The 70,544-nt window shown below is 51.9% G+C and overlaps 1 protein-coding gene and 1 long non-coding RNA gene across 2 annotated transcripts in view; both read left to right on the forward strand.

The window, feature by feature from the left end:
* The first annotated feature begins 33,374 nt into the window (after nt 1-33,374).
* On the forward strand, nt 33,375-60,479 carry LOC123355709 (proto-oncogene vav-like). Its single transcript, XM_044998284.1, has 24 exons — nt 33,375-33,427; nt 34,163-34,298; nt 34,930-35,025; nt 35,881-35,949; nt 37,238-37,341; nt 39,092-39,191; nt 39,869-39,964; nt 40,623-40,691; nt 42,125-42,211; nt 43,845-43,930; nt 45,975-46,107; nt 46,920-47,029; nt 49,936-50,037; nt 50,315-50,412; nt 51,304-51,326; nt 52,564-52,609; nt 53,349-53,485; nt 55,892-55,957; nt 56,613-56,644; nt 56,894-57,010; nt 57,666-57,753; nt 58,104-58,218; nt 58,754-58,956; nt 60,023-60,479. The coding sequence occupies exons 2-24, from the start codon at nt 34,185-34,187 to the stop codon at nt 60,074-60,076; spliced, it is 2,145 nt and encodes a 714-aa protein (XP_044854219.1). The 5' UTR covers nt 33,375-33,427; nt 34,163-34,184; the 3' UTR covers nt 60,077-60,479.
* A 7,069-nt stretch (nt 60,480-67,548) lies between these two features.
* LOC123355998 overlaps nt 67,549-70,544 on the forward strand; it is a 3,764-nt gene continuing 768 nt past the window's right edge. Inside the window, exons 1-2 of the long non-coding RNA XR_006575258.1 lie at nt 67,549-68,287; nt 69,276-69,536. This is a non-coding gene — a long non-coding RNA (uncharacterized LOC123355998). The remainder of the gene's footprint in view (nt 68,288-69,275; nt 69,537-70,544) is intronic.

Raw genomic sequence — 70,544 nt, forward strand, 5'->3', positions numbered from 1 at the left:
CTCTTGTACAATGGACTTTCAGCCTCTGTCCCTGTGGCGAGGGGGAGGCATTGGGTCATTGCCCTGGGGGAGCTGCTGGGCGAGGGAGGCGATTCGCCTGCTCACAGACCCAATGGGCTAGTTTTACTTTGGTTATTATAGCTGAAAAGTCATGGAAGATTGGAGAGATTCCAGCAGACTGGAAAAGGGCAAATGTCGTTCCCATCTATAAAAAGGGAAATAAGGACAAGCCAGGCAGTTACAGACCAGTCAGCTTAACTTCTGCACCAGGGAAGATAATGGAGCAAACAATTAAGGAATCCATCTGAAAACATCTAGAAGATAATAAGGTGATAAGCAATAGCCAGCATGGATTTATCAAGAACAAATCATGTCAAACCAGCCCCCGATAACTTTCTTTGACTGGGTAACATACCTTGTGGATGGGGAGAAGCGGCAGATATGCTATATCTGGACTTTAGTAAGGCTTTCAATACAGTCTCACATGACTTTCTCATTAACAAACTAGGGAAATACAACCTAGATAGAGCTACTCTAAGGTGGGTGCATAACTGGTTGGAAAACTGTTCCCAGAGAGTAGTTATCAGGGGTTCACAGTCGGGCTGGAAGGGCATAACGAGTGGGGTCCCACCATGCTCAGCTCTGGGTCCGGTTCTGTTCAATATCTTCATCCCTGATTTAGATCGTGGCATAGAGAGTACCCTTACAAAGTTTCAGACGATACAAAGCTGGGAGGAGTTGCAAGTGCTTAGGAGGATAGGATGAACATTCAAAATAATCTGGACAAACTGGAGAAATGGTCTGAGGTAAATAGGATAAAATTCAATAAGGACAAATGCAAAGTGCTCCACGTAGGAAGGAACAATCAGTTGCACACATACAGAACGGGAAATGACTGCCTAGGAAGGAGCACTGCGGAAAGGATCCAAGGGTCATAGTGTACCACAAGCTAAATAACAGTCAACAGTGTAATGCTGTTGAAAAGAAGCCAACATCATTCTGGGATGTATTAGTAGGAGTGTTGAAATCAAGACACGAGAAGTCATTCTTCCACTCTACTCCACGCTGATTAGGCCTCAGCTGGATTATTGTGTCCAGTTCTGGGCATCACATTTCTGGAAAGATGAGAACAAATTGGAGAAAGTCCAGAGAAGAGCAACAAAAAGTCTAAAAAACGTGACCTATGAGGAAAGATTGAAAGAATTGGATTTGTTTAGTCTAGAGAAGAGAAGACTGAGAGGGGATATAACAGTTTTCAAGTACCTAAAAGGTTGTTACAAGGAGGAGGAAGAAAAATTATTCTTCTTATCCTCTGAGGCTAGGACAAGGAGCAATGGTCTTAAATTGCAGCAAGGGAGATTTAGGATGGACATTAGGAAAAACTTCCTAACAGTCAGGATGGTTCAGCACTGGAATAAATTGCCTAGGGAGGTTGTGGAATCTCCATCATTGGAGATTTTTAAGAGCAGGTTAGGCAAACACCTGTCAGAGATGATCTATATAATACTTAGTCTTGCCTTGAGTGCAGGCGACTGGACTCGATGACCTCTTGGGGTCCTTCCAGTCCTATGATTCTATGATTGGATGATCCAAAGGTCTCTTCTCGCCTTAACGTCTACAAATCTCTGCAAAACTAAGTGTGGCACATTGAGAGCCTCTGATGTTTTCATGTGTCGCCTGCTTGATCCCCAGCACTAACCCTGAGTGCATGGGGGTGTCACAGGGAGAGCAGCTCAAACATGCAAAGGGGCTGGCCAGGGGCAGGACATTAGCCCTGCAGGGCAGGGGTGGGTGAGGCGGTGACATCACAAGGGCCTTGTGCAGCACCTCAGCTGATTGGTGAAAGGAGGTTGGGAGGCGGTGACCTCACAGAGCGTCCATGACAACAGCCAGGTAGGACAGGCTGCAGGGCTGGGGCCATCTCAGAGACCCCCGGGGCTTTGCTGCGGAGAGTCTCCTTCTGTAGGTCTCTCCTTGAGGACTGAGAGAGGATTCTGGGTCAGGCCTGTGAGCGCGAGGAGGAGCCTCCTTGGTGTTTTCCCCTTTCCCACGGCTAATTGAGCGAGAAGACAGACATCCCTGTGGAGCAGGTAAGAGCCCCAGAGAGGTTTGGTACCTGGGCAGCCTGACCCACCTGGTGCTGGCCAAATTCAAGGCATGGAAAACACTAGGTTAAGGTGGGAGAATTTCCCCCGCATGCACCTTAAGCCATTGTCCCTCAGAATTCCTGGGGACATTGGGGTTCGTCAGTTTTGGTTTCCCTTTTCTCTGCTTCCCTCCCTCCACTGCTCTCTAGCCCTCGCTGCGTTGTGGGATGCCCTCACAGAGCGATGGGGCAGGAAGGCTGCTCGGAGAGTGATCCCCACAGGTGACCTGAGCCATCCCTGGGCCGTCTGGGGGAAAATATCAGTTTCCCACCCCTCAGAGTCTCCGTGTGATTGGCTGAGCTGGCGGCTAAAGCTCTCCCCTTTCGACACCTTCAGCTTCCCTGACAGCTTTGGGAGTTTAACAGGCTGTGGGTCTCCTGCTGCTGCAGCAACAGAGAGCTCCTGTCCCCAGGAGCCCCTCCTGGCCACTGAGTCCTGATGGCCTTTGAGCAGGGCAGGCCATCCTCTCTGTTGTGGGGCGCCCCAGACTGGGCCATCCAGCAGCCACAGGAGAAATCGCCAGCTTGTGGACCCATGTGCACTGGTGGTTTGGTTATTATGGAAAGCTGGAGCCTGAAGCCGGCCAAGATCCTGCTCCTTATTTTTAGCTTCTAGACTTCCTCATTCATCTAGTGGGAGAGGACGGCTTTCAAGGTCCTGGCTTGGAGCCTTGCTAATGGTCGTGTGTTCCATGGATCCCCTGCTACATGGCATGAAAAGACTCCCCAGGTGGGTGAATTACTGCAGGATTTTGTCTCTGGAGACCTAGCTCCTGTCCCTGTCTCCCTGGCTGGCCCATGAGTGTCTGAGAGGGGAGCCGGTGAGTTGTTGAGTGGGCAGGACACACCCAGCGATTGCCAGAGCAGATCCTTGTTGGAATCCCAGAAAAGGGGTGGGGTTTGCCCAGTGCCACCACAAGTCGGGGAGCAGACTCCCCGTCCTCTTCCAGGGGCCTATTGGGTGAGGCCATAGGTGGTGAGTTATATGGGCCTGTGGTGGGGGGCACCAGGAATATTCCTGGACCAGGGGCCTGGCTCCAGCAAAGTTTGGGGCCAGGTCTCTCCCCCGGCCCCACCTGCCAACCCGTGCAACCCCCAACCCTGGGTGATTGAAAATGTCCCCATTGCCACCACCGGCAGTATAGCAGGCATTTTAAAAGCACTGCCAGGGAGGGGGCTAAGCGCCTCCACTGGACCCTTCCCTCTCCCTACTTGACCTGCTATAAAAGTCCAGAGAATTTTACCCGGTGAGTCCTAGATGGACCCCAGCACCGTAGGGTTGAACTAGGACAGATCACTCAGAAAGTCATTGAGTTTGGATGTAAAGATGTGAAATGCTGTGGGGGCAGGGGAGGGAACTGGCCTGTCTTTCAAGCTTAAATTGTGCAATTTCTACACCTAAGCATGAAACTCCGGTCTGCACTGGCCACGAATTAAGCCCAGGCCTGCTGTACGGGAGACAAGAATTCTCCCGCAGACCCAGAACGTGTGCAAAATATAACAAAGTGACTGTGCACTATGGGCCCTGCCCGCTGCCAGAGCCCCTCAGCAAATGTGAAAAATCGGGACGGGGGTGGGGGGTAATAGGAGCCTATACAAGAAAAGGACCCAAAAATCGGGACTATCCCTATAAAATCGGGATATCTGGTAACCCTAGCCTTCAGCTACCTGAAAGGGGGGCGGGGGTCCGAAGAGGATGGAGCTCAGCTAATCTCAGTGGTGGCAGATGACAGAACAAGGAGCAATGGTCTCAAGTTGCTGTGTGGGAGGTCTAGGTTGGATATTAGGAAACACTATTTCACTAGTAGGGTGGTGAAGCACTGGAATGGGTTCCCTAGGGAGGTGGTGGAATCTCCTTCCTTAGAGGTTTTGAAGGCCCGGCTTGACAAAACCCTGGCCGGGATGATTTAGTTGGTGTTGGTCCTGCCATGGGCAGGGGGTTGGACTGGATGACCTCCTGAAGTCCTTTCCAACCCTCATTTTCTCTGAGTCTGTCAGTCCTTTGTCCATCCCCTCAGTAGGCACCAACTTCCCCTCTGGCCAGTGGGTGCTCAACTCCTGCTCTGCCTCAGGCCCCTCCCCTACTCCACCTCTTCCCCAAAGCACCGCCCCACCTTTTCCCTGGTCTGCCCCGCCGCACCCCCCAATCAATCGCTTCAGGGAAGAAATAGTAGAGGAAGCAATAGTGGATGGGGACCTGGAAGGCAGTGACCATGAGATGGTCGATTTCAGGATCCTGACACAAGGAAGAAAGGAGAGCAGTAGAACAGAGACCCTGGACTTCAGAAAAGCAGACTTTGACTCCCTTGGGAAGCTGATGGGCAGGATCCCCTGGGAGAATAACATGGCGGGGAAAGGAGTCGAGGAAAGCTGGCTGTATTTTAAAGAATCCTTATTGAGGTTGCAGGAACAAACCATCCCGATGTGTAGGAAGAAAAGTAAATATGGCAGGCGACCAGCTTGGCTTAACAGTGAAAACACAAAAAAGCAGCTTACAAGAAGTGGAAGATTGGACAAATACAAATACCCTACAAAGACCTTGTGAGCTCTCTAAGTTCAGGATTGTTCTCTGCAGATGTGGAACCATTATGGCAGATGTCACTCAAGGCTTCCCATCTATTCTGACTGACAACTGGAAACAGGTCCCTCCCCAATCTCACTTTCTCCTGAATGATCTCATGAGATACAGACCAAAACTGATCCCTTCCTCTCTCCTCTGGGGAAGGATTTGGGAAAAATCAGATCCTGATAGGTTTGATCTCTCCTGCACATATTTTGGTTTGTTCATCCCTTTTCCATTCCTCTCTCTGAGATTCCTTTCTCTCCAGCATAGGGAGTGACCTATGTCTGGATTGTCTCTATCTGCCATCAGGTGATGGGATGGTGAGTGAGAATGAGGAGGAGAAACCCCAGCAGGAAGATGCTGAACAAGTAGAACCACGTGGAACATTATCAGGAAGATCCAAAGGGAATGTTTATGGGAGTTGTGCACTCCCAGAAAAAGCAAAAGCCTGTGAGACTCAGCACAGGCCAGAGGAAAACTTCAGTAGCCACTCAGACCTTATTACACGCAAGAGAATCAACCTGGAAGAGACACGCTACAGATGCCATAAGTGTGGGAAAAGCTTCAATCGGAGCTCAACTCTTCTCACACATTGGAGAACCCACACTGGAGAGAAACCCTACATGTGCTCTGAGTGCGGGAAAAGCTTCATTCGGAGCTCTGCCCTGATCACACATCGGAGAATCCACACAGGTGAGAAACCTTATGAATGCTCTGAGTGTGGGAAATGCTTCATTGATAGTTCAACCCTCATCTCACATCATAGAATCCACACAGGAGAGACGCCTTACACATGCGCTGAATGCGGGAAAAGCTTCAATCAGAGCTCAAACCTTATCAAACATAGGAGAATCCACACAGGTGAGAAACCTCATGGATGCTCTGAGTGTGGGAAACACTTCATTCATCGTTCAGCCCTCATCTCACATCAGAGAATCCACACAGGAGAGAAGCCCCACATATGCTCAGAGTGCGGGGAAAGCTTCAATCAGAACTCTACCCTGATTGCACATCAGAGAATCCACACAGGAGAGAGACCCTACACATGCTCTGAGTGTGGGAAAAGTTTCAATCAGAGCTCAAACCTTATTAAACATCAGAAAATCCACATGGGGTATGTCTACACTACTGGATTATTCCGATTTTACAGAGACCGATTTTTGGAAACATTGTATAAAGTCGAGTGCACGTGGCCACACTAAGCACATTAATTCAGCGGTGTGCATCCATGTACCGAAGCTAGCATCGAATTCTGGAGCGTTGCAATGTGGGTAGCTATCCCATAGTTCCCATAGTCTCCTCTGCCCATTGGAATTCTGGGTTGAGATACCAATGAATGATGGGGCAAAAACAGTGTCGCAGGTGATTCTGGGTAAATGTCATCAGACAATCCTCCCTCCGTGAAAGCAATGGCAGACAATTATTTCACACCCTTTTCCCTGGATTGCCCAGGCAGATGCCATAGCACGGCAACCATGGAGCCCATTCAGCCTTTTTTCACTGTCACCGTATGTCTACTGGATGTTGCTAACAGATGCGGTACTGCAGCGCTACACAGCATCATCCCCTTGCCTTTTGCAAATTAGCCAAGAGGGTGACCAGCTCTACTGTACCGTCTGCTGCATTGCAAGTTGACAATGACTGTTACCAGTCATACTGTACCGTCTGCTGCTGTCATGGGTGCTCCTGGCCGGCCTCGGTGAGGTCAGCCGGGGGCGCATGGACAAAAATGGGAATGACTCCCGAGGTCATTCTCTTCTTCAAGTTTTGTCTAAAGGGAGAGTCAGTCCTGCCTAGAATATCAGGCAAGCCTACTAAAAAACCAGAGAGGCAAATGGCCGCTCCAGATCAGAGCCCCAGACATCCTGCAGAAATGATGAGCTGCATGCCATTCTAGGGGGTGCCCCTGCAACAACGCCACCCATTGCTTCCCTCCTCCCCCACCCCTCCTGGGCTACCGTGGTAGTTATCCCCCATTTGTGTGATGAAGTAATAAAGAATGCATGAATTTGAAACAACATTGACTTTATTGCCTCTGCAAGCAGAGATCAAAGGAGGGAGGGGAGGGCAGCCTCCAGCTGCTATGATATTCCAGGCAGGAGTGAATCTCCAGGAGACAAAACTTAAAGAAGAGAATGACCTGGGGAATCATTCTCATTTTCGCCCAGGCGCCCCCGGCCGACCTCACCGAGGCCGGCCAGGAGCAATCAGGGGACGACGATGACGGAGATCAGTCATGCTGCACCATCTGCAAGGGAAGGGAAGGGAAGGGGATGCTGCTGTGTAGCGCTGCAGCACCGCATCTGCCAGCAGCATCCAGTAGACATACGGTGACATTGAAAAAAGGCGGGAAATAATTTTTTTCCCTTGGTTTCACAGAGGGAGGGTTGGGGGGCTGATGACATATACCCTGAACCACCCGCAACAATGTTTTTGACCCTTCAGGCTTTGGAAGCTCAGCCAAGAATTCAAATGGTTTTCGGACAGTGCGGGAACTGTGGGATAGCTACAGTCGTCAGTCGCTCCTCCCTCTGTGAGCGTCCATTTCATTCTTTGGCTTTCTGTTACGCTTGTCTCAGCTCCTTAAGTTTCACGCAGCACTGGGCCGAGTTCCTGTTGTGGCCTCTGTCCATCATGGCCTTGGAGATTTTTTCAAATGTTTTGGCATTTTGTCTTTTGGAACGGAGTTCTCGTAGAATAGATTCATCTCCCCATACAGAGATCAGATTCAGTATCTCCCGTACGGTCCATGATGGAGCTCTTTTTTGATTCTGGGACTGAATGGTCACCTGTGCTGATCAGTGCTCCACGCTGGGCAAATAGGAAATTAAATTCAAAAGTTCCTGGGGCTTTTCCTATCTACCTGGCCAGTGCATCCGAGTTCAGATTGCTGTCCAGAGCGGTCACAATGGTGCACTGTGGGATAGCTCCCGGAGGCCAATACCGTTAGATTGCAGCCACACTAACTCTAATTCGAAATGGCAATACCGATTTCAGCGCTACTCCCCTCATCAGGGAGGAGTGCAGCTATCGATATTAAGAGCCCTTTATATCAAAATAAAGGATTTCATTGTGTGGACGGGTGCAGCGTTAATTTGGTTTAAAACGCTGCTATATTCGAAATAAACTCGTAGTGTAGACCAGGAAGGAAGGAAAACCTTCAATCAGAGCTCAAGCCTTATTAGACATCAGAAAATTCACATGAGAGAGAACTGTAATAAATGCCTTGACTAGGGTTGGCCAAAGATTTTTTTTTTTAAATCACATTTGTTAATTCCCCACAAAGTGATCTTCACATCATCTTCACCGTGGTCTCTCAGCTCCTGCAGATGGGTTGCCTGCTTCTGCCTTTTGCAGCTGACCCTTCTTTGGGGTCAGTCCTGCGTTCTTTTCTATCAACTTTTTTCCTTTTGAGTCGTAGGAGTGTGTGTCCCTCCAGCCAGGAATGTTCATCAGCTCCAGGTGGGGGGAGAGAGAGGTTTGATCCCAACAAGCTACACTGAGGCAAAAACTACCTGTGCCTGACATCCACTAGGGCTGTACATGGCATTGGCTGCTCAAGTTAGTGACCTTGGTGTAAAAAGACAATTATAGTTGTAGTGCAGCTGCAGCCCAGGTGCAGTGGTTGGCATTAGCTTTCCCTTTGACCTGACCTAAACTCCATCACTTTTCCTAGTCTAAACAAACCCTGAGCATCACGGTTATACTGTTCCCCCATTTCAAAGCAATTGTTAGTCATCAACTAATTGTTTCATTCCCAGTTGCTCTGATGTTGCTTCAGGTTGTGCTGGAGAACAAATTGTTACTACCACTTTTCTCACTTAAAATATATTGAACTATAACAAAGAGCTGGAACTGGGAGAGATAGCTCAGTGGTTTGAGCATTGGCCTGCTAAACCTAGGGTTGCGAGTTCAGCCTTTGAAGGGACGATTTGGGGCAAAAATCTGGGGATTGGTCCTGCTTTGAGCAGGGGGGTTGAATTCAATGACCTCTTGAGGTCCCTTCTAACCCTGATATTCTATGAACAGGGCAGGGATAGGGGAAAATGTCACTTCACCCTCTCTAACAACAGAAGAAGCTAGGGTAAGTCAGAGGGCTTCCCTATCACCAAACCATTCAGTTGGGAAGGTCAATATATTTTCTAAAGGGCTGTGAAGAAGATAACCCTTCTAACCCTGATATTCTATGAACAGGGCAGGGATAGGGGAAAATGTCACTTCACCCTCTCTAACAACAGAAGAAGCTAGGGTAAGTCAGAGGGCTTCCCTATCCCAAACCATTCAGTTGGGAAGGTCAATATATTTTCTAAAGGGCTGTGAAGAAGATTCCCTGGTAAATGACTTGGAACTAAGGTTAGGGGGTTGTTACAGGAGTGGGTGGGTGAGATTCTGTGGCCTGCATTGTGCAGGAGGTCAGACTAGATGATCATAATGGTCCCTTCTGACCTTAAACTCTATGAGACTATAAGATACCCATGCATTTGGCCCCCAAAGCAGTTGTGGCCCAGGCCCTGCAGGAGGTTGCTCGTGAAGAGATCTCCTTCCTAATCAGGTGCGGGTTGCCTGTTATTTGGGAAATGCAATTCCCATCTAGGTAGGGAAGGGGAAAATGGAAGTGATGTTTCTGTTCAGTCACCCCTGGGCGATGCTGCAAATATGTAGAAAATGAAATCTGTGTTGAATGTGATATAGCTGCAGAAAGAGACCTATTTTCCATAGATACCTGACATTTGGTGTTTTACAAGGATTCTAAGCCACACCTGAATTTAGTCCCTAATTTAAATCTGTGCCACCAGATTAAAGAAATAAAGGGCATATTTGGGGGAGGGGAGGAGTTATACTTCACTATTGCTACTGATCTTTTATGTGCTTGGTGAAGAATTCTACACCAGAGAAGTATAAAATTACTCCAAGAAAAGTCAAAGATTTGACAAGGACTCAGGTAGAAATCGCATGTACTAATGGTTGATTTTTCGCCCCAATGATGGAAGCTATGGTGACCTGTGGCCCAGGTAAACTATTTTTAGAATGCTGCTCCCTAGTTAAGTGGCATTGGTCTCACTCCTAAAGGATGCCATTATTAAATTGGGAACAACTGTCTTTTACCATTTGGATCGAAAGTTTCATGAAGCACAGAGAGAAACATCTGATTGCTTCAGAGCCAATCCATGCCTATGGGTCCCAATCTGGCTGCCTTTTTGGACAAGAAGCAGTTCCATGCTGGGCAAATTATGGTAGCTAATGAGGGAATGTATCAGATTCCAAGTTCAGACTGCAGGATACATGAATGCTGAGTCCTGACTCTGTGGTTTGGTCTCTTAGTTTTGCTATTAAGTCTTATGCATTTGTATCACTTCTCCACCTGTTGCTACTCTGAAAGATTAGAAAATGTGATAATAGAACACAGGTGTTTTTTCTCATGATGCAGCCTTCCCACGTAGCGTGAGAGCCCTTCCACCTACACTTATGGGAGAAGACCCAGGGCGAAATGAACTCACATAAATGGAAGGCTCCTAGGTTATTGCAGAATGTGACTTCACACAAAACTCAATGGTGGAAATGGGAATTAAGAGAAAACTGCCCTATAGGTTTATATTTTGTAATCTTTGAATAAGTTGTTACCAGTGACAATGAAATTAAACATGAAGTTAATTAGTGTAAAGTAAGAGGCTGATTATGTGATAACTTTCAGTGTTACTATATAATTCAGGTTTTCTTCTAGTTCTCTCCCCGCCCCTCCTACTATATTGGAAATGGTGGCTAATCCTGAAAAGTAAAACCTCACTCCAAAGGAATTAGAGCGGGGGAACATGTGGGAGAAATAGCATGTATGAAAATAGAGCCCCAGTGTAGACTGTAATTATTTCTCTTTCAAATGGAATTTATTTTGATAAACTTTAAAATAAATATTCTGTGAAGAGGAAAATTGCTTGAGTCAAGATGTGTAACCTTCTACCGAGTTAGAGGGTAACAGCCACAGAGTCCCCAATTTGCTTGTTTGCTAAACAAAGACACATCGGGCGGGAGAGGTCAGAATTTAAAATGGTGATGGATGCAGGATGATTGATTTTTGCAACCAGTTATTTTTATGGGTGCTGAGACCGTTTTTCCTTTTGAGGAGGCAGCTGTTAGAGCCCAGCTGCTTAACCCTCAGGCCTGGCCATGGAAACCTCCCCGTAACTGGCCTTTGTTTCTTTCACGTTTGATACCTTTGGGGTTCACACGTCCACACTGCATGCGGTTTACGGCAGCAGATACTTTGAGAAAACTGCCAGGCTCAGTCGGGCTGTTCCAAACTGACGTTGGCCCAAACTCTGCCTCACTTCATCTAGAGTGGGACATGTCTGTATCGAAGGATTGGTTCACACCTGATTTGCCCAGACACCTCGCAGGAGGTGTGGTAAGATGGGGTAAGCTGGAATCTACAACGATAAAGTAAAAGGTAAGGGTGGGAGTCCTTCAGCTTTCAGCTCAACAAGCGTGTTCTGTTCATTCTCTCTGAAGCATCTGGCACTGGTCACTCTCAGGCAGCACACTGGGCTAGATGGCCCATTGGTTTGACCTAGTATGACCTGTCTTGTGTTCTTATGTAAGTCATCTAAGGGAGACTGACTTCCAGGATCCCAGGACTGATCCCCTCTGGGGAATGAAGCACAACAGTGACAGGCTGTGCAGCCTGCACTAGTCTCCTGCACCTGAAAAGCCTGCTAGCCCGAAGTGCTGGGCCAGGTATGCCAGTACCTGGTTCCTCAACTGCAGCTACAGGTCCTGCTCCATGTGACTCCAAAGCCAAAGAGCTGCAGAGATCCAACCCCTCATAATCTTTGCCATTTATTTTCCTTTTTCTATTATTAGTGATGCAATAGTGAAATCTAAGGAGAAAACTAATTCACTTTGAGGCTGTGGGCTAAATATTAGCAATAATTTGGTTTCGGTATTGAAATGTTCAGCTCTCCAAATCTGGGATGCACTGCCTGGGTGAAAACCTCTGATTGGGGTTTTGGTACCACTAAATATGCACCTGCCTCCTTGGGTTGCTGTTCTAGGATTTATAAGGGTTGATTTTCTGCTGTATTCATCTGATGGTTTGAGTAAATTGATGACTTGATTCCAACGCAATATCCTAGTTAACTCGTTGATTTACTGATTTGACCTGAACTTTATCACTGTATTGTTTAACCCTTCATTAGCTAGTCGTTTAGCCTTAGCGATGTATGTTCTTGGTTGTATTTGTTCATGTTAATAAAACATGAAACTGGGATACTGAGTCATTTATTTCAATAAGCAACAAGGGCTGGAACTGTGGAGAATGTGAACGGAGATCAGACATTGGACGTCTGAGCCTTATCAGATTCATCTAAATTAACACTGTGTTTCCCAAAGGGGAGCAATGGAGGGGGCATCTATCTTAGCTCCAGCTGCGGCCGGGTGGGGAGGGAGAGCTCAGACCATCACAAGGGAAAATAAGCTCCCCTACCCAGGCTTTCAGGAATTTGGGGAGGGGTGCAGTGTGTCTGAGTGAGGAGAGATCAGTGAGGTGGGGCTGATCTGAGTAGGGGTCAAGGGTCTTGCTCTGCAGTCACTCTCATGGCCCTGCCCAATCCTTACCCCAGTCTGATTTGCCCAGGGGTTGGGCCTTGTCAGGCCAAGATGGGGTTGGAGCTCTGGTTGGAAGGGCTGTAAAAGGTAGTGAACAGTTTGTAGATTTCAGCCAGCAGGGTGTTGGTAGAGTAAATGTGTGTGTGTTAAAGGGACGCTGCTGACAGAGGACAGGATGAAGGTGGTGCAGGCAACTGTAACTGCGTCTCCTGCTTTTCAGAAGTTTGAGTTTTGCGGCTGCAGAGGTTCTGCAAGGGGCTGATATTGCTCCAGCCAATCTTAACTCTGCATTAAGGAAGGGTTTTGCCCTTTAATGATTAATTCTCCCTCAGTACTAACTGGGCTCTGAGGCTGACCCCCAAGCTAAATGCTTAGAAAGAAAACAATGAAAATATCAACTGTCCATGACTCGTTTAAAACAAATCCTGTCCCTCCTGTCTGCACTGGCAATGGTGAGAGGAAACCAAGCCAAGTGATTCATTGCCTCGGGAGAAGTTTAACCACTTCCATTCTCTGTATCTTTACTGTAACGGAAAGGAACAAGAAAAGCAAACGGAGTTCACAGAGAAAAAGTGGCAGATTTCTTTTCTCTCCAAAGCTCTGAGAGCAAACCCTGTTCTCCACATGACCCTCTTCTTTATATTTAACTCCTCCCCATTGGGCTGGATTACTGCTAGTAGCACATCCTCGCTCTGCTTCCTTCAGCGTCTCAGTGTGATTACGATTAGATGAGTAATGTCCGTCCTTTCCCCTTCAACCTGCAAAGGAAACTTCTGCTTCACCACACCAGCTAACAAGAAGTCATGAAAGCAGTTTCCTTGGGAATTCCAGTCCTTGTATTACCACCAAAAACACTAGACTGAGAAATGAGTGGTTCTTTAAAATCAATGTCTTCAACTAAGGCCTGGTCTACACTAGGTGGGGGGGGGGGTCGATCTAAGGTACGCAACTTCAGCTACGTGAATAGCGTAGCTGAAGTCGAAGTACCTTAGCTAGAATTACTTACCCGTCCTTACGGCGCAGGATCGACGTCCGCGGCTCCCCCGTCGACTCCGCTACCGCCACTCACTCTGGTGGAGTTCCGGAGTCGACGGGAGCGTGTTCGGGGTTCGATATCGCGTCTAGATGAGACGCGATATATCGAACTCCGAGAAATCGATTGCTACCCGCCGATCTGGTGGGGAGTGAAGACATACCCTAAGAGGCTATATTCTGATCTCACAGGACCAGCCGCCCACCCAGGTCAATATATAACTTAGATATTTCCCCAAAATCACATTGATGCCAATCCTTCAGTATCTAAATGCTAAAGGTTTATTTATAAAAAGAAAAGAAAGAAAGAAAGAAAGAAAGAAAGGTGAGAATTAAAATTGGTTAAAGGAATCAAATACAATAATTGCAAAGTTCTTGGTTCAGGCTTATAGCAGTGATAGAATAAACTGCTGGCTTGATAAGTCTTTGGGTGCTTCCAAGTCACTGGAAGTTCCTTTCCCTTGGTTAGATGCTCCCATTAGTATAAGTCCATAGTCCAGATGTTTGAGCAGGAAAGAGGCTGGAGCAGGCTAGAGGCACAGTGGAGATGTTTCCAGGGCCTCTTTTAACTTCTGCCATATGAAGGGAAACCCATTGTTTCAAAGTCCTCAGCACAGCTAGTGGAAAATCACAGGTGAAAGATGGGAGCTTGGAGTCACATGGGCAAGTCCCTGTCCATGCCCCATTTTGCTCAGTCATTGAAAGATGGATACTTTGCAGGATACGTCAGATAGAAAATTCACAGAAAAGTCCGTTCAGTGTAGATGGATGCCTCCCATGGTCCATTGTGAATTAAGTGTCCGTTCGATGGGCCACTCACTGGCTAACAGCTCACTTCAGCGGATGCATAGAATGGAACACAGAAATAAGATATTTATACATACAGAGACCGTGAAAAGGTGGAAGTAGCCATACCAACTCTAAGAGGCCAATCAACTGAGATGAGCAATCATCAGCAGGAGAAAAAAACCTTTGAAGTGATAATCGAGATGACCCACAGAAGGTGTGAGGATACTTAACATGGAGAAATAGATTCAATTAGTGCAATGACCCAACCATTCCCACTCTCTGTTTAAAACTAAGTTAATTGTATCTAATTTGCATATTAATTCAAGTTCACCAGTCTCTCTTTGGAGTCTGTTTTTGAAGTTTTTTTGTTGCAAAATTGCCACCTTCAAGTCTGTCACTGAGTGGTTAGAGAGGCTGAAGTGTTCTCCTACTGGGTTTTGAATGTTATGATTCCTGATGTCAGATTTGTGTCCATTTATTCTTTTGCATAGAGACTGTCCGGTTTGGCCAATGTACCTATGGCAGAGAGGCATTGCTGGCCCATGATGGCATAGATCACGTTGGTAGATGTGCAGGTGAATGAGCCCCTGATGGCGTGGCCACTTTGGAGACGTGGGGCTCCAGAGTGTCCAGCCCCTGCTGCTGTGCCAAGAAGCACAGACGTGGGACAGCATGGCGGAAGCTGAGCGGTTTGGTCCTGTCCTCCACTGGGCCCAAGCTGTCATTGTCTCGCCAGGCTGGGACAATGGTCGGTCTTGGGGCTGGTCTATTTGCTCTGAACCCTCAGATCATGTGCTCTGATCCATGAACAGCACGTCAGGATCAAGGCACATGTCCTGGACCCCAGACCCCAGCTGCAGAAGCCTTGGTAGGATGGATGGAGTGGCCGTGAGGACAGGAACTGCAGTGTCCCTAGGACAGAAGAGCTGATTCCCTGAGGCTCCTCCTGTATCTCAGGGTCTCCCTAGAAAGGAGCCAGTGACTTTTCTCAGGTCCCATGTCCTGCATCTCACAGGTGTTGGTTTCAGTCTCTCAGGCCCCAGCCAGGCCTGGTTTTCACTGTTAGTGCTTAATGCAACCGTGCAGAGCTCTGGCTGAGAGTCCCAGCTCCTTCCCTCTGCTCCCCTGCGCCCCCGCCCCAGGAGGCGTAAGGGTCCCAACATTGCACTGCACTGACAGCTCTGGGAACGTGGGGCGGCTTGGGTCCAAGCTGGGAGGACACAACGGAAACGGGACTCTTCTAGTCTCTCCTTTGCAGCCCCCTGACGGGGTTAAGGGGAAATTCCACCCCAGACCGGCCTATTCTACTCACCTCCAAGAGGTGCTGCAGCTTAGCTGGGGTGGGGGTCTCGGTGAGCAGGCACACGACCATGGCGTCCAGCCTCTGTAAATAGGTGTTGTGCAGAGCCTGCAAGAAGCGGGAACACCCGTCAGTCATGGGACATGGGGCTACACCAGTCACGGGACCAGGGGGGTTCTCTGAGAGCCCTGGCCAGACCCAAAAGGCACATCCTGGCCTCTCCCATTCACGTCATTCCAAGGACACTTGGCAAGAGTTCATAGTCGGATGCCTGCTGGCTCCTCAATCCTTGGCCTTAGCAGTTCTCTGTGCAGGGCCTGGTACCCAGCAGACTAGGGACCAGCCAAACTGCAATGGGTGGGAAGAAGGATCCCCGGGAGAGTCCAGGCAGCAGAACACAGAATGAGGAGAGGGAAGGCTGAGATCAGCCACAGAGGGGTAATACAATCCCCCCTGGAGGGAAGGGGCCCTCCCTGCCAGTTTGTCTCGGGCCTGTTCCCAGCTCTGCTCACTCCTCCCCTATTCTCAGCAGCTCCATCAAACCAAGGGAGCAGGGACCAGAGGCGGCTCCTGCTCCTGGGACAGGGAAGTAGGATCGTGACCTACCTGGAAGTGGGTGGTATCCTGCCCAGTGCCCATCGTGAAGATGGTGTAAAGAAGAGCCCGCAGGAGGCGTGATTCCAGCTCCAGGGCAAGCAGCGGCTTCAGTTTGCTGCGGGGAGAGAGGAGCCCGTGTTATCCTTGGCGGCACCGGAGTGGCGCTGGCACTGCCATGGCCATGACCCCCTCCCCCGCAGTGATCCCCTCCCTACGGCCGCTGTAACGTTCCTGGAGTGAAATCACCCCCCAGCCAGGAAAGTGGAGACGTTCCCGCCTCCTCTGCTGGGGGATGGGAACAGCCACAGCTCGGGGTAATCTAGGCCGCAGAAGATCTGGGACTCCCGGCTCCAGACCCGATCAGCACCAGGGTTAGGGCAGCTGGATGGGACGGTCCTGGTACCTGAGGCTGCAAACTGCGGCTATGGAGCTGGAGATGATGGAGGTTGGCTCTGGCACCATGGGCAGATTTTCAATCAGCTCCTGAGAGACCCCAAGAAGATAAATTTGCATGTGAGACTCAGGCCCCGCAGACCCACAGGCACTTCCCAGGGAGGAGGCCAAAGTGCTCTGCAGAAACAGCCAGTGTCACTCCCACCCCCAACCAGCTGGGCCCCCCATTCCTCCCATCCGTCAAACTTCCTTCCCCCTCCCCTCCCCTCCGGCCTTACAATTCCCCCACTGCCAGCTCCCGATTGGTGTCAGAAGCTCTCCCTTCCCTGCTCCCCAGTCCTCCGCCACAGGAACCACTGTCCTCTGCTTCCCCCTCTGGCCCCACCAACTCTCTCTCTCATTTCTGGGTCCCTCGCCCCAGGGGCCAGACACGGGGTCCCACTCACCGCAATGCTCTCCACGAGGGCCGCTTTGGAGACGTGGGGCTCCAGAGTGTTCAGCCCCTGCTGCTGTGCCAAGAAGCACAGAGGTGGGACACTACGGAGGAAGCGGAGCTGTTTGGCCATCAACTAGGAGTGGGGTGGGGGGAGAGAGAGAGACAGTTAGGTAGGGACCTCCCCAACCCACCTACACCAGCTCCATGGCTCAGGAACCCCATGGAGTTGGACAGGGAAAGCTGCCCCGCTTCCCGAAACCAGTGTCGCCCTGCACAGACTGGGGTTGTAACTGGGACAGTGTCTGTGGGGAGCGGACACCTTGGCCTGCGTGAGACAAATGCCCCCACTTTGGGGTGCCAGGTAACAAGGGAGCAGTTCCCCCCATTGCGGGTGATGGATTCTCTGGGACAAGACCCCCCTGTGTGGGTGGGGATGGAAGAAGGGGCAGGGCAGACTCAGGGGCAGCGCAGCTGTAAGATTTTTGTACCTCAGCTCTGCCCTGGAGGTAGTCCTGGATGACCCTGATGGTGTCTTGTTCAGGGGACACCTCCTCCTCCTCCTTCTCTTCTTCCTTCTCCTCAGCCCACTGCTGCTGGGCACTGGGGGTCTCTGCACCAGGGAGAGCAGGAGAAAGGACAATCCCTGCTGCCACTGGGGGGATGCAGTGTAGAGAAATGGCTCAATGTCCCCCATCCTCAACAAGGAGCCCCATGGCACAGAGGGCCGCACCCTGCCCCTCCCAGAGACACCCTCAGGCCCATCAGCCTCAGGGCCCCGTGGCCGTCAGCCCCCCCCCCCCCCACATCATCAGGGGAGGCTGGAGCTCTCCGGACTCTGCCCAGCATCCCCTGCCACAGGGTGCAGCTGTGCCACCCCCACTGGTGTTAGTGGGGCTCCCATGTCTCAGTCCTGGCGTCTTGGTGACCCAATGGGCACAGGGTGTTATTAGTCCCCTACTGCCCCCATCCTTCCCCCTGTCCCCTGGGTCTCCCCTCACCTGCACAGAGGGAGCCTTCAGCCTCAGGGCTGTCAGACCCCACAGAGGAGGTGCTGGCCCCTCAGGAGTAGGCAGAGCTGCCGGTCCCCGTGCCGGAGCCGCCCAGCTCCTGCTCGGTTGGCTGGGGGCTCCTCGGTGGCCAGGCTGGTGGATAGCTCCTGCTGGGCCCTGGGGCTGGACTCCTGGCTCCTCTGCTTCCGGGAAAGGAAGCCGCAGAGCCACCTTGCCCGGCTCCTGCCCTCGCCTGGGTCCCTCCTACATAGCATCACCCGGGGCCACCTCCATTTGGGACCAGAAGGTGCCTCAGGGCCTGCTAAGGGAGCTGGTGTTTTCCTCTTCCTCCAGAAGGTCAGGGAGCTTCGCCACTTTGCCTGCCCACTGGCCTCTTCCTCGCCCGCGGGGACAGAGGGGCCACTCTCCTCCTGGGCAAGTCGGACGCTGCTCCCTACTGGCTCCAGAGCCACCTGCCCAGCCTTCCTCCTCAGCATCCGCTTCCACCACTCCATCCTGGAACTGAGTGGGGAGCAGCCATGAGTCTGGGCTCAAGGCAGCTCTCATTAATGGGCCTGCCTGCTCCCCTGCCTACGTCCCCTGTGCTGAGGCAATTCCTCCTCACCACACACCCCACCCCAGGGCAGGGGGGCTGCCGTCCACACGCACTGGCAGCAGCTCACAGCACAGGCTGCTCCCAATGTTCCCCCTCACTCAATAGGGCCCTGTGAAACTGGGAGAGTCTCATTCTTTCAGAGCAATGGGGCTCTCCGTTAGTTTGGACAAGCCGCTCCCTCCACCCCAGTAGACCCCGCTCCCTCCCAGGCCAGAGAAAGAGCGGAACCCGGATAGTCCTAAATGAAAGTTCGTTCACACGGTGCCAATCCCAGGAGGGAGGAGTCGCCCTCAGTTCCCACTGATTTCACTGCTTGCCATTGTGGGTGTTCAGCACCTGGCAGGTTCTGCCCTCCCGAAAGACTCTCGACGTTGGGAACAATCTCCTGCAAGGGAAAGGCTGGGAGCCCTATTGCTGGGCCATTCCCACCACACTGGCGATGGCTCTGGAGACCTCCACTCACTTGCTCTAGATGAGATGGAGCTGGATGGCAGATGCTCTCTTCCTCAATCTCCTCCACCCAGGTGGGCTGGAAAGGGTGCTGCACAATGCCCTGCCGGTAGGGTAGAGGGTAGAAGCCAGGAGACCGAAAGTGGCTGTGAAAACAAGACAATGTTTTATTGCCAGGGAATGGATAAATTCAGCCTAGCAACTGGGGGTTCACAACACTGACCTACGGCCAGCAGGACACCCCCCATCTCCAGGTCTCCTAGCACCTCACGCACATTCCTGAAGCGTGACGGCCCAAGGGCTCTAGGGCATTTCTTCAGAGGTGTCTCCGCTGTCGTCGTCTTTGCTGTTGTCATGTTCCATTCTATAGGAATTTATAAAAATATGCTAATGAGTGTGAATATAATGTAACTGCAGTATGCTTCATGCAAAAGGTCTCTTGTAAGGTATCATTACAAGGCTTATAATCTACTGAGTGTGGTCATCCTATTTGTATAAATGTATCACTTTTGTATCTGTATCTGAGTGGAAGGGAACAAATGGGGCAGCCATCGTGAGAAATCCACTAGCTACCACCTGAGCTGGAACAAAGGCTGGACCAGGGGAAAGGAGTGTGAGGAGGGCTCCAGGGAGGCATGGCAAGGCCCAGCCCAGCCCAGACGAGTGGCTCCCTCCAGTCCGTTCCCGACTGAGCGGCTCCCTTCGGCCTGGCTTCGTCCGCCCCTGCCTGGCCCCAGCTGAGTACCCCAGGCCCAGCCCCGGTCCCAGCCTGGCCACGGCTGTTTTGACCATATATGGCCTGTGACGTTATGGGTGTAATATAATCTCTCATTGGAAGGCGACAGGGCCAGAAAGAGTTAATTAACTCACAGACTGACTTAACCCTTTAAAGACTGGTTAGGAAGATATGTAAAAATCCACCCACTTTCCTTTTGAAAGAGCCCGTGTGGATAGCTTTGAAAAGGTCTCAGATGGAGTAAGGGCTGTTAAGAAAGTTGAGCAGCTCTATAAGCAAGTGGCTGTGTTTGGCCAGCTGGTTGGGAAGACAATGGTGTTGGAACAGGAATGTCTCCATTCTGATTCTTTAAGTGAGCAGTCTGTGCTTCTGTGTTGATGCAAATTACTTGGCTGGCAGGGAGAAGACTTGCTAATGGCTGTTAGCAAAGAGAGCCCACCCCATCAGCCAGTAAATTCTGTTAAGCAAGAAAAATCAGGGTTTGATCCTTCAGAACAAGGAGGAAGTTTGCAAAGGGAAGCCACAGGTTCATGGGTGGCAAGTCTGTAGAAATTTTGGTGGTGCTCAGAACCCGCCCCCCAACTCTGCCCCCACCTGCCTAAGGCTCTCAGAGGGGTCTCGGCGGGGGGAGGTCTGGGGTGCAGATCCTGGGCTGGGGATTAGGGTCCAGGGTGCAGGCTTTGGGATGGAGTTTGGGTGCTGGGTGCAGGCTCTGGGCTGGGGCAGGGGGTGGGTGTGCAGGAGGGGGTGAAGGGTGCAGGCTTTGGGACGGAGTTTGGGGTTTTTGGGGTTGGGAAGGGGTGTGTGGGAAGGGGGGGTGCACCTTCTGGGAAGGGAGTTTGGGGATAGGAGTGAGTACAGGGGTGAGGGCTGTGGGGCTGAGGATGAGGGATTCATGATGTGGGGGGGCTCAGGACTGGGTCAAAGGATTAGGGTGCAGGGGGATGAGGTTTGGGGCTGAGGATTAGGGTGTGGGGGGATGAGGGCTTTGGCTGGGGTTGAGGATTAGGGTGCAGGGGGATGAGGGCTCTGGCTGGGGCGGAGGGTTTGGGGCTTTGGAGAGGCTCAGGGTAAGGGCCGGGGCCCGATCCAGGCAGGGCCGGGGGAGAGACCCAGCTCCAAATATTGCTGGAGCAGGGCACCCGGCCCCTGAATATTCCTGGAGCCCGGGCACCGCAGGTGTATATAACCTGCCGCCTATGCACGGGTTAACCCTAAAAGGCGCAAACCCCAATGGTATTGAGCCAAAGGTGTGGCATGATGACAAAAATGATTGTAGGTGGACCCTTGCAATGAATTTGTTGTTATCGCTAATGGTAATTTTTGTAACTAATGTGTTGCTATTACCAAGAACTGTAAAAATGTTCCAGCTAAGGTGACCAGATGTCCCCATTTTATAGGGACAGTCCCGATATTTGGGGCTTTTTCTTATATAGGCTCCTATTACGCCCCATGCCCTGTCCTGATTTTTCACACTTGCCGTCTGGTCACCCACATGTGTGGGTCCCAGCTGCTCCCTGCTCCCCTCACTGAAGCAGGTGTGCAGGGTTACTGCCCTGGGAACTGCAGGGCATCAGTGGACATGGGGCTGGCTGCAGGCAGGGCAACGGGTGCAGGGCTGGTGTGGGCAGGACAGGGTGTGCGGCAGGGGCGGGCAGGAGACAGGCTGGCTGAGGGCAGGGAGTGCGGGGCTGGCTGGTGCAGGCAGGGGCTGGCTGCGGACAGGGGGTGCAGCCCACCCTGTACGGTGGTTGCCCCCTCTTCCTCCCTCCCCCACCAGGGTAGCAGCAGCAGCCCGGGCTCAGGGGCTATTTAAAGGGCCCAGGGCTCCCCTGCTTCTACCGCCCCAGCCCTTTAAATAGCCACCAAAGCTGCACCACTTCCCCAGAGCTCCCCAGGCCCTTTAAATACCCCCCGCCCGGGGGAAGCCGTGTTATACCAATATAATTAAAACCAACAGGATCTTATTAAGAGGGATAAGGCAAAGATGCCACATTTATTGTAAATACCATAACAAAACAAAAGACAACAGTAAACAACGTTGTTTTACTACTTATTTCTATCACTACTTATTCCTGATACACACACACACATATATTCATTCACACAATCATTCATTCAGGTTCTGTACAGATGTTATAGTTACCAGCCTAGACATTGCTCATGCCAAGTTACTGGCCAGGTATCTTGGTCATGAGGATGGAGCCAAGTCTGTGTCAGATGCATTTGATGCTCCTGGAGGCTGGCAGCAGAACCATAGACTCAGGCTGTGGCTACACTTAGCACTTCAAAGCGCTGCCGCGGCAGCGCTTTGAAGCGCTAAGTGTAGTCAAAGCACCAGCACTGGGAGAAAGCTCTCCCAGCGCTGTCCGTACTCCACCTCCCTGTGGGGAATAACGGACAGCGCTGGGAGCCGCGCTGGGGCTTTGACCACACTGGCGCTTTGCAGCGCCGCAATTTGCAGCGCTGGAGAGGGTGTGTTTTCACACCCTGCTGCAGCGCTGCAAATTTGTAAGTGTAGCCAAGCCCTCAAAGTCCTCAGTCTTTAGAGTCCAGTTTGATAGGAATTTATTCCTATGTCAGTCCATGAGAGTTGCTTCATTTTGCTGTTGCTAAAACAATCAGCAGGTGGCTGGCTCCATTCTGTCAGATGCTTGTTTTTCCTTCCTTTGAGGTAGTGGGGGTCATCTGGTTGATCCCACTTGACACCTTCTTCAGCCGACACTGAATTCTTCAGGCTGGTAACTCCCTAACCATTCATTCATTGTTTAAACTAGGCATGCATTCACATACATTCTCTATCTTAATTACATCTAGTTCACTGTCTTTTTACCTTTAGGGGTGTTACCAATTTATGTGAACCTCCCTGTCTTTTAACAAGCAAAGATAAAGTGAGATGAAAACTTACAGAGGGTGGGGATCTCTATTTATACACTATAACAGCTACTGTTTTGGCTTACTTAGAGATAATTAATGTTTAACAAGTTTTATACCAAGTATCTCTTTGAGCAGGCTTCACACAGATACAGCTGGTGGCTTGCAGGTTAGAGGCTAAATGTTGGGAATCACAAATTTACTTCTAACATAAACCTTAAGTTATAAAGTATTAATTAACAATAAATTAATAAATCATTTCTTTTGTAAACCATGTTTAATATAAACCTTCTTTAATATCCCTACAGCCGGGCCACCCCGGTACAGCGCACCGGCTCTTGCCAGTACACTGTACTGGGGCTTGGGCACAGGGCCCTCTAGGGGCGGGGCCCGATTCAGGGGAATTGGTTGAATTGGCCTAAAGCTGGCCCTGCTGGCAGCTCCAGCCTTTTTATAGGCAGAGGCTGGCTGGTGTGTCACACAATCTCTTTATTACTCGCCTGAGATGGGTCACCTGTTACTTGTGGCTCTGAATATGCATATAAGGAAAAATCCCAAAAAGGTCTGACCATCTATGGCCATCAGGTACCAGTGATATGGAAGTGCCATCACCACAGCGGTGACCATAAAGTCAGGTGTTTTGACCACCTATGGCCTGTGATGTTATGGGCGTAATATAATATCTTATTCAGCCAATCACTCAGACAAAGAAGTTGTTTATATCTGCAGAAGATAATGCTGCCTGCTTCTTGTTTACACTTCTCTGCACGAGATGTCACTATTGTTTCATTGGCAATGGAGTGTGATGTCACAGACTGTGTACATCATCATGTAATGACTGACTGCACTGCACCCACCACTTTTAAACCACTTGGTTTGCACCCATGCCCTTAATCCTGTCCTAAAATTACCTTTTCATGTCACTAAGCTCTCTTGTTGCTGTGGGGTACTGTAGGTGTGAGGCAGGGCGGGTTGGGAGAAGAAATATTCTTTATCTGAAGAAGTGATCTGTATGAGGAAAACATTTGAAAACTTGTTTACTGAGTAATGTGAGTTCTTCACTCTACTTGATAGCATTTCTCTGCTTGTAACATGAACTTGTGAACACCACATCCAAGCAATTCCAAAATTCCAGGAATATTCTAGGCATCAGTGAGCAGAACCGTATTGGTTTTGGTGAAAATTGGAATGGGAAATAGACCAGTCGTGCTTAAGTTAGGTTTGGCGCCTAACTCCTATTGAAATCAGTGGGTGTTATGCACCTAATCTGCTGGTGCAATTTTCAAAAGCACCTTTAAGCATCTGTTTGCATCTTAAGCACCTAAATATCTTTGAAAATCTGGTCCTTCATCTCTGCCTCAGTTCCCCATCTATAAATGGAGGTTAATAATACTTTATCCTACTGTTTGCCTATCTTGTCTATTTGTTTAGATTGTATTTGAGGCACAGGACAATCTCTTACTATGTTTTTGTAATGGGACCCTGAATTTTGGTTGGGACATCTAAACACTACAATAAAACAAAAAATGATCAGCCCCATAATATAAAGGCCCACCAATGATCTATTTTTCAGGGCAAGTCACAGGCCCAGCTGCCTCAGAGGAAAGTCTGAGAAACACAATATCAAACAATTATGGATTAACCTGCCCATAGGAGAAGTTTCTTCCTGACCCCTATCAGTTGGTGGTAGGCTTATATCCTGAAGCATAAGGATTTATATCCCTTCTACATTTTGTATACCAGCGAAGTTTGGATGATATGGTCCATATAAATGTCTAATCCTTTTCTGAATCAGCAACATCTCACCCAGGAAACTCAACGCCAATCTCCTGAGGAGAGAGAGAGACACACACAATCAGACAGAGACTGAGGGCTTCCCCCACCTTTAGCAACCCCTGAAACCCCCTCCCCATAGGGACATGTCCTGATTTTATTTGCCCCCATGTTAATCCAGCCCAGAGCCTGGCCGCCCCCCCCCGCCTGGTGACAGTGAGTGAGGGTGGGGGAGAGTGAGCGAGGGAGGAAGGGGGACGGCGTGAGCAGGGCAGGGCCGCGGGGAGGGGCCACGGCAGATCCGGGGCTGCTCTGAGGGTCACAAAGTGCCCGTGGGCGCGAAGAGGCTGCAGCCCCGGAACTGCCGGACAACGCTCAGCTTGACTCTGCCCCTCGGTCCCTGCGCACACGGGACGGGACCTCGCCCGGCCCCGCGGCCCCAGGCCGCCGCTCGTGGGGCTGCTCCCCGGCAGCTCAGCCCCTGCCCCACCCGCTGGGGGGGGGGGGTGTGTGTGAAGCCCTTTCACTCCGCGCTGCCTCTGCCCTATGGCCCCCCCGCCCCAGCCCGGCTCCCGGGGCAGGGGCGCGGCAGGGGCTGGGACTGGCGCCTGGCACTGGGGGTCTGAGCCCCCAGCCCGTGCGGAGCCGCCACTCACCGTCCCGCCTCAGCGCTCCTCGGACCTGCCCCGCCCCGGCCGCCGGCTGCCCCCGCGCCCCCCCGCTTCGAGCCCCCCAGCAGCGCCGGGGCGGGAGTCCCACTGGTGCCGCCCACGGGGACTGAGCCGCGCAACCCCCCCGGGGCTGGGGCCGCCCCTGGCCGCGAGCGGGATTCGAATCCCAACGGGCGGGGCGGGGCGGCGAAGCCTCGGGGTGAGGGAAGCGGGGCATTACCCCTTGCGCCGAGTCTCTGTCCCGCGCTCTCTCCACCAATCAGGGAGCGGGGAGGGGTGCGGCGAAGTGACGGGATAGGGCCCCTCCTCCACTAGAGGCCGCCTGCGAGAGGGAGAACTACACTACCCAGCGTGCACTGGGAGGGGGTGCGTTGTCTGAGCAACCAGGTCGTCCCTTCCGCTCTGAGAAGAGCCAGGAACTACAACTCCCAGCCTGCCTCGGGCGCCCCGTCCTCTCGAGCCCAGGGAAGGGCAGGTCCCTGGGTCAACCTGACACCTCTCCCCCCCCACCCCCGTGCAGTGTATTAACCTGCCCCGCGTAGGAACGTGCCGCGCTGCTTCGCCCCCTGCACAAAGCAGCGGAGCGGGGCGGGGGGAGGGGCGAGGAGCGGGGCGGCCGAAGCTCCCGCCGCCCTCCAAACCTGGCGGGGGGGGGGGGCAGGTCTGTGCGGGGCAGGTGAGTGCCGGGTCTGTCTCCGTCCGGTGACTTTACACATGTGTCTGCACCGCGGGGATAGTCCCAGCGCCCCTTGTTTGCTGGGGCTTTAACCCCCCGCCCCCGGGGGTGAGCTGGTGTCTGTGCGTGTCTGAGGAGCCTTGTACCCGGCTACTGGTCAGCGCCCCTCACTCCCGCTGTCCCTCCCCAGCCATCCCCCCCTTCCTCCTCCCTCGGGTGAGCCCGGCTTTGAACACCCCCTGCAGTAACAGTGTCACCCACAGACAAAGCTGCCACTGAACTGAATTAACCCTCCTCATCCCCGAGCCCCCCCTCGCTCCGCCCGTTCCCCCAAAGCCCTGCCCCTGAGGTCCTGCCCTCACGCTGCCCCTGCCCCCGAGGTCCCTGCCTCACATCATCTGTCCCTTCCTCCAATGCCCCACCCTCACTCTGCCCCTTCCCCCGAATCCCCACTCCCGCACTGCCCCTCCCCAATACACCCCTCCTCTGCCCTCACATTGCCCCTTCCCCCAAGTTCCCGCCCCTGCACCACCCAGTGACCCAGGAGCAGGCCAGACCCGGGACGGGGGAGGCATAAACATGCTTTGCTCTGCCACAGACTTCCGAGTGTCCTTGGGCACATAACTCAGCCTCTCTGGGCCTCAGTTCTCCCGTGCGGGAAATGGGGCTGGTGGTGCTTCCCGCCTTCGCACGAGCCTGGGAGGAGAACTACCCTACAAATTAGGAAGATGCTGGGATCCTGGAGTCATGGGGGAGGGTTCAGGGGGAGCATATTAGCACTATCATTTGGTATATGGAGTCTGTTTGGAAACAAAATATTTCCCTGAAGTCATTCCAAACCCTGTATTCAGCCATAACCTTGGGAAATACGTAATGGAGCAGTGTGGTTTTTCCCTGTGTAGCCAGCAACGACCTGGCACCACCCCCAGCTCTGCCCCCTTCCTGCCACTGCGACCCCATCTCACCTCCTGACCCTGGCTGGGCACCCCGCAGCCCCTCGTAGCAGGGGGCTGTGTAGGGGGGTCTCCTTGCAGCCCTCAGTGGGTGTCTGGTGGGTGCTGTCACCTCTGCCAGAGACCCCCAAGAAACTCACTAGCTTCCTCCTCATGTGGGGAAGGGCTCCTACTTTCTGACGTGGGAGGGAGATTCCGTGATGTCACAGCCCGTGGGAGGAGGGGTTCTAATCACAAGTCTGGAGTGGCAGGGCAACCCCCTCCCCCAGTCAGATTCTGCTAGGGGGCTGGGCTGGGATCTCTAGGGAGGGAGACACAGGAAAAAACAGTTGCCACTATGGAACCCAGGAGTCCTGGCTCCCAGTCCCCCGCTCTCACCTCTAGACCCCACTCAGCTCCCAGAGCTAGGGATAGAACACAACCCCCACCCTGCTCTGACCATTAGACCCCACTCCCCTTTTAGGCTCACTGCCTCGTCTATGCACCCAGCCCACCTGTCCATCCCTTTGCTGCAGGTTTCTGGGGTCACCCCTGCTCTGCACTCCCCCAGTGCAGCCCAAGACCTTTCCTCCCCCCAGCCACATTTCCTCTCCCCCCTCGTGCTGGATCATCTGCTTGGCCCCCCACCGCCTCTTGAGGTGTGCTGTGCGGCGTGACTGGGGATTGTGCAATGGCTCAGCACCAGGCAATGCAGAATGTAAACCACAGATGCTGCCCTGCCCGACCCCACCGGAGCTGCCGTCCAGGGGCATCGGAGCCCAGTGCCCTGCACCTGTGCCCTCCTGCCCCACGAGGGGCGAACTACAGTCCCCACCACATTCCGCAGAGGGGAGAAGGGTCAAGCCAACCAGCCCATTTAGGATGGGGGAAATCAACACCCTTTTTTCTGCACAGCCACTGACCATCAGCAGGATTCCTCCTCCTCCTCCTCCCTCCTGTGCTTCAGTGCGACTAAATCTCTGCACTTAGACAGCCGGTCCATCCGCTGCACCCCAGTCCCCCTTACCTAAGCCTCCCTGCCAAAGTCCTGCACCTGACCCCATAGAATTAAGTCTCATATGTCTTTGGGATCTCAACTTCTTGTGCCCAGAGAGTCTCAGCCCCCTCAGTAGATGATCTTAGTCTGAGAAACATAGTGTCTGTCTTCTCCAAAGTAGTACTTGGAGAGAGTTTTCTTATGTGACCATGTGGCCTAATGGATAAAGTATCTGACTTTGGATCAGGTGATTGAGGGGTCAAGTCCCTTTGTGGTTGTGCTTGTGCAGTTTTACCTTCATGCTGAAAGTCCTGCTCCCTTCAGGGTTGGAACCTCTTCTTGGCCACTCAGGCCAATGCTCTGGCTTAAGCAAGAGCCCCGGGAAGGAGTTGGGGGGTGGGTGTCACAAAGGCTGGGGCATGAGCCCCAGGTGCTTCCAGTCTCGCCTTTGCCATTCCTGACTTGCCAAAGAAAATGGGCATCTGCCCAGGCTAGCATGTAGAGCAGTTTCCCTCTTCCAAATGTGCATCTGTCCCTGTGCTTGAGGGGGTTTGCTAAATAGCACCGTGGGAGCTTGGGTGTTTCTCTGCTTCTCACCAGCTGGGGAAAAGCCTCTTCGGATAAAATCTCCTGCCCCACTGCAAAAGTGAGCACGGAGAGTGGGAACGGTTAGAGGCCCCACTGGGGGGGCTGGCCCTGCTTTCCTACTGTCTTCTGATGTTGGCCACAGACCATCAGCAGCCGCTGCGCATGCTGATCTGTGGGTGGCCTTCAGTGGGTGTTTGGCATGGCAGGGAGCAGGCTGGCCAGGGGTCTTTGTCGCTGTCTGCTGGCCATGCATAGGCATGATCCTCCCCTCCTCTGAACAACCAGAGTTAGTCTGTGCTTGAAAAGAGAGACACAGGAGACTCAAGACAAGAGGGTGAGAAAGATCGAGAAAGGACCTATGAAGACAGCCCACACAATAGGGACACTGCCTGGTGAAGGGATGTGGAGGCACCAAATTGCCCCATTTTTCCTGGTGCCCTATGCAGCTCCGTACTGCTCCAGCGGCCAGCCCGATCCCCCGGCTGGCTGAGCTGGCCAGGAAAGCTGCCCCTGCTCCGCCTCTTCCCCAAAGCCCCTACCCTGCCTCTTCCCACCCCTGCTCCATCCCATCTCCCCCCCTCCCTCCACTCCGCCCCTTCCCCTGAGCTACATCCCGGTGGACTGCAGGAGGGATCAGGTGCACCCTGCACTCACCGGGCAGTGGGAAGTGGAACGACCTGGCCCCAGCCCTCTCTGCTCCACCAGCTCCCAGCTGCACCGCTGGTGATTGTTGGGGGGTGTTCCCCCCCCTCCCCCCCAAGTTCCAAGGCTGGGAGCAGAGTGCAGCGGGCTGGGGCCGGATCACTCCACTTCCCGCCGCCCTGTGAGTGTGGGGTCGGGCCTGCCCTGCAATTCCCGGGCGGCGGGAAGTGGAGTGACCTGGCCCCAGCCTGCTCCACTCTGTCAGCTCGGGCTGGGGGACGGGGGTGCTAACGGGGGGGATGGGACTAGGGAACGGAGAACAGGGACACAGGCAAGGCTCTGTGGTGTCAGAGCTGGGAAGTGGGACGTGGGGTGAACACTCTGCAGTGTCAGAGTTCATAGACTCATACACTTTAAGGACAGAAGGGACCATTATAATCATCTAGTCTGACCTCCTATACAACGCAGGCCACAGACTGTCACCCACCCACTCCTGTAACAAACCCCTGACCTATGTCTGAACTATTGAAGTCCTCAACTCGACGTTTAAAGACTTCAGGGTGCAGAAAATCCTCGAGCAAGTGACCCGTGCCCCACGCTGCAGAGGAAGGCGAAAACCCCCCAGGGTCTCTGCCAATCTGCCCTGGAGGAAAATTCCTTCCTGACCCCAAATGTGGTGATCAGCTAAACCCTGAGCATGTGGGCAAGACTCACCAGCCAGCACCCAGGGAAGAATTGTCTGTAGGGATGTGGGGTAAACGCTCTGCAGTGTCAGAGCTGGGAAGGGAACAATGTGGAACAGACTCTATCAGTGTCTAGAGATAAGCCTGACTGGCGTGAAGGGCTTCGGAATCTGCTTGCTTGGAAATTAACCCCAGTAAACTTCACTTTGTCTGTGCTTCCGACTTCTGGTCTTTTGCTGCCTGCAAGCAAAACCAGGGAAGTGGGCAGGGGAAGGGAACCAGGGAAGTGGGCAGGGGAAGGGAAAGCCCTCTAGCAATGGCACCTTCTCCTCTAGGTGGAAAAGAGGAGACTAAGGGGGGATATGATAGAGGTCTATAAAATCATGAGTGATGTTGAGAAAGTGGATAAGGAAATGTTATTTAATCCTTCACATAACACAAGAACTAGCAGTCACCCAATGAAATTAATAGGCAGCAGGTTTTAAAAAACCAAAAGGAAGTACTTTTTCACACAACATAAAGTCAACCCAGGGAACTCTTTGCCAGGGGATGATGTGAAGACCAAAACTATAACAGGATTAAAAAAAGAACTAGATAAATTCCTGGAGAATAGGTCCATCAGTGGCTATTAGCCAGGATGGGGAGGGATGCAACACCATGCTCTGAGTGTCCCTAGCCTGTTTGCCAGAAGCTGGGAATGGGCAACAGGGGATGGTCGCTTGATGAGTACTTGTTCTGTTCATTCCCTCTGAAGCACCTGGCCTTGACCACTGTTGTAAGGCAGGGTACTGGACTACATGGACCATTGGTCTGACCCAGTATGACCATTCTTATGTAAAAATTAATTATAATAATAAAAATGTTTAGTACAGAAACTCCCCAACATAATGACCTCTCAAGATTGCAACAATGTGAGATAACAACCTTGGCAAATAATACATTTAAAAAATCTTGGCCTACTAGGAAACGTATTTATATATGTAACTTTAGCGCCCTCGTGGCCAAGATGGAGTCTGCTCTGTGGGCAGCTCTGGCCAAGAGACAGCGCGCGCAGGAACGCAGCAGGAGAAATCCCTTCCACCCCAGGGGCACCTGTTCCAAACCCCCCAGAGTGAACACACACACCCACAGGAAAAGTACAATGGATATAACAAAGGAAGATATTTATTTACAGAGGGCTGAGAGGAGAAAAACAACAAGGGGAAATATAGAGGGAGCAGTAAAACAGGGCTGCATTCAAACCAAAACCCCACGGGCCCAGTGGTAGCACAGTCTGGAAGGGCAGACACTGAGCAATGCGTCTGCACACACAGTCCAGGAGGCCTGAGCAAAGTTCCAGTCTGGTGGTGAGTTTTGGGTGCTCCTGGTCTTTTTTGGCGCCAGTGAAATCTCCCCAGCAAATCCCTCTGGTGCCTCTTCTGCCGCTCTGTGCAAAGCCCCACAGAGCGACCACCTCCCCACTTAACTAGCTACAACCTCCCTCCTTGTTCCCAATGCAGAGTTACAAGCCCCAGTACTTACAGCCCCACGCAGCTCTGGGCAGCCGTGACACTGGGTCCAGCTCTGGCCTGTCCTTCTCGGGCGATTCCTCTGTGGCACAGTGCTCCTCCTGGCTCCTGTCCTGGGCTGTCTCCGATCGGGCCTGTCCTCCTCAGGCAGGTTCTCTCTCTGCTTCCTTCTCCAGGGCCAGCCATGCTCCTTCTCCCTGGAGCTCCAGCCTTGCCCCCTGGAGTTTCCATCCTTTTTTTTTACTCTCCCCCTCCCCCCGGGAAAAAGATTTAAAGGGGCCATGCTCTCTAAACCCCAAAGGGGTTACATATAAGTTTCCATTCCCAGTCACAAATCAACATTCAGGAGCAAAGTCACTAAAATATAGTCCAAAAAACAAATGTTTATTTAACATGCCCCTCACTTGTCCCTCCACCACACTCCACTCACTGGTGTTGTCCTTGGTCAGTGGAGAGTAGACTCAGAGTTCAGAGGTGCTTTCACGTGAGTACACCTTCCAGGTGGGGGACAAGAAGGCACCTTACTTGTTCCTCCAGCTGCCCACTGTTCGCTCTGGCCACAGCTGTTCCTTGTGCCACCGTTCACACAACTGCTCTGTTGCCAATGGCCCTGCCCACCTTCTGCTGCCACCTGCCACTGTGACCTCTGCGAGTTGGTCTCTTAAGGTTCCATCAGCTCTCTGTGGTTTCAGCTGAGCTCTCAGTGGGGGAACCTCGCTGCTAGTGCAGTCTGGGCTGTTTCTTACACAAAAACACTGTACCCACAGGAACACTGTCCCCACAACAGGACTAAGCACTTAGACCTGATTGTCAGTGATTTCAGCTGCAGTGGTCACTTAACAGAACAAAAGACTATCTACTGGAGCCTAATCAGCTCTGTCTTTAAACAGTGATGGACAGATCCCCACCCTCTCTCTTGATGCCTTCAAATCATCACAGGCTAAGTACAGTTCTACTGCCCTTTACTCATACAATAAGAACAACATTTCATCCCTCTTCCCCCCACATTCAAGTGGTTTGTAACCCAACACCAGCCAAATCTATCACTTGGACAACACAACTCAGGGCTTGGCTACACTTACGGTTTGCAGCGCTGGTAGTTTGCAGCGCTGGTCATCCAGCTGTGTAGGAGCAGCGATGGTGTGTGGCCACACTCACAGCTACCAGCGCTGGTGTGTGGCCACATTTGCAGCATTTCCAGCGCTGTTGGGTGTGATGCATTATGGGCAGCTATCCCAGCATTCAAGTGGCCGCAACGTGCTTTTCAAAAGAGGGGGGTGGAGTGGGGTCTAGTGTGACAGGGAGCGGGGGGAGAGAGAGAGTGGATTTTTGGAGCCAACACTGTGTGTTAGCTTCCTGACTTGAAAAATCAGAACATTTTTCCGACCCCTTAGTCTTAACTCTTAATTGCAAACAGCCTGCAGGCAACAGGACTCCCCACTGTTTCCCTGCCTGCCTCTATTTGATTGTTTACAGCCAGGTACAGATGATCACAGCAAACAGGAGCTTTGTTTGTTTTTTAGATAGCAGCAGCAGCAACGGAGGAGCTCCACAGAGCTCGTTCACAACAGGGAGGAGGATCTCATTTGATTGTTCACAGATTGATCACAGCAAACAGGAGCTGATAAACAGCTCCGGTAGAAACGGAGCTCCGGAGGTTCACAACAAAACAAAGAGAGGCTGCATAACAAAACAAAGGGAGTAATTTAGTTAAAAGCATTCTGGGATATCTCCTTATTCCCTGGAGGCCAATAAAAGCGCTGGTGTGTGTCCACACTTGATGAGCAGCGCTGGATCACCAGCGCTGCAATCGCTACACCCCAACCCAGCCAGGTGTACAGCCAGCGCTGCAGCCAGGGAGTTGCAGCGCTGGATGTGCCTTGCAGGTGTGGACGGTTACTAATTGCAGCGCTGGAAAGCCTCTACCAGCGCTGCAACTTGCAAGTGTAGCCAAGCCCTCTGTTTGCTGGATGCCTAGGTAGATTAGGTGTGAATGTAACTATAATCTGGCCCTGAAGCCTTAGCCCCCAGCTCATCACTAGCTGTCAGGGAGAGCTCATTTAGACTTTGCTTACAAATCATCATTTGAAATTATTAGGTTGGCCAACATCACCGAAATGAATGCACTGACATACAAAAACAGCTATATAAGGAAGCAGGGAAGCTAGTCTATGTTCATACTTTTCAAATCTATTATACTTTTTCAGATACACATATTTTATCATACACTATATAAGCTTTTAAAGTGTGTATTAATGTTTCGGTTTAAATTCAGATTTCCAAACAGTCACTAAATTGGTATGTAACTAGCTCACAAAACTAGGGGGGGGGGGGTTGGGAAAATTCAGGGGGGTGTAGGGAAATCACTGACGGAACCACTGGATTCCCTGACATCTCCAGTTCGCTACCAGGCAGTTCTTGCCATTGGACATCTGAGGTAGGCTATTTTCTGCCATATTTCCTGGCACTGTGATGCCTTCTTATTTGTTAATTCATGAAAGTCAGGTTGGGAGCAGTCTAATGCCTGCAGAGTTTGGCTCACCAGGGCCGCCCGGGGGGGAGCAAATGGGGCAATTTGCCCCAGGTCCCGGGCCCTGCAGGGGAGTTTTTTCAGGGTCCCTGGAGTGGGGTCCTTCACTCCGGGGGTCCTGGAAAACTCTCACGGGGGCCCAGTCTTCGGCAGCAATTCGGCGGCGGGGGGAACTTTCGCCCCGGGACCCACCGCTGAAGTGCTGGGCCTTCGGCGGCAATTCCCCGTGCCGAAGACCCCAGGCCCCCTGAATCCTCTGGGTGGCCCTGTGGCTCACATGCTGCTCACCAGCAGGACTTCAGTTCTTAAGGATTTGAATGTGTCCATTTGGGGGTTTGTGCTCAAAAGACACAAGATTGGAGGTTGTGGAGCATGCAGTACAATGGAGCAGAGTTCAGATGGGGAGGGAGGTGTCTGGCTAGCTGGCAGGGGGGAGAAAGCTTGTGGGTTTCTCTAAAAGGAGATTTGAAGTTTTAGCTTTACTTCTAGAGGAGCCAATACTTAATAGAGCTGCAAAGTGAAGGGTTGTTTGCACTTGGGGTTCTAAATTGGGACAATCTCTAGTCATTGGACCCATTTCTTTTACTTGGAGGTGGTACTGAGTCTAATACATGACTTTTCTCTCTATCTTTCTTCTGCCAGCAAGCTCAAACCATCTCTGACCATGGAGGAAAACCGTGAGCTCCTTGGTCAGTGCTTCAAAAGTTTATTTCCCCTTCCTCCCTTGGAGAAGATGAAAGAGGAAGACGGGACAGCAAAGGATGCTCTGCATATACAAGTATGTGACAACAATTCTCCTCCGGCACCATCCACTGTATTTCTGCCCAGCAGGCACTGGGTGATGGCAGTCACACATGGCCTCTCTGGCAAGGTTATGGTTAGCTTTCCCCAGCCCACACACACAAATGATCTGTGCTGAGCCTCACTCCTTCTTTTCTGGTTTCAGTCACTCTACATGAGGTCCTTGGAAACCCTTGGCAAGCTAGTGGTTGTTATATCCTTGGGGGCAGCCGGTTTAGGAAGCAATCACTTGAGGCCAGAGAGCAGACAGCTTACAAAACTGCCATTTTATTTACAGATACAGAGAGCTCACTTAGCCGGCTGAAACCGGCTGAGCTATCCCCTAATATTCTAACTCAGCTGCCATAGTAACAAAACCATGACAACCAAAAACACAACAGTGGGGTCCAGGGGGAAGAGCAGAGAGGAGAGGGAGTCAGCACTCCTGGGTTTTGTTCGCAGGTTGGGAAGAGAGCTGGAGTCTAGTGGTTAGAGTAAAGGGGGCGTTGAGTTTTGGCCCCTGGGTTCGATTACTAGCTTGGGGAGGGTCGTGGGGTCTCCAGCTGGGCATCTGGTCCCCGGGGTTAAGGTTACTGAATGTCAAGAATCTGCAATGTGTCTTCCTGCAGCAGAAGATGACAGAGCTGGATAAGCGGAACTGCTGCCTTCAAGAAATCAGACAGACGGAGGAGAAGTACACAGATACACTAGAATCCATCTACCAGGTACGGCAGGTGGGCGGCCCACCGGTCCTGCCATCTCTGCTGGCCACTCGGCCAGCTGGGGGGTGCGGACCGTTCCCCTGGTGACATAGGCAAAGGTATGACATGGTGAACAAGGGGCTCATCTCAGTTTGGCTTCCCCTGCCCCTTAATGGGAGGGCTGCGTGGGTGGCAGGAGCTGGGAGAACACCCTTGAAAAGGCCAGGTTGGCATGAAAGAGGGTCAGAGCCAAAGAACTTCCTAAAAAATAATTCCTAGAGTAGATTTTTTACAAAAACATCCAATTTTGATTTGAAAAGTGATGGGAGAATCCTGGTGAAACCTTTGGCCAGCTGTTTCAATGGTTAATTACCCTCCCTGTTAAAAATGTACGCCTTGTTTCCAGTCTGAATTTGTTTAGCTTCAACTTCCAGCCATTGGATCACGTTAGACCTTTCTCTGCTGGACAGAAGAGCCTGTTCTCTACTATTTGTTTCCCATGTCAGTAGTTATTGGCCATAATCACATCACCCCTTAACTTTTTCTTTGTTGAGCTGAATAGATTGAGCTCACTTTAACTTTGGATTGAACGAAGCTTTAACTCCTGGACCACGTTAACCTTCAGCCATCAGCATACACATTTGACCTTGAACCCCTGAATCACAGAGGCACATGGTTTACCCTCTCCAGGAAGGTGGCCCCTTTAAATGACAATGCTGTTTCCTTGCCCACTACCCCATCTGCAGTCCCAGCAACCCCTGCCCCCTTAGGTCTGTTCCATGAAAATCCAGCCAGGGTTTGTCTGTGGAATCCGGCCCCTGAGCCGTGGGATTCAGACAGGTCTGCCCTGCGTGACGACTCCCCGTTGTGTGTTTGCAGCACTTTATGAAGCCCCTGCAGAGATTTCTAAAGCCCGAGGACATGAAGAACATTTTCATCAACATCGAGGTAAGTTGATCTCTTCTTCATATACCTCTCCTGACTCGAACTAAGCTCCTGCCTGGAAACCCAGGGGAATTGCGTGCAGGGGCGGCTCTACGTTTTTGGCCGCCCCAAGCAGTCATGCCCGGGAGGCGCCCCGGAGCCGTGGGAGCAGCGGACCTCCCGCGGGCATGACTGCAGAGGGACCGCTGGTCCCGCGTGGCTCGGCTGGACCTCCCGCGGCTGCGGACGGTTCCGGACGGTTCGCGGGTCCGGCGGCTCCGCTTGAGCTGCCGCAGTCATGCCTGCGGGAGGTCCAGCCGAGCCGCGGGACGAGCGCCCCCTCCACAGTCATGCCTGCGGCAGGTCCAGTCGTCCCGGGGCTCCGGTGGACCTCCCGCAGGCATCACTGCGGCAGGTCCGCCGGCCTGGCCTGCCGCCCCCCGCGGCCGCAGGGGACGCCCCCTAGATTTTGCCGCCCTAGGCACCAGCTTGTTTCGCTGGTGCCTAGAGCCGCCCCTGATTGTGTGACCCAGAAGTTCAGTGTGTGCTATATATCCCCCCATTCCAGTGGCTGTTCCACAAAGTGGATAACAACCTGCTACTGCTGGCAGCAGATAGAGTTGCTCCTTTATCTCAAAAGGCAGCAGCCTGTGTTGAAGGCCCTGGATCCAAATTTCACTGGCAATCCATGCAGGGGTAGTTATGAATGTCACCCTATCTCCTGCAGTAGGTCATGGGTAGGTTCCTAGAATTAAAAGGCTCTGGTAGGGGAGCGTGGCCTGCTGATTAGGACGAGCTAGCTTAGTAGTCAGAACTCCTGGGTTTTATTCCTGGCTCTAGGAAGGAGTCTGGTCTACGGGTTAGATCAAGATGGATTGTTAGTCAGGACTCCTGGGTTCTATTTCTGGATACGAGTGAGACCTAGTTGTTAGAACAAGGGGAATCCTATTAACACCAGCTGAAGAGTCTGGCCCATTGACTCCAATGGGGCCGCACTCGCTGGCAATCTGGCCCCACTGATATTTTTGTTCTGTACAGAGTGTACAGCACCCAGTACAATGGGTTCCTGCTCCATAAGTGGGGACTGGGCAAATTTCACATCAGGTGTTAGCCCAGGAAGCACATGTCCCCGGCGGTTCCACAGTCTAATCCTGGGGTCTAGATCTAAGTCTGCCTCCCCTGGGACTCCAGCATGGGACTTGTGGTGCACGTGATGTTTCTGTACAGCCCATAGCTGGTGACTGAGCTAGTTGTGGCAGGTTGAGTTGCTCTGAGCTGATTTCCCCCCACCTCCCCCCCAACACGCTCCTAGGACCTCGTGAAGGTGCATCGATTCTTCTTGGATGACCTGAAGAACGTCCTGTCCTTCAGCAATGCCCAGAACCTCTACCAGGTCTTTATCAAGTACAAGGAAAGGTGAGGCTTGTCCGGAAAGGTGAGGGTGGGGAGAAGAACCCTTGGGGAGGGGTGGAGGAGCTTCCCCTAGTGGGGTCACTTGCTCTGAAGCCACATGTTCTTCTGCGTCCCCCTTGACCCAGACCGTCTTGTTGGGGTGAGGGTCGGTTCCCCTTTCTGCTTCCTGCCCCGAGAGCTCAGTGTCTAGAAGAATCTGTGGAGATGCCCCCTTCTCACCACTGCCCTCTCCCCACTTCTGTATTCCCTGCCCCCATGGTTCCCCTTGCTGAGCAAGAAAGCTAAGACCACATCGTGGGAGCTCTCTTTGCACTCGGAGAGCGGAGGTGGGACCAGGGAGTCAGGGCACAGCTGGTCCCTGTGTCCTCAACTCTCCGTTCCCAGGATTAAAGGACAGGGAACAAAGGGTAGGAATTAATGGTAAATTCTCAGAATGGAGAGGGGTAACTAGTGGTGTTCCCCAAGGGTCAGGCCTAGGACCAATCCTATTCAATTTATTCATAAATGATCTGGAGAAAGGGGTAAACAGTGAGGTGGCCAAGTTTGCAGATGATACTAAACTACTCAAGATAGTTAAGACCAAAGCAGATTGTGAAGAACTTCAAAAAGATCTCACAAAACTAAGTGATTGGGCAACAAAATGGCAAATGAAATTTAATGTGGATAAATGTAAAGAAATGCACATTGGAAAAAATAACCCCAACTATACATACAACATGATGAGGGCTAATTTAGCTACAACGAGTCAGGAAAAAGATCTTGGAGTTATCGTGGATAGTTCTCTGAAGATGTCCACGCAGTGTGCAGAGGCGGTCAAAAAAGCAAACAGGATGTTAGGAATCATTAAAAAGGGGATAGAGAATAAGACTGAGAATATATTATTGCCCTTATATAAATCCATGGTACGCCCACATCTCGAATACTGTGTACAGATGTGGTCTCCTCACCTCAAAAAAGATATTCTAGCACTAGAAAAGGTTCAGAAAAGAGCAACTAAAATGATTAGGGGTTTAGAGAGGGTCCCATATGAGGAAAGATTAAAGAGGCTAGGACTCTTCAGTTTGGAAAAGAGAAGACTAAGGGGGGACATGATAGAGGTATATAAAATCATGAGTGATGTTGAGAAAGTGGATAAGGAAAAGTTACTTACTTATTCCCATAATACAAGAACTAGGGGTCACCAAATGAAATTAATAGGCAGCAGGTTTAAAACAAATAAAAGGAAGTTCTTCTTCACGCAGCGCACAGTCAACTTGTGGAACTCCTTACCTGAGGAGGTTGTGAAGGCTAGGATTATAACAATGTTTAAAAGGGGACTGGATAAATTCATGGTGGCTAAGTCCATAAATGGCTATTAGCCAGGATGGGTAAGAATGGTGTCCCTAGCCTCTGTTCGTCAGAGGATGGAGATGGATGGCAGGAGAGAGATCACTTGATCATTGCCTGTTAGGTTCACTCCCTCAGGGGCACCTGGCATTGGCCACTGTCGGTAGACAGATACTGGGCTAGATGGACCTTTGGTCTGACCCGGTACGGCCTTTCTTATGTTCTTATGTTCTTAGGATACGGGGCTCCCAGCACCTCCTTCCCGAGTTCCCACCTTTCTCCCTCCCTCCCTCCCTCCCTCCCCTTGGCTGTGGGTGGAGACAGGAAGAAGACAAGTGAAGGGTTCTTTCCAGACTTGGCCAGGGCCACATTCCAGCTCTCTCTCCCCTCCCCCGGCTCACGGCCATACTCCCCTTTGTCCTCCCAGGTTCCTGCTCTATGGCAGATACTGCAGTCAGGTGGAAGCCGCCATCCGGTGTCTGGACCAAGTGGCTGGTTCCAGCATGGACGTGAGGATGAAGCTGGAGGTCAGGGCCATGGTTCTGTATCATCCTAGCCACTCCCCATCCATCGTCTAACTATAGCCCCACCCCCCATGTCCCTCCGTGCTAACGGGAACCCCCTAAGCTGGAATAGGCTGGGGATATCAGAGGACATGACAGATGTGCCAGGGACAGGGGGGTTCAGAGGTCTGGTGGGAGGTGTTATGGGGCCAGGGGGCTCGGAGGGCACAGCAGGAGGTGCAGGGTCGGGGGGCTCAGAGGGCATGGCAGGTGGTTCCATGGGTTCAGGGGGCTCAGGGGGCGCAACAGGAGGTGCAGGGTCGGGGGGGCTCGGAGGGCGCAGCAGGAGGTGCGGGAACGGGGGCTCAGAGGGTGCGGCAGGATGTGCAGGGGGCTCGGAGGGCGCAGCAGGAGGTGCGGGAACGGGGGCTCAGAGGGTGCGGCAGGATGTGCAGGGGGCTCGGAGGGTGCGGCAGGAGGTGCGGGGTTGGGGGTTTCGGAGGGCGCAGCAGAAGGTTCCGTGGTGTCATGGGGTGGATGGGTTCCAGAGTCCTGGCTCACACAGGAGCTAGCTGGGGCACTATGAGGGTCCCATCACATAGGATTGGCCCTAGTCTTTGTGGGTCCTTCTGGCCAGGCCCTCAGCACACTGAGCATCTCCCCCAGCCAACGCTGGACTGTCCTGCACTCCTGTTGTGTAGGAATGCTCCCAGCGAGCCAACAATGGGCGCTTCACCCTGCGTGACCTGCTGATGGTGCCCATGCAACGGGTGCTGAAATACCATCAGCTCCTGCAGGTACGGCCCCTCGGCTGTAAGCTGGGGATGGGCACGAAGGACCCTGGTCAATGGGGGGTGGTCTGTGCAGAAGGGTCATGGATTGGGAGTCAGGACACCTGGGTTCTATTTTCAGCTCAGGGAGGGGAGTGGGGTCTTGTGGGGTAAAGTGGGGGGTAGGCTGGGGTTCAAGACTCCTGGGTTCTGTTCCTGGCTGTACCATTGGCCTGCTGTGTGACCATGGGCAAGTCCTTTCCCCTCTCTGTGCCTCAGTTTCCCTGTATAAAATAGGCAGAACAATGACCACCATTGGAAAAAAACAAAACCTGCAGGTGTTCGGCTTGGTTTAATCCCCCTCAGTACCAGCTGGGTCTGACCGGCTCTTCCATCGAAGCCCGGCGTCAACTTCCGACTAGAAAGTCTGCTCTTCGGGGCAGGAGCCGTCTTTATGTTCTCTTTGTTTGTACAGGACGTATGTCCTGGGCCATAACTGGAGCACCTAGGTGCTACCGTAATATATCTAATAAATAACGTACAGCACCCAGCACTATATGGGCTCCTGGCTCTGCCCCATGATGCTTCGCTCTGGGGAGCTGGGGAACCCTGGCACCCTCTGCTGGAGGAGCCAGAAATGCCTTTGAGTCGGTCAAATGCATCCCGGTTTATTTCCTCTCTCCAGGAGCTGGTGAAACATACGGTGGAGCCGTCAGAAAAGGAGAACTTGCGGCTGGCGCTGGATGCCATGCGGGTGAGGCCGGCTCTGCGTCTCCCGGGTGCTGTCAACTTTCAGGACAGTCATGAGGGTTTCTCAATGTTTTGGTTGGGGGGCCTCCGGGCATAGGGGTAGTTTGACTTCTATTGTGGGGGAACAAGGGCTGGCAGGGCTCGGGCCAGCTCTGCACAGCGGGGTCCAGGGAGGGAGTCCCCCTCCTGACTTATCTCATCAGGTCACCCACCTGTCTGGGGCTGGAGCCGGTGGCTGCTTCTAGAGGGCTCTGCCTGGGCAGCTCTGACCGGCTGCGTGAGCAGTCAAAGGAGGCTGGGAGCTGAGGAGCAGACGCAACCCCAAGCGCCAGAGGCGGATGGGAGAATGCCACAGCTGCCCACTCCATGGCACCACCAGCTAGAGGAGCAGCTGCCCCGCGCTGCCTTCCTGCCTAGCATCTGGCCAGAGGGTGGGGGCTGAGGGAGAGGAGGAGGTGGGGTGGGTGAAGCTGCCCCCAGGACTACCCCACTCTGGGTAAGGTACTGCAGTTTGGGAGGCAACACCCTTGTGTTCCCTCAATGTTTCAGCCCCGCGGGGGATGCCGGGGCTTGGGGCACTGGGTTTCAGTGGCGGGGCTCTGCGGCCACCCTGAAAGGGCTTGTGGACCCCCAGGGGGCTGCGGACCCCCGGTTGAGAACCACTGGACTAGCGAATGGCTAGTGAAAACAGGGCTGATTTGTTGGTTGGAGGGTATTTACTTTGTGTATGCGACGGGTGATGTTCACAGGTTGTGAATCCGCTGTCAGTACCTCCTTGTCTGAGCACCTCGTAATTATCCCTAAGTGTGAACATTTAAACCAATAAAAATAGGGGAAAAAATGCTTAAAACCCAGAAGTTCGCGCACCGGTGAAAATTTAAAGCTACAAACATTAAATACACTTTGATAGTCTCAGTTAAAATTCAAAAAAAATCTGCTAAGCCTAAATAAATACACTAGAATAAATATAATGTAACAAATATATGTTGCTTTTGGCGCCGTGAGCTGGGGAGTGGAGGAGCTAGTGCTGGTGCTGAAAGGTTGAGGTCTTGTCGGGTGGGGAGGCTGGTGCTGAGGGGAGTGGTGGGGGTTTGTGGGCTAGGGGCTGTGGAGTGGGGGGGCTTGTCGGGTGGGGAAGCTGGGGCTGGAGCAGGCAGTCGGGAGGGGTGCTACTGGGATACTGCACTGGAGCTATTCAGTACACCCCATTGGGTGGCGGTGGGGCAGAGCAGTAATGCAGGGGTCTGGCGCCCCCTTTGCCAGCAAGGGATGTCACTCTGCCCCAAGGAAACCCCCCTTTTTAATGGGCAGACATCAGATGGCCGTGTCCCCAGCAGCGAATGCCCCTGAAGGGAAAACCCAGCCATGGATCACACCCTCAGGCACAGCTGGTACTGACCAAGTGGTCATTGTGTTCCTCCACCCTCCATCCCTTAGGACCTGGCACAGTGCGTGAACGAGATCAAGAGAGACAATGAGACCCTGAAATGGATCACCAACTTCCAGCTCTCCATAGAGAAACTGGTGAGTCCCTGGGCCACAGCTACTGCCTTTGCTGCTTCCGTCGGTCTCTTCCTTTCTTTTTCCCTTCGTCATTGTCTGTTTATTCCTTCCTTCATTCCTTCATTCATTTTTCCTCTTTCATTTGTTTATTCCTCCATTTATTTCTTCCTGCATTCATTCATTCATTCATTCATTCATTCATTCTTCCTCCACCATGGTTCACGTTCGCTCCTTTATCTATTTGTTCCTTTATTTGTTCCTTCTTCCTCTTTCATTCATTCCTTTATTCAGGGCTTTGGAGCGGAGTCCAGAGCCGGAGCGCAGAGCAGCTACAGAGCAGTGGAGCTGCAGGTTTTTGCCTGGAGCTGGAGTGGAGCCGGAGCACAGCTCCAAAGCCCTGCCTTTATTCGTTCATTCTTCCTCTTTCAATCTTGCGTTTGTTCACGCCTGTATTTGTTCATTCCTTTACTTGTTCATTCATTTCTCCTCTCTCAGCCTTTTGTTCACTCCTTTATTTGTTTGTTCCTTCAATCATTCTTCCTCTTTTTCTTTTTTTGTTCTTTAATTCATTTTCTTTTATTCATTTGTTCTTTTTTTTTCATTCATTCACCTGTTGTTGGTTGGTTCTTTCATTTGTTCTTTCATTTTTCCTCTTTCATTCTTTTTATTTGTTCTTTCATTCTTTTTCATTGTTTTACTCTTTTCCTTTCATTTTTTTGTTCATTTCTTTTCATTTGTGCATTCTCTTTAATGAACTAATTATATCAAACGAGTGAAATTATTTTTTGAAATTATTTTTTTCCCAGCCGACTGTATCCCTTTTCTCCTTTCCCCTGGAATATGTACACCTCTACCCCGATATAACACGAATTCGGATATAACGCGGTAAAGCAGTGCTCCGGGTGGTTGGGGGGGCTGCGTGCTCTGGCGGATCAAAGCAAGTTCGATATAACAGGGTTTCACCTATAACACAGTAAGATTTATTTGGCTCCCGAGGACAGCGTTATATCGGGGTAGAGGTGTATATACAATACAAACCTGAGTGTGTGTTATACAGGGCTGGCTCCAGGCACCAGTGCAGCAAACAGATGCTTGGGGCGGCCAACGGAGAGGGGCGGCACGTCCGGCACTTTGGTTCTCAGAGGGAAGGATGTGTTGCCAAATTGCCGCCGAAGAACAAAGCGGCGGCAGTTGAGCTGCTGCCGATTTCAGCTAATTTTTTTTTTCCCGCTGCTTGGGGCAGCAAAAACGCTGGAGCCAGCCCTGGTTTTATACACACTCAACAGCTTCCTGGCCATTGTTAGAGCTGCCTCTGTCTAGACCAGTTCCCTTTCCCCGCTCCTACTGGTCGCTGTGGTATTTCTAGAGCAGACGGTGCCAGCATTATCGCTACCACCCTTTGTTCAGCTCCAGGAAGCTTGTGCAGCCTAATATCTAATATGCCCCCCCATGGAGTGAACCCAGGACCAAGCACAGAGGTTTTCCCTCTTTAGCTATAAGAGTCACTCCATCATCCAGTAGCAGTCACAGACTCTTACCGTCTTCGGGCCAGCCGCTAGGGAGGTATATGGCATCTCTTCAGCCTGCTCTTCCATACGTCTCAGACTGAATTCCTGTAAGAGGGTTTGGTTTTCTGTCCCCCTTCTCCTCTTAGTCACAGTCCCTGGCTCAGTACGGGAGACCGAAGATTGACGGGGAGCTAAAGGTCATCAGCTCTGAGAAACGCTCCAAGATGGACAGGTGAGCGCAGGCAGAGAGCCGAGCTGCACGGCTTTGCGTGGCAGCCGCGCTGCCTAGTGGACAGAGCACTGGACTGGGACTCGGGAGACCTGGGTTCTACGATCACTGGCCTGCTGGGTGATCTGGGGCATGTCACTTAGCTGGGAATGGGGGCTGAATCGATGCTGGAGGGCTTCCCCATGCAATACAGATATCAATAAACTCCCTAGGTCAGTGGGCCGCAACCTTTTTCGTCTGGCAGGCACCAGACGACGAGCCACGGAGGACTGTGGCGGTGGACGAGCATCTGCCGAAATTACGCCGACAAGCGGCAATGTCAATAGATGTCACCGCCGAAATGCCGCCAACAAGCAGCATCATCCAGAGGCGTCGCCACCGAAATGCTGCTGAAAATCAGCAGCATTTCGGCGGTGATGCCTCTGGATGACGCAGCTTGGCGGCGGCATTTCGGCGGATGCTCGTCTGCCGGACAGTACGCGGGCGCACTTCGACGCCCCGGCAGGCACTGCGTCGGGGACCCCTGCCCTAGGTGATGGAAGGTTTGCCATCTTGATTTAAGGTCATAGAAGTAGTTTACAAACTCTTTTCCCTCCTTGGGCTGTGGGGCCAACGCCAGGACTAATCCCATTGCTCTTAGGCTGCTGACTTTCACCAGAAGGGACCATGATGCATCTGATCACATAACAAGAGTCTGGGACAGCGATTCCCGGGTCAGGGTCCATGGCAGCCATCTCTGCCACCAACAGAACCAACCCGGGGCTCCAGTGTGCAAGATGCTAGAGCTCTGGGCCCCCATTCAGCAACCCATTTAAGCACATGCTGAGCTTTAAGTCACAGCAACTGCTTAGCAGTCAGCACATGCTTCCGGCCTCCATTCAGGACCCCACCCCTATTCAGGAAGGGCACTTAGGCATGTGTTTAAGTGGTGTCCTGAACTGGGGTGTTAGCACCAGCGTTTTCAAGGTATAATGTGTCCTGTCGTGTGTTATTGGCGGGGTTGGTTGGATTCTTTTCCATTTCAACAACAACAACAAAAAAGGCTTTTCATTGAAAACGAACGCGGTGGTGGGGAAATGCCCTGGCTGGACATAATGATTCCTAGACAAATGAATATTTTTCAGAAATAATTAGTATCGACAATTTAAACTGAAAAAACACAGGTTTGGGTTGATTGGGTTTTTGGTCCACATTTTGGGGGGGGAGGGTGAGGGAGCAGGAAAATTTTGATAAACTCCAAATTGATTTGGGGGTGGGGGGAAGAAGAGGAAATTTCCTGCAAATAAAACAAAATAAAAATAATTTGCGGTCTTGAACCACCTCCCTTCTGCCTATTTCAAGAACAAGCCCTGGGGCGGCTGCGGGAATCTAGAGCAGATATGGTCCTTAATAGTGTCATCCTGAGATCCAGAGAATAGCAAAGGATGGAGAACGTGTCCCAGGGGCCTGGCCCTTAGAGATCAGCCAGTGTTTCAGTGCAGACTCTCACCGGAGGGGTTCTCCTATCCCGTAGCTAATCCACTTCCCTGAGATGCCGTAGTTAGGTTGATGGAAGAATTGTCCCGTCAGCCTGGCGCTGTCTGCACTGGGGTTTAGATCAGCTTAAATTCCTCGCTCAGGGGTGTGGATGCCCTGAGTGACATAGCTGGGTCGACTTCGTTGTTGCATGTAGACCTGGATTAAGTGTATGGCCTCCCACTGCATCCAGAGCAGGGCTAAAGTCTTATAATAATAGGAGATACCACTCTCCTAGAACTGGAAGGGACCTCGAAAGGTCATTGAGTCCAGCCCCCTGCCTTCATTAGCAGGGCCAAGTACTGATTTTTGCCCCAGATCCCTAAGTGGCCCCCTCAGGGATTGAACTCACAACCCTGGGTTTAGCAGGCCAATGCTCAAACCACTGAGCTATCCCTCTCCCTGCACATATGGAGCTCATATAAGCCAGATGTGCATTCCTCTCGCCACCCTCCGCTCGTGGCCCGTCTGTGGCTCATCTGCCCCGGGTTCCATCTTCATCCCTCTCCGTGTCGGGGCCTGTTCCTTGCAGGTATGCCTTCCTCCTGGACCAAGCTCTGCTCATTTGCAAGCGGAAAGGGGACTCCTACGAGATGAGGGATTTCATCGACCTCCACACTTACCAGATCCGGGACGACTCCTTGGGAGAAAAGGACAATAAGAAGGTAACGCTGTGTGTGTGTGTGAGCCGGAGCCTCTCCCACCCTGCTAACACAACACGTGTGCATTCTCTCCTGCACATCGATACACAGCCAGACCCACACTTACACAGAACAGGTATTTCCCCCAGTAAGGGGCAGTGACCACACACATACAGAGTCTGCACCATTACCACCCAAACATTGGCCTAAGGTGTCTCCTTAGCTTGGCTGATCCCAGTATCTGCCCCTGCACTAGCTCCTCTTCCCCCCGGCTCAGCCCTTTTCTGCTCCTGGGTTGGAGCTGATGAGACCTGCCAGTTCTGGCTGCCAGGGAGAGTCAGCAAAATAACTCCCACTCCTAGTCCCTCTGTTCTAACCCTGGGCACATTCCTCCCAGCAGCCAGGAATAGAACCCAGGAGTCCTGGCTGCTAGTCCCCCTGCTTTGACTACGGGACACACTCTTCCCAACAGCCAGGAATAGAACCCAGGAGCCCTGGCTTCCACGCACACCCTGCTTTAACTACTGGTCAACGCTCCTTCCAAAAGCTGGGAGTAGAACCCTGGTAGTCCGACTCCTCCTTCCCTAGCTGTAACCACTAGACTTCATTCCCCTCCCAAGGCTGGGAATAGACCCCAGACATCCTGACTTCCCACTCCCTTGCTTTCATTTCGAGTCCACACTGCCCCTGTGTGCTGCTGCTGGGAGTGGGATGGGGTGTGGTTTCATGTCTCTCTTTGAGTCCCCTTGTCCGATATGCAATTACTGGGAAGGTGGGACCTCTGCCCCATGAGTTCCAGGGGGACTGTTAAATATCCGTGTGCTTGTCTTTTCCAGTGGACTTACATGTTCCACTTGATCTGTAATTACGGGACCCAGGGCTACGAACTCTTCTTCAAGACACGAGAGCTGAAGAAGAAGTGGATGGAACAGTTTGAAATGTCCATGTACGTTCCCCCCTCCCCCAACCCTCACTCCCATCCCTGCCCACTGATTCTCTGCAGATTCGGTGTCAAAAATCTGTCCCAGCCCTTCTCTGAAACTTCTCTGCCGCGTCCTGCCCCCGCTCTCCTTGGTGGGTTATTGCTTGCTAGATTATTAGTGGTAAAGTGGCAGTGGCCCCAGGTTCTGATGAGGATCAGGGCCCTGTTGTGTCAGGTGCTGCACAGACACACAGCGAGAGACGGTCCCTGCCCCAGCTGAGATCAGGGCCCATTGTGCCGGGCACTGCACAGACACACAGCGAGAGACGGTCCCTGCCCCAGTTGAGATCAGGGACCATTGTGCCGGGCACTGCACAGACACACAGCGAGAGACGGTCCCTGCCCCAGTTGAGATCAGGGCCCATTGTGCCGGGCGCTGCACAGACACACAGCGAGAGACGGTCCCTGCCCCAGTTGAGATCAGGGCCCATTGTGCCGGGCGCTGCACAGACACACAGCGAGAGACGGTCCCTGCCCCAGTTGAGATCAGGGACCATTGTGCCAGGCGCTGCACAGACACACAACGAGAGACGGTCCCTGCCCCAGCTGAGATCAGGGACCATTGTGCCGGGCGCTGCACAGACACACAGCGAGAGACGGTCCCTGCCCCAGTTGAGATCAGGGCCCATTGTGCCGGGTGCTGCACAGACACACAGCGAGAGACGGTCCCTGCCCCAATTGAGATCAGGGACCATTGTGCCAGGCGCTGCACAGACACACAGCGAGAGACGCTCCCTGCCCCAGTTGAGATCAGGGACCATTGTGCCAGGCGCTGCACAGACACACAGCGAGAGACGGTCCCTGCCCCAGCTGAGATCAGGGACCATTGTGCCGGGCGCTGCACAGACACACAGCGAGAGACGGTCCCTGCCCCAGTTGAGATCAGGGACCATTGTGCCAGGCGCTGCACAGACACACAGCGAGAGACGGTCCCTGCCCCAGCTGAGATCAGGGACCATTGTGCCGGGCGCTGCACAGACACACAGCGAGAGAAGGTCCCTGCCCCAGTTGAGATCAGGGCCCATTGTGCCGGGCGCTGCACAGACACACAGCGAGAGACGGTCCCTGCCCCAATTGAGATCAGGGACCATTGTGCCAGGCGCTGCACAGACACACAGCGAGAGACGGTCCCTGCCCCAGTTGAGATCAGGGACCATTGTGCCAGGCGCTGCACAGACACACAGCGAGAGACGGTCCCTGCCCCAGCTGAGATCAGGGACCATTGTGCCGGGCGCTGCACAGACACACAGCGAGAGACGGTCCCTGCCCCAATTGAGATCAGGGACCATTATGCCAGGCGCTGCACAGACACACAGCGAGAGACGGTCCCTGCCCCAGTTGAGATCAGGGACCATTGTGCCGGGCACTGCACAGACACACAGCGAGAGATGGTCCCTGCCCCAGTTGAGATCAGGGCCCATTGTGCCGGGCGCTGCACAGACACACAGCGAGAGACGGTCCCTGCCCCAGCTGAGATCAGGGACCATTGTGCCAGGCGCTGCACAGACACACAGCGAGAGATGGTCCCTGCCCCAGTTGAGATCAGGGACCATTGTGCCGGGCACTGCACAGACACAGCGAGAGACGGTCCCTGCCCCAGTTGAGATCAGGGACCATTGTGCCGGAACTGCACAGACACACAGCGAGAGACGGTCCCTGCCCCAGGTGAGATCAGGGCCCATTGTGCCGGGCGCTGCACAGACACAGCGAGAGACGGTCCCTGCCCCAGTTGAGATCAGGCCCTGCTGTGCCAGGCGCTGCACAGACACATAGGGTAAATCTACATTGTGAGCTGCAGCTGTAATGTCCAGCCCGGGCAGACGTACCTGTTCTAGGTCTGTTCAAGCCATGCACTAAAAATGGGAGTGTAGCTGTGGGGGTGTGAATGGCAGGAGGGACTTTCACTAGGTGCCCTGAGTATGATCCCGTTGTTAGCCAAAAGGGCCCGTTTCTCCCCGGAGCTCACCTGATTACACCAAGGAGGCACGGAAGACCAGGAAGACAAGTACCATAGCTTTATTGATCGATCAGCTGAGCGGGTGTCCTCGTCTCGGCTAATGCCCGAGAGAGTCACACCTTACATGGCCAGAGGGGCTTACCTTTATACCCCGAAACAAACAACTTTGTTGACGTCTTATTTACGTTATTTGGCTAACCTTATGGACCCTGTAAATTCATCTATAGGGAATATTGAAGTACATAGAATACATATATCAATCAAAAAGGAACAAGATATGCATAACTGTCACGGATACATCCATCATGATAAGGGTGCAGCTGTGCGGATACATTTATCATTGTAAGGAAGACATAAGATATCTCCTTTGACCTACTATACTAACATACTAACTACTTTTGGCTTCACGCATGAGAAGGTGACCCATTAGGCTAACTACTTTTGGCCATAAGCATGTGAAGACAGCTGCACATATGTTACGCCAAGCGTGGGTCTAACTGATAAGCATGAACTAACACAAACCAAGCATAAACTGATAATAGCTGACACAGGCTTTTTCTCTCTACTTGCACTTTAAGGCCTTGATTTCACTTATGCTAAGGGCCTAGTTTTGCTCACAGGCTTGTATTTGGCTTATTTTTCTAACACCGTCCACGCCCATAGGCACGTCCTCAGGGTAGCCAGCTCCTCCTGCTCCTCCCACCACCTCGGCTACACTGCTATTTTTAATGCGCCGGCTCCATCAGAACTAGGGGACAAAGTGCTCCTGAGTACCACCATAATATTCAGTGCTTAGCACAAAGGGGAGCTGGCCAGTGACTGGGACGCCTAGGTGCTACCGTAATATACCTAATAAATAATAATAATAATAATATGCATAACTTGGTCTCTCTCTCTCCCCTGATCCCTGTAGCTCCAATATCTACCCCGAAAACGCCATGTCCAATGGCCACGACTTCCACATGCACTCCTTCGAGGAGACTGCGTCCTGCAAATCCTGCCAGATGCTGCTCAGGTAGGAGCTGCCCGGATCCTAGTGCAACCCACCTGGGACATGTGCATCCCCCACACCAGCTGCTGGTCTGCACTACTGCTCCCGGCTAAGGCGTCTCCTGAGTTTGGCCGATCCCGTATTTGGGGTTAATTTGTGGGGCAGGGCTGAGCTAGGGTTGGGGCATGGAGAAGTAGGGGTTAAGAGAGCAGGGCAGAAGGGTGGGGGGGATGACTTCAAGCCCCGATTTACCACGGCGACTCTAACACACAGATGTTCTCTCTTTTGGCCATGTGAATAGGGGCACGTTCTACCAGGGCTATCGCTGCAGCCGATGCAAAGCCCCGGCTCACAAGGAGTGTCTGGGCCGGGTATCCCCCTGCGGGAAGTTGAGCTCAGGTACGTGTCTGCGTCCAGCAGAGGTCAGCAGTGTTGGCGGGATGTACAACTCCGTTCCTGCCACCTGAGCCTGCCTGCAGCCAGCCCTCCTTAGAGCAACCCGGAAACTAATCAGCTGATTCCCAGGGCGCCTTATCTGAAGGACTGGGGACAAGGGATTGTGGGATGCATCTAGGCCATGAAGTGCAATGCATTCTGGGATGCATCTGGTTCAAGTATTGCAAGGAATTGTGGGATGCAGCATGGACAAAGTGGTGCAAGGGATTCTGGGATGCAGCTGGGGCATGGGATTGTGGGATGCAGTTGGGATAAAGTGGTGCAAGGAATTCTGAGATGCATCTAGGCCATGAGGTGCAAGGGATTCTGGCATGCAGCTGGACAAAGTCGTGTAAGGGATGCACAAAATGGTGCAAGGGATTGTGGGATGCATTTAAGCCATGAGGTGCAAGGGATTCTGGGATGCATTTGGGCCAAGTATTGCAAGGGCTTGTGGGATGCAGCATGGACAAAGTGGTGCAAGGGACTCTGGGATGCAGCTGGGGCATGGCAGCACAAAGGATTCTGGGATACATCTGAGGAGGGGGCAATTGCAAGTGGCGGAATACAAGAGCAGAGGAAGAAAAGGGTTGGCCTACAAGCACTAGTTAACCCCTTTGCTGCTGCTGCTCTGTATCACCATCTGCGCTGCAGTCGCATGCTGCTGAGGTACCAGTGGGGTGACAAAGGGGCACCATGTGGGACAGGAGGTGAGTTTTCTAAGCCAGCCTCCCTAGCACATACTGGTCACCCACAAACAGAAATACAATTCTGCTTTAATTTAGTCTGAGAACTCTTAGGGTTCGATTACAGAACTATCGAGTAATCGTTTTCCCTCTTTTCTGTTTAATCCAGATTATGGGTCTACGCTGAAAAAGGTAAACAAACCCTGAAGAACCTTAAATCTCTTAGGGAGAAAACGTTCTCATCTGGGGGGTGGAGACTTTTATTGTCCTGAGCTCCGTGGGGACAAAAACACATAGTGAGAGGCTGGGTCTGTCTTTTTGCTCTGTGTCTGTACAGGTCCTAGCCCTGGCCTTGGGAGGGTGGGGTCCTACACGTACCATAATACACCTAATAAATAAGAATAATAATAAAGTAGGAATGTTTGGAAACTGAGGCATGGAGAGGGGAGGGGATTTGGCCAGGATCACACAAGTCAGAGTTGGAAATAGAAGGCAGGTCTCTTGATTCCCAGTCCAGTGCTCTAGCCATTGGGCAATACTGCCCCTTGATGCACCAGAGACTTTTAAACAAGGTTCCCTTCACCTCAGCTCATTCGCTGCCTGGCTCTCTCTCCTTATACTGTTTATCAGACAGACATTGCACCTAATTTCTCGCTCACTAGCGCCTTATTTTACACCAGTGATGCTTCAGTATAAGTGAGTGAAAAGCCAGGCCTTGTGGCTGATGGGAGAGAGCACATGGGAGATATAATCCAGCCAGGGAGCCAGGCCCATAGAAGAAAATGGGGGCACGAGGCCACTGAACTACAACTCCCATGAGGCACTTGGGCAGTATATTGACATTTTCAGGCATGGGTGGAGGGGTTGAAGAAAAATAGACATTTTTCTGCAGAAAGCTGACACTTTTCATGAAAAATGGTGTTTCTCAGAAAAAGACCCAAATGGAAATTTTGGGGGATCTGCCCTAGTCACAGCCTAAATGGCAGCATCAGGAGATCACAGATCCCTGCCCCATGGTTAATTAGCAATAAGTAATATGGGACAGGGGAGATCTTTACATGCTGATGGTCTAAAGATTGGATGCAAAGGAATTTGGTCCCAGTTTATGTTGTGCTGCTAAAGCCATCACCAGGAGGGGGATCAAACCTGGGATCTCTGGGTCTAAAACCTGATCTAGTAGCAGGCACATCAGCCTCTGTCTATGGCTCAACTGCCATTAGAAGGGGATTAATTACCACATGGGAGGTTGTTATATTTGCCTTGCTGAGCCCTCCCCTAGTACCACACTCAAGCCCCACCCTCTTACTCCAGTTCTACTCATAGTACTACACCCCCCGCTGATGTATAGCAGGGTCTGTGCCTGCTGAACTGCAGACAGATCCCACACAGCCTCTTTATCTGAGCCAGGCTCCTTGTCTTCCCTCTGCAGAATAAATCCAACCGACACACGCAGGAGAGAAAGAAGAACGACCTTGGTAAGTCCTGTGGCAGGCATCCACTCTCATGCTTCAGGGCAGGCAGGGGAGTCAGGAAGGAATTTCCTTTCTTGTAATCAGCAATCCTGATTAGGCCAAGTGTGATGGAGACCCCTATTGATGACTCCAGGCACTGCATCCTGGAGAGAGCCGAGGGTCTTTTCTGGGTCTAATGCCTCTGTAAAGGATCCCCCTTTAAGTTCTGCTGTACTACGAGGAACTGGAATGCTATAATTCCATCCCTCTGAAGTGTGGTGCATCATGGGTCATGCAGTCCGGCTGGAGAGCCTGCCCCATATAGGAGGACATCTGGTAACTGAGCTACCATTCCCACAGGCTGGACACCGGACTAGAGGGATCCCTGATCTGTGCTGGGATGCTAAGCTCCAGCTTAAATTCAGGGCACCTGCAGGAAAGCCCCACTGGCTCATGGGAGCTCTGGGTTGATGAGAGTTCAGGAGACAATAAGCCTTTAACATACACCATCCTGCATGCAGAATCCCTGTCCTGGAGGGGCAAATGGGGCCTGCCCTGGGGCTATCTCTCTATCCCCCTTGTAGAACACAAGGAGGATTTTCTGTCCCCCTCGCACCAGGAAGATGTGACCGTCCACATGTGTCCACGTAGCGGGTGGGAGGAGCACTGGGCGCCGATGCTGCCGGGTGGCAGGCGTTGGCTGCAGGGAGATACATCGGGTTGCCTTGTGACCGGTTCCTTGCCAATGCCCTTGTTTCCTTAGGGCTGCCCAAAATGGAGGTCTGCCAGGAGTATTACGGGCTGCCACCGCCACCTGTGGCATTTGGCCCGTCGCTGCGACTCAGCATGGGGGAGATTGTGGAGCTGACCAAAGCCGAGGTGGAGCAGCTCTGGTGGGAGGTAGGTATCTCTGCAGCCATCCACCCATCACTCCGTGTGCCCTGATGGAGACACACTGACTAGAACAGCGGTTCCTGAAAGTTCAGTCCCACTGATTCCCACCACCCCATAACTACATCACTAGACCTGCTGCTGGAAGGTGAACCAAATACAGCATCTTCCATGCGGCCTGACTTCGTATGCACAAGGTCATGCTGCACAGAGGACGCAATTTTGTGGAGCAGGTTCCAGACATATTTCGATTTGGTTTGGCTACTCATTTGGATTCGCACCCCAATCCGCTGATGGTGCAACCCCACTTGGGGTCGCGACCCATAGTTTGGGAACTGCTGGACTACAGGAATTGCACGTAAATTTGGTCAGCGGGGACTTGAAGCCGGGACTTCTGGTTCCAAACCCACAGGGCTCCGCCCCATGAGGACATCCCATTTTGATGCCTGGTCCATCCAGAGGGTAACAGTCTGATGACTGTTATGTTCACGGCATGCAAACCAAGAAACTAGATAAACCCAGAATACTCTTGCCAGAAGGTTGCAGTGTAACACAACTTTATTGCTCTGAATCCAGAATGATAATACACAAGAACCCCAAAACAGAGAAAGACAAAACAGGCTTCTCCCTGAGAAATAACTCACCCCACCTCAGGGCCATCCAGAGGATTCAGGGGGCCTGGGGCAAAGTGGAGGAGCAGACATAAAAAAAGGCGCCACCCGCTGCGGAGCTTGTACTCACCGGGCGGTGCTCCGAGTCTTCGGCGGTGGCGGGTCCTTCACTCGCTCCGCGTCTTCGGCAGCACTGAAGGACCCGCCGCCGAAGTGCTGACGAAGACCCGGAGTGAGTGAAGGGCTCGCCGCTGAAGTGCCGCTGAAGACTCGGACAGCTGCCAGGTGAGTAAAAATTAAAAAGGCGCCTCTAGCCAGGGAAGGGATTCTCAGCCAGGGCTCGCGGAGCCCCTGCGGGTCCCGGGGCAAATTGCCCCATTGCCCCCCGCAATCTGGGTGGCCCTGCCCCACCTTACTCTAGGCTGGCTGGCTGCAATCTAACTATTGCTAGGCCCACATCTCAGAGCTTCCTACAGAGCTCCCTGCCCACAAGCAGGACCAGGAACACCGCCCCTACCCGCCGAGCATTTAAAGGGATAGCGTACAGTTGCAATACAGTTTTCAAGATGCTGCAAGTTAGTGCAGCTGGCTAATGGAGCTCACTTTAGCTCAAGTGGGAGGGGTCTGTCTGTCAGTGCGGACATTCCAGCAGTCAAGCCCTGCTGATGACCGTAGCTGGGATCATTACAGAGCTCATGGTAAGAAATGATGGTGGGGAAGGGTGTCTTTAAAATCAGCTGTCAAAGAGGAGAGCAGCATACATCAATTAGTGCTTTAGCCTCTTGTTGTTCAGGAGGCCGGGCAGCATCAGGCACCCAATGATGAAACAGAACTGGTCCAGGCCGCTTCTGAAAGTGGCTCAGTTGTTGAGCCGGGTACTCAACTCACCTGATGAGGCCAAGAGGGAGGTCGACTCCTCCTAGTGGTGATGCCAGCCTGTGAAGACCAGAGAGAACCATAGGGTCTTCCCGTCCAGCAGCCCTGGTATCCAACCTGCCTTCAGTGTCTCTGTGTTTATACCTCGGGCTTTAGCAACAATAAGTAGCCCCCTTTGGCAGGGTCACCCAAGCCTTGTCTTCTCCCAGTTAATTCCCAGAGCCCTGATCTCAGTCGGGATCTGTGCAGCACCTGGCGTGATGGGGCTCTGATCTCAGTCAGGGTCTGTGCAGTGGCCGGCACAATGGGGGCTCTGATCTCGGTGCTGGCTCTGATCAGAGATGCTGAGTGCTAGGCAGGGTTTGATCCAAAACCCACTGGAGCCCATGGAGAAGACTCCCATTGATTTCAGTGGGGGTTGGCTCAGGCCTTCAGGCTAGCACTGGTTGGAAAAAGGGGGATTTTTCCTTTGCAAAATGTTCAATTTTGGGGCAAAAAAAATAAATATTCTGGTTGGGGAATGTAGCCCTGGTGCCTTGTGGGAGTTGTAGTTTGGTTGCCTCATGCTCCCATTTCTCGTCCAAACGCCAGGCTTCCTGGTCAGACTACATCTCCCATGATGCACCACAGTCTGCCCTCATGGTGAGGGGAGATGGTTGTGTCATGGGAGGCCCTGATCATGGTGCATCCTGGGAGAAGTAGTTTGGCTAGGGAGTCTGATGCAAAGCAAATGGGGTCACGAGAAAACCAAACTACAATTCCCAAGACACACCATGTCGGGATAGCCAAATTGAAATATTTCTGCTCTTGGCTTAAACATCCAGCCTACGATAGTCCCTCTGCAAACCAGGCCAAGAGTAGCCGCCTTGGCCTCTTCCCTGATAGCTCTTTACGATAGATCTGACGTGCATTGGCTTCCGCTTTGCAGGGCAGAAACACATCCACGAACGAGTTCGGCTGGTTCCCATGCCAAAAAGTCAAACCGTATGTGTGTGTGAGTAGCGACTCCTTTCACATTTGCTCAATTAGCTGTTAAACGCTGGATGTTTTTGTAGGGTCTCTAAATTCCTTAGGCAAGTTTCGGTGGGTTGTATCTGCTCTGGGGACAAAGGGCAGATGTCAGTCTGCAATCCAGGACGCTTAGCAGCAAAAGCAAGGGTGGGTTTTGTGGGTAAGGTGCTGGAGTGGGGCTCAGAAGATGTGAGTGAAATTCTTGGCTCTGCCACAGATTGCCTCTGTGGGCCCTTGGGCAAGTCACTTCATCTCCTTGTACCTCAGCTCCTCATTTTTAAATTGGGTATAATAATTCTTTCTTTGTGTACATGCTGTCTGGGGCAGGAACTGTCTTTCACTACGTGTCTGGGCAGCACCCGAGGCCCTGGGGTCTTAATCTTGAGGAAGGTCTATGCAGTGCCTGGGACAGTGAAGCCCTGGTCTGTGTAGCACCTGGCACAGTGGGGCCCCATTCTATGTACCATAATATAAATATTTTTTAAAAAATAAATAAATTATTTGTGATGTGACCCTGGGAGAAAAATGAAACTCCAGAATAACAGAGCACTGACATCAAATCTCCTGGGCCAGACTTAACTCTTTCTTCTCTGTTTTATTTACTGCAAGAAAATAAAACTTTTCTTTTCCCTCCACAGAATCCTCCCCCAGATTTTTCTGCTTATCTTTGGTAAGTAAAATGATAGAACTGAAACATTTCTGCATCCACATAATTTATTGCTGTTTAATCTGGAGTCCACCCTTGTGAATCTATGCTCTGTGAAATCACAGACTGTCTTAAACCAGCTTGAGTTCCAGCTTTGTCTCCATTGTTTACCAGACCACACGCTTGCTGGTATGGCATACAGCCCAAAGCGATATCTAGTGGCTGAATCATAGATTCAAGTAATAACTCCTGTGTGGATGTCCCTACTTGCAGGTACGCGGGACCTATGGAGAGAGCAGAGGCGGAGCAAATCCTCACGAACCGTTCAGACGGCACGTTCCTGGTGCAGCAGAGGGTCAAGGACGCGGCCGAGTTTGCCATCAGCATCAAGTAATCCTAACTTAATAACAGCTTCTACAGAGAACATCTTTGTGTGCGTGAATAGTCTGCCTCTCAGGGAGAAATCTTTTGGGCCCTTCCCTATAATGCAAATACCAGAGGGCACTTAGCAAAATTAAATGCCCACCTGGTAAAAGTAAATATGCAACAGGTAGTTAACCTGTGGGACTCCCCACCTCATGATTTTATGAAGGTAATTTGCTTCGTAAGTTAAGAAGATAGGGTTAGATATTTAAGAATAGCACCTCCAAAAGCACCAGCTCGGGGAGCAGGAAAAAGTGCCTCCTGCTCCAGTGCATACGATGATCTTCCATCTGGATGTGCTTGTCGTTTGAGGTGAGATACAAGGCCAGAGCTGTGCCATTATAGAGAATCCTGTATTCCTAGCGCCAGAGCCCCAGCTGGCATAAAGCAGTGTCACTCCATTGGAGCCCCATCTTAGTGCTTTCTGAAAGACCCTATGAGAGCGAGTACAGTGTGTGCCTCTCTTCTGTAACAATCTGCATTTACCCTCCATGCACAAAGCTCTGCCCCTCCCAGAGAGCAGACAGCTAGAAATTTAAAGGTGCAATACACTGGAAAATTACAGCTGTAGAGATCGTTAGGAAACCAATGGCCCCCTGAGAGCTGGTGTCTGTGCCCCAAGGTTTAACGAAGAAATCAAACACATCAAGATCCTGACGTCGGAGGGCCTGTACCGCATCACGGAGAAGAAGGCGTTCAAAGGACTCATAGTAAGGATTGAGCGGATTTTGCATCCGATGCTTCAACTCCATCTTCACTGGAAGGCTCTGGCCACTGGGGGAATGCTTAGTGCAACACCAGCCGCTTAGCCCTCAGGATGGTGTATTGAATAGAGCAGGAGGGGGCTGAGAGCCAGGACTCTTGGGTTCTGTTCCCAGCCATGGGAGGGGAGTGGGGGCTAGTGGGTTAGAAGAGGAGGCAGCTGGGAGTCAGGACTCCTGGGTTCTATTTCTGGCTGGAGGGGCCGGGAGAGTGGGGTCCAGCTGTTACTGTCTGTGCTCCTGCTCCAGGAGAGAAGGGATCTCCGCACGCTCAGGGCCTCTCTGTGCTTCCTCCCTAGGAGCTAGTGGAGTTTTACCAGCAGAACTCCCTGAAAGACTGCTTCAAAACCCTCGACACCACGCTGCAGTTCCCATTCAAGGCGCCTGAGCAGAGGGCCATCTCCAGACCTCCCGGTAGGGTGCTTGGGGGCCAGTGCTGGAGCCAGGGCGGGGAGACCTCGAGCGCCCCCTGAGCGCTGCAGGATCTCAGCCTCCAGGGTTCTTGGGATAGATCCTCATGACCGGGCACATGTGGGATGGAAATTTCCCCTAAAACATTTTTCTTGAGGGATGGTGGCTTTTCAACCCAAATTTTTGCCTCTCCCCCCCTTCTAGTTTTTGTCCGATTTCCAAGGTTTTCAACAAAAATGGGAAAATTTTGACAAAACCAGGAAAAAAATGTCGAGAGGCAAAACCTGTCATTTCCCATGCGGCCATGGCCCCCAGCAGTGGTACCCTCTTTCCTGTGGGTCATGGCTGGGGCATAGACTCCACCCTGGTGGGCTCTCAAAATTAACCCTCTGCGGCCCAAGCCCTCGGAGCCCCAGGAGGGAAGAGAGCCAGTCTTTCCCCATGCGGTCCCTGCCTCCAGCCATGTGGTGGGTGACGAGCACTTCCGGGGGCCGCTCGCTTCCCAGGATCCCACCAAAGGTGTGGATCTTTATTTCAGGGTGTCTGGTCCTGGCACAGCTGTCTCTAGCGTGGGTCTGTCCCCTTGCAGCAGGAGGACTGAAGTATTTTAGGTCGGCGAAGGCTCGCTACAATTTCTGCGCGCGGGACCGGACGGAGCTGACGCTCAAGAAGGGCGACATCATAAAGATCCTGAGCAAGAAAGGGCAGCAGGGCTGGTGGAAAGGGGAGATCTACGGCCGCGTGAGTGCACCGCTGAGTGGGGGTTGGGATTACAACCCCCTTATACAGCAGAACAGGCCTGACATAGCCTGTCCACAAGGGGGCAGTGTTACACCCACATACACGCACACAACCCGCTCTGATATATCCCAACCAGCAGGGGGCAGCGTTCTTCGCACCTCTACACATACAGCGTGTAATCCCATCACACACACATTCACACATCACTCTCTAGTGTATATAGACCCATGCATGTGAGCAGTACTGACATATTCCATCCAGCAGGGGGCAGAGTTCTGTGCAAGCACCCCCCGCCCCAACACACGTGAGCTGGTGTAATCATCTCCTACTCAGCAGAGGGCAGCAATTCTGTCTTACCTCCACTCACAGTCCACACATGTACACATGCAAGCTGCACCCAAAGATGTGCTCGCGCACACACAATCACTGCACGCCTACACACGCATTCCTCTCGCTTGTGCATGCACGTGTGCACACACCCATAAACGATCTCCATACGCATGCACATGCACGATCCGCCCCACATGCATGCACACTCATGATCGCGCCACATGCATGCACCCACGCGCTCACACATTCTGATGCATCGGGTACCAATGAACACCTAGTGCAAGTATAGGATGCCAGGAAAGCTATGGCCAACTGGCCAACTTCAGTGGCACTTTGTCTCCCCCTAGTGGTGGCTGGGACAGTAGCGGTTGATGAGCCGGCTAATGGAGCTGGGGCTTTTAGATCAAGCAGTAGAGACTGGTGCCTTTAGCTCCAGAGGTCCAAAGTTCAATCCCAGCTACTCATGCCTCATGAAAGTGGCCCCTGTGCCACGTGGCATAGCCAGCAGATCTCACCACAGCATTGGGGATAGCACACAGATCTTCCTGCTGCAAAAACAAGCCGAGTTACAGGAGAATCCCTGTTAGCTCTTAGAAGTACAGGGCTTATGACACACAGGTGAGCAGCTCCCATCCCATCCAGAAGAGGGCAGCAGTGCATATATGGCACATGGGCCATGCTCCAATAGCTGTTTTGTGATAACAATTCCACGTCTCACTGGGTTTTCCCCTCCTAGGTTGGCTGGTTCCCAGCGAATTACGTGGAGGAAGATTATTCGGAATATTGCTGAGGTCTGGAGCCCTGTGTAATTTTCCACCCCCCTGAGATCATGACCCACAGGATTCCCGACCCTGCATGGCACTCACACCGTGAGCTCACGCGGAGCCAGGCCCGGAAGGGGTCTCTGTAGCAGGAAGAAATGTTGTGTTGGCGGAAGTGCGGCGGGGAGTAGCGCCCCGGGACTATTAATTTATGAACTTTCAGATCCCTCTTCTCTTTCCCTTCTCTCACGCATGTAAAGGAAGTTTTGTGTTGAATAAACTGAATGGGTGGACGGGCTGGAGATGTAGCGGCCGTCACCCTGCACCCAAGAGCCCTTTTCTCTCCAGTCCATGGCATGATCCAGCTGCCCCATCAGGCACAGGTGTTTGGAGCCCAGAGGGCTGCTGCCACGTGAATGGGTAGGAGGCTGTCCCCACCTTGCCCACTGCCACCTTTATATTCCCTCCAGCATAGGCAGAAACCAGATGGCACCAGGCTCATGCGATTGTCATTAACCCTTTACTATATTGGTCAGCAGGGTGAGCTAAGGCATGAGGGGGAGCGACTTGCTGGCAAGTCACTTTATGAGCCAGGAACAGAACCCAGGAGTCCTGACAGCCACGCCCCTCTTCTAAACCACCAGACCACACTTCCTCCCAGCACTGGGGTTAGATCCAGCAGTCGTGACTTTCAGCCCTTCGCTCTAAATTAAACCTCTCTTCTCAGGGCCAGCATTAGAACTGGGAGTCTTGACTTTCAGAGCCCCCCCCCTCTAACCACTAGGCCTGACTCCCCTCCCTGAGCTGGGAAGAGAATCCAGGAGTCCTGGCTCCCATTCTCCCACCATGCGTTAACGTAAGGGTTCTCAACCTTTTTTGGCTGGACCCCTCTCTGAAAATATTTCAGGCTGTGATGACCCCCCCCAAAATGACAACCCCCCCATACCATGCCACCCTTACTTCTGGGCTGTTGCTGGAGGCAGCGCTGCCTTCAGAGCTGGGCGCCTGGCCAGCAGCCGCTGCTCTCCGGCCACCCATCTTTGAAAGGCTTGGGCTGTCAGCCCTGCACAGAGCCCCGGCGTGCATGGGGGGTGGCAGCCTGCGACCCCCCCATGACCTTGTGACCCTCAGTTTGAGACCCCTTGCAACAGCTAGACCCCACTCCCCTCCCAGAAGAGGGAAGAGAACCCAGGAGTCCTGAATCCCATTCTCCTCTAACTCACGAGCCCTCATTCCACCCCCCGAGCTGGAAATATCACTCATCCATTTCATTGCACTGTGCTGCCTAACCCCCAGGCCACGCAGGGTTTCCTCCCCTTTGCTCCACTGGCTCTGCAGTGCATTGTCCATAGGGACAAGCTACCAGAGTAGATCCTGGGCACGTGGACACCCGGTAGCATCAATTCCCAGCCACGCCAGGCCCAGTTCTGCGTTAGCATCCAAAGTATCTACCCCTAGATGGCGCTGGTACCGCCAAGTGATGTGGTCCTGGTGGTGATAATGTGGGAAACTGAGGCACGGGGCAGGGAAGCAGCTTGTCCCACATCACCCAGCAGCACAGTCAGGCACAGAAGCCACGTTGTGGGCGTGGCAGGTCAGCGGGTTGCCCGCTAGGCCCCACAAACGCACAACACAGGGAAATGCGGTCTAGGCCCCGTAGCCCTGGGGGTTGGGAAGAGAGAAATGTGGGGTGGGAGAGTGTTGGGATCAGAGCCAGAATACAGTACAGCATTTTGCTGAGCTGCTGGTAAGGTCAACCCTGGCTCAGCATTTCCTCTGGTCTTCAGTTTGTGCAATATTCCAGGAAACCCAAGGAAAACAGAAGCGCTTGGTTTCAAGAAGAACGCTGTAGTCTGGGGGGGGGGGGGGCAGGCGGCACGGGACGGCTACCAAAGAAACCCGGCTTCTATTTCTCTGCTGCTAGGTGACCCTAGGCCAGTCCTGCCAGATCCCCGAGCCTCAGTTTCCCCAACTGTAAAATGAGGTGAGTGATACTCGTCTCCATTGCAATGTGCTCTAAGTGCTACTTATTGTGCTGCACAAACACCTACTGAGACACGGTCCTGATCCTGACGAGCTCCCAGGCTAACCAGACTAGCCCAGAATCAGAGGGGGAAGATAAGGTACAGTGTGGGGCGGGGACTCAGTCAGCGTCAGTGGCCGAGCCTGAGAGAGAACCCAGGTCTGTGGAGTGCAATGCTGTAACCATTGGACCACCCTGCCCGTTAATCGGAGAGGCTGGGCTGCCATTTATCCCTGCGGGCGTTGGCCAGGCGTCCTTTCCCATCTCCCCTCCCTTCCCCCCCATTGTGCCTTTGGGGCTTTACACAATAAAAATAACACGATCCAGCTGGGGCCCAGCTTGGTGCACGTTCACCAACGCGTGAGGCCCGGCTACGCACCCCCGGCTGCTCTGGCGGCATCTAAACCAGAACACGGGGAGCACTAAGTGAGAGCTCACGTTATTTAAAGGGATACTGCCCTATTCCTGTACACTGCCAACACCCCCGCAGCCCCGCTCCCACCCCAGAGCCCTGTTCCTCAGGTGTAACATCCTGAGCAGATGTCTCCTTGGCCTGAAAAACAAAATGCTTAAACAAGCCCCACCAGGCCAGAAAGGTTGCTCGTCTCCTAGCCTCCCCAAGGGCTTCCTGCTCCCAGGCAGCCCGTCTCTGCCGCTGGCATCTCCATGCCAGGCACAGGGCAGCTCCGAGGGAATGCTGGCACGGCTGCAGCAGGAATTAATATTAACCAGCATTGATAACTCCTAGCATGCACATGGCACTTGTTATTTCAAAGGAAGTCAGCCTTCGCCCCCATTTTACAGATGGGGAAACTGAGGCACAGGCCTGCCGAAGGTCACGCAGCAGTGCCAGGAATAGAACCCAAGTGTCCTCAGGCTCGAGGCTGTGGTTGAGCCACCACCCATCCTGCCCCTTGGGCAAGCCCCTTCCGTTCCCCTCCTCTGAGAGCGGCTCTGGGGAAACACTCTGCCCGTGACTGACTCAGCACTTTTCCAAAGTGACATTTTGTCAGTTTCTGCACAGGCAGGGGCCGGCTTGATGCTCTAGCTGTGACATCATCCCGGTCCCCTCCCGGCTTTGCACACGGGTTGGTCTCAGAATTGGTTCCCCCCTCCATGTTCCTGCGAATCTCAGGGCTCCCGGCGGAAGAGCAGAGGAAAACTGGGACAACCGTGTGTCCCAGGGAAGCATGGAGGGCCCGACCCGGCTTCCAGATCTGAATGCCTCTGCAGGCCGGACGGATGAGCCAGTGGCAAGAGCCATCTACCTAGCTGCATGTATGTCTCCATGGACTGCCCCCATCGTCCTGTCTCCTGCCCTCTTGCAGCCCCACAAAGCTTTCCTTGAGCTCTCCCTACTCAGCACTCTGTCCAGCCCTCCCGGGCACGTAGCGCTCGCATCTCAGGCGTCATCTATGTGGGGAAATCCCGACATAGACTAGCCACGTCGTAAGCAGCTGGGTACAGTGTCTACCCGTCTATGGGCTCTGCTGTTGAGAAAGCGGCCTCAGAAATAAGCCCTGATGATGAAAAACATCCTGGATGAAATGTGACCACAGACTTCTGGGCTCCAACTCCCCTCAGCCTCCGCTTCCCAGAGCAGTAATCCACCCCCGTGAGCATGTAGCTTTATGGCACGAGGATCTCCCAGCAGTATGCCCTCCCTTGTACATTATTATCCCGTTTCCCTTAGCTCTGGCTACAGCCACAAAACCTGCTCTTTACTCAGGCAAGAAAATACCCCCAGTAACACTACGTGGCAGTTACATTGGTGTGTCTTAGCCAAAGATATCAAAACACTTTTCTTAAGTATCATTGCCTCATTTCACAGCTGGGAAAACTGAGGCACGGAGCAGCAGTGACTTGACCGCGTCACACAGCAAGTCAGTGGCTGAGCTGGGACTAGCAAGCAAACCATTGGATTCCCAGTCTAGTACTCAGCTCTCTAGACCATGCTCTCAAAGTTAGAACCATGCCCCCAAGAGACATGCTGAGATAAATAGAGTATATTCTCATAGCAGGACTTCTGGGTTCTTTCCCTGAGTCCCAATCCTGTGCTCTCATCACTAGGTAACACTCTCCTCCTAGAACTGGGACGAGAGCCCTGAAGTCCTAACTCCCAGCCTCCCTCCCTGAGTTGAGGATAGAACCCAAGAGAAGAACTGAATGGAAAAAGTCCAACTGAGCCTTTTTCCACTGGAGACTGCAGTTCCCTCGACAGGGAAACATTTGGATTCACCAAAATTTTGTCTCAGAGAAAGAAGTTCCAACAATGTCTCATTTTTAACATTTTTTGAGCCAAATGGTTCACGTTTTCTTTTCAAAATGACTTCCATTTTTGAAATTTGTATTTTGTGTTATGGTGGGTGCGTGTTGTAACACAAGATAACATTGTTGAAGCAGCAACTGAAATGAAAACCTTTGTCGAAATGAAACATTTTGATTGACACCCCCAAATGTTTTTTTTTCCTCCTGAAATTTTTTTTCACTGAGAATTTTGAAAGTTTTTCGTTTCATTCACAAGTGGAATGAAAAAAAAGTTTGAAAGCATGAACGTCCTCTGCCAGGAATCTTGACTCCTACTCACATGCTCTAGCTACTAGATAACGCTGCCCTGGGAAGAGAACCCACATGTCCAAATTCCAGCTTCCTTTCTACCTGTTAGATCTTGAGCTAGGAAGAGACCCAGAACTCTCCTAGGCCCATACAAGGAGGATTAGGCCCAAAAAGAAATCTGATGAATTCAACAAGGACAAGTTCAGAGTCCTGCACTTTGGACAGAAGAATCCCATGCACTGTTACAGGCTGGGGACCGACTGGCTAAGCAGCAGTTCTGCAGAAAAGGACCTGGTGATTATAGTGGATGAGAAGCTGGATACAAGTCAGCAGTGTGCCCTTGTTGCCAAGAAGGCGAACGGCATATTGGGCTGCATTACTAGGAGCATTGCCAGCAGATTGAGGGAAGTGATTATTCCCTTCTATTCGGCACTGGTGAGGCCACATCTGGAGTATTGCTTCCAGTTTTGGGCCCCCCATTACAGAAAAGATGTGGACAAATTGAAGAGTCCAGCAGAGGGCAACGAAAATGATCAGGGAGCCCCATGGGGCACCTGACTTATGAGGAGAGGCTGAGAGTGTGACGGCTTCGGTCACAGAGACCCCCTTGGAACTATCACCTGATGCACTGAAGTTACCTCTGAGCCCATTTTCCCTGCCAGCTTGGGACTCCAGTACCCTGCCTTGTTGAGCCAGATTCACTAGCCTGCTGCAACACAGGTGGAAAACAGGGGTGTTCTGTTCCACCCCCTTATATATCTTTGGCAGAAGGCGGGAATCTTTTGTCTCTCTGGGTCCCCACCCCTCCTTCTCAATGGAAAAGCGCCAGGTTTAAGATGGATTCCAGTATCATGTGACCTGGTCACATGTCCTGTGAGACCTCATTCTTCATAACCCATGTCAGGTACACAAGAAGGCATGCAGGTAAATAAACCCATTTACAACCAATTGTCCTAGTCAGTGGGAGCTATCAAGATTCCAAGCCACCATTAAAGGCCCACATAATTACAATAGGACCTCAGAGGTATACTTTATATTTCTAGTTTTAGATACAAGAATGATACATACATACAAACAGGATGGACACACTCAGTAGATTATAAGCTTCGCAATGATATCTTACAAGAAACCTTTGGCATAAAGCATATTCCAGTTACATTATATTCATGCTCAGAAGCATATTTCCATAAAACACTATGGAGCTCAACGTTACAGAGGGGACTGGGCTTGTTTAGTCTGCAGAAGAGGACAGTGAGGGGGGATTTGATAGCAGCCTTCAACTACCTGAAGGGGGGGTTCCAAAGAGGATGGAGCTCGGCTGTTCTCAGTGGTGGCAGATGACAGAACAAGGAGAAACGGTCTCAAGTTGCAGTGGGGGAGGTTTAGGATGGAGATTAGGAAAACCTCTTTCACTAGGAGGGTGGTGAAGCACTGGAATGAGTTACCTGGGGAGGTGGTGGAATCTCCTTCCTTAGAGGTTTTTAAGGTGGGCTTGACAAAGCCCTGGCTGGGATGATTTAGTTGGTGTTGGTTCTGCTTTGAGCAGGGGGTTGGACTAGATGACCTCCCGAGTATGGGTTACAGCGCCTCCTCCCCTGGGTGAATTCCCCAATGGAGAACTGCTGAGTCACCGGCACAGCTTTCCTTGCCCAGGTGAAACACAGGGCTCTGAAGAGCAGTTTAATCATTAGACTGTTGTCTGCCTTTCTTTCGGGAGTTGTACAGTTCAGTTCATAGGAGTAATTGTCATTTTAGATAGTAGAATGGATCCTCCTTTATATGGAAAGCTGGCCAAGAACTTCATTCTACCTTTCGGAGTCATTCTCTCTCTGATATTTTTATTGCTGCCATTGCCTATACTAGCTACACAACCACAGGCGCTGGCTGAGAGAGATACAGACAGAGTTTGAATTCCTGGACCTCTTCTGCCAAGTCCTAGTGCCGATACTAACCAACAGCTCCTGATCTGGATTTAGCTCAGCAGCTCTAGTGTCCTAATACTATAAAACAAGCAACATACAAATACATTCACATCTATCATAGGTTCTCATGACTGTAGTATCTGAGTACCTCAAAACTCTGTAATGTATGTATGTATCCCCACAACACTTCTGGGAGGTAGGGAAGCACTATTATTTCTATTTTACAGGCAGAGAACTGATGCACAGAAGGGCTAAGTGCCTTGCCCAAGGTCACATATGAAATCCTAGGCTAGTGCGATAACTGCTGGACCACCCGCCCTTTCCACCTCCTTCCTCTAACATCTGCATCATATTTCCCACTTACGCTAAGTAACTATTGTCAGGGACTCTAACCCCGACAGCGATGTTCGTTGTCTGACCGCAGAGAGACAGGCAACACCAGCAAGGTCCGATAAAAAGTTCTTTATTGACAAGTGCACGCATCAGTAAAGAACCGCTCGTATCCGAAAAGAACCAGCCCCCTCTTTACAGCTTAGTGTTAGCTTATATAGACGGTTTTATTACGTCATAAATCATTTACTTAAGCAATCCACCCCCTTTGTCTAACAACTAGAAATTAGACACCTTTTAATATATACGCATGCCTAGTCTCTACAGCATTATATTGTTAATATCTCAACAAGCGCCAAAGGTTAGGAATGTGAGGGAGTTAAAAACACACCGAACACTAAACCAGGGAGTTAGAGTCAGAACTGTGAGATGCTTGTGTTTCTTATCAGTCCTTCAAACACTGTTTCTTAACACAACACAGCTGGCACCAGCCCCCTCACTTATCTTACTCTTTCCCAGGGCTTTGTGAGACAATGCTGCTTCTCAGTATTCCACTCTGGGTTTACCCAGAAACCTCTGCTAGCCTGACTTCAGTCAGGTTGGCATAACCGGTTTTGTACTACATCTTTATTCAGGCCTAACACTATCTTAGGGGCTCATCTGGTTCTAAGAAAACCAATCGATCTGTGCCTGTGACGGGCTGTACCTGGGCTTTGAGGCTTTTTACAAGAGGCCCTGTGGTCCTACTACACCCTGCCCCAGGAAAAGAGCCACAAATCTGGGTCTGTCTAGAGAGGCCTCAGGAAAGCAGCCAATCAGAGCCCATCAGGCTCATCTAAAAGGAGCTGCATGGCCTCAGCAGGTCAGTTCCTGGCAGGAACTGGAGGAGCAAGAAAGGGTGCTGCTCTCTGGCCACAGAACTTCAGGGGATAGCTAGAGTTTGATTCTGGAAGCATTTGTTTAAGCTGTGTTTGCAGGAAGAGAGTCCCTAAGAACTTTAACCCTGAGGTGAGAGTGAAGCTGAAAGTGGCTGGTAGGAAGAAGCAACAATGAACTGAAAAAAAAAAAGCAGTGCCTAGCTACTGTTTACAAGATCCATGGTTTGGAAGCCAGAGTTATGGGCAGGCCCAGTTCCCCTACCATCTACAGTGGCATAAGCCCCAGGAAGGGGAAAATGCTTATGGAGAGCTTGAACAAAGGGCAGAATTTCAAGGACCCAGAGTTGGGGCTGGAGACCCTAGTGAGGGCAATGGGACTGTTCTTGACTATCCCAGAGGGGTTCATTTGGACTTTGGGACTTAGCCAGAGGCCTGAGCAACAGAAGACTCACTGAGGTCAGCTGGCAGGGTTCCCCAGGGGTGAGAAAAGGACTGTGGTACCAGACCCAGCCACTAAGAGGCTCTCAAAAGGTGAGTGGATCCCTATTATAGTGCCCAAAAGGAAAGCTCCATGTTTTTAAGACATTTCTCATTTCTGTGGAATAATAAAGTTCAGGGTTGGCTCTAGGATCCCACTGCTCATTGCTGTAGCTCAACTAACACTGCTGCAGAGCACTGTGTGTGTCTGTGCCTGTTTGGTGAAAACCTTGCCCCCTGTAAATACACTCAAAGTCAACCTATGATGCAGCTCTTGTAAAATGCAGCCAATTAACACCACAGTGATCATGGGTGTAAAGCTGTGGCCTCTTTTTGAGGGTCTGCTATTGCCCAAGATCTAAGTCAAGCTGAGGCAGTGTTTGGGTGATGTGCTAATTTATGAGCTGCTTGATGCCTGCACCGTATTTGTCATGGTTTTGCCACACATAATGTTGTTGATCTCAATTTGTTCTGTGGCATTACATTGTTCGTGGTGTTACTTGTCACATGCACAAACACTCTTCCTATCACTGGTCCATCTGTAGTGGACCTATATGTGGATGCCTTGCCCTGATAACAGCTGCAATGGACAAGCATTACTACAATTACCTGTGCTCCTACACAATGCTGCATTTTTGAAAGGCCCGATTTTATGGAGCCAGGTGTAGACACTGAGGGGTGCATAACACCAGCACAGAGACAGGCAAACTCTCTGTGCTGACCAAGCCCTTAGTTTCTTGCAGAGTGGCCTCCTGTTAATGTACTAAAAATTAAGTAGGCCTCAGCTGTGTGCTGCTGTATACTTTCCATCTTGTGCAATTATACAAGTCCCCAGTTTACACAATGGTATGGAACAGGGGCTTAGTTACATCAGACCCTGAATCAGGGAGAAAGTTCCTTAAATATGTAGCATTCTATTAGTTATATGCTGGTACCTGGTCAAAGGGGGCTTTTTTGCTTGCTTAATTATTCTCTTGTCTGTTGTGCTGTTAATATGTGTTAATTAATGGCAGTTAAGGACCATCTTGTTCTGTTTGTACAGGTCCTAGCACAATGGGAATCTGGTCTGTGACTGGGACTATGAGGCAGTACTGGAATACAAATAATCACATGCTGATCTACAGAAATACTTTTGTACCCTGGCCATCCCCACTGGCTTAAGAGATCAGTCACTGAAAATGGAAGTATGTGAACTTGACCTCTGCAGTTTAATTCAGTCCCTTCATCTCCTGCACTGAGTGTTCTTTCTGCTCAGTATATGCTGTCTGAATGCACAGGAGAACCCTGATGGATGGTGACAAAGGTAAGTGGTGTTTCTTCTCCTTCTCTCTTTTCTCTTTACAGATCAGGCTGCAAGTAAGACCTGTGACCCATGACCATCCCTGGCTGCCACTCAGATGGACAGCCCTGAGGCTGTGTCCAGGGCACCTTTTATACGCTTGCCCAGGAAACCCCTTAGAAAAGACAGCCCCTGCTTGGGAAACCCCTTAGAAAAGACAGGAAGCGCCCCTGCTTGGGGCTTGGGAAACCCCTTAGAAAAGACAGCCCCTGCTTGGGAAACCCCTTAGAAAAGACAGGAAGCGCCCCTGCTTGGGGCTTGGGGAAACCCCTTAGAAAAGACAGGAAGCGCCCCTGCTTGGGGCTTGGGAAACCCCTAAGGAAAACTGGTTCTGACTGGAACTTGTTTACAACTTCCAGGAGAACTGTTCAGTGTGAGTAAGGGCAGAGGGCCCCAGTCCCATGAACTAATGTCTGCAGCCCTTAGTTAAGCAGAATAGAAGTCAGGAGGAATGTACCTGAATGAGGGTTGGAGGGTCTGTCCTGCATTCCATGCACCCCTTGGTATCCTCAAAACTTGCTCTGGCTGCAGTTGGCATTTTGTTGTGTCAGAGCACAGCCTGAGCCCAGAGAGAGCTGCAGTATGTGGCTTTGTGAAGAAAAAGGAGAGTGAGTCACAGTAGTAATAAATCTCTGAGGGCTGGTCTTGTGTTGGGGGTGGCATGCACTGGACAATGTCTCCTGACGTGATCATGAAATGCCATATTTCATCAGAGAAGCTATTAATTTAAATCCCAAATCTTACCTCACTGGGCAAGATGTTGATTGATGTTACAGATAGAGATTGGCTGCTGCACATCACAGAAGGGCTAATAACTATTTTGTGGTGCCCAGATGGACGTTTTAGAGTGTTGTTTACAATGAGGGGTCTCAATCTTTTTCTTTTGAAGCCTCCTGCCCCCAACATGCTATAGAAACTCCATGACCCAGCGAGGGAGGGGCCCTCCAGGATTCAGATGTGTGTGTGTTGGGG

This window comes from Mauremys mutica, chromosome 24 (genome assembly GCF_020497125.1).
Source record: "Mauremys mutica isolate MM-2020 ecotype Southern chromosome 24, ASM2049712v1, whole genome shotgun sequence".
NCBI classification, from domain to species: domain Eukaryota; kingdom Metazoa; phylum Chordata; order Testudines; family Geoemydidae; genus Mauremys; species Mauremys mutica.

What these genes read in the sequence shown, in the direction of transcription:
- LOC123355709 (XM_044998284.1), top strand. Translation starts at nt 34,185, where the DNA reads ATGGAGGAAAACCGTGAGCTCCTTGGTCAGTGCTTCAAAAGTTTATTT. An exon ending in AAACGCTCCAAGATGGACAG is followed by an intron (nt 43,931 to 45,974) that starts GTGAGCGCAGGC and finishes TGTTCCTTGCAG; the next exon opens with GTATGCCTTCCTCCTGGACC. An exon ending in TGGAGCAGCTCTGGTGGGAG is followed by an intron (nt 53,486 to 55,891) that starts GTAGGTATCTCT and finishes TCCGCTTTGCAG; the next exon opens with GGCAGAAACACATCCACGAA.